The following is a 72,089-nucleotide window of genomic DNA, read 5'->3' on the forward strand; positions in this document are numbered from 1 at the left end:
TATTTATTTCTTTTTTTTAAGAAATGTTTTATTTGTATTCTTTTTTATATTTATTTCTCTTTTTTTAAAGAAATGTTTTATTTGTATTCTTTTTTATATTTATTTCTTTTTTTTTAAAGAAATATTTTATTTGTATTCTTTTTTATATTTATTTCTCTTTTTTTAAAGAAATGTTTTATTTGTATTCTTTTTTATATTTATTTCTTTTTTTTTAAGAAATGTTTTATTTGTATTCTTTTTTATATTTATTTTTTTTAAGAAATGTTTTATTTGTATTCTTTTTTATATTTATTTCTCTTTTTTTAAAGAAATTTTTTATTTGTATTCTTTTTTATATTTATTTCCATTTTTTTAAAGAAATGTTTTATTTGTATTCTTTTTTATATTTATTTCATTTGTTTATTAAGAAATGTTTTATTTGTATTATTTTTTATATTTATTTCTCTTTTTTTAAAGAAATGTTTTATTTGTATTCTTTTTTATATTTATTTCTCTTTTTTTAAAGAAATGTTTTATTTGTATTCTTTTTTATATTTATTTCTTTTTTTTAAGAAATGTTTTATTTGTATTCTTTTTTATATTTATTTCTTTTTTTTAAGAAATGTTTTATTTGTATTTTTTTTTATATTTATTTCTCTTTTTTTAAAGAAATGTTTTATTTGTATTCTTTTTTATATTTATTTCTTTTTTTTTAAAGAAATATTTTATTTGTATTCTTTTTTATATTTATTTCTCTTTTTTTAAAGAAATGTTTTATTTGTATTCTTTTTTATATTTATTTCTTTTTTTTTAAGAAATGTTTTATTTGTATTCTTTTTTATATTTTTTTTTTAAGAAATGTTTTATTTGTATTCTTTTTTATATTTATTTCTCTTTTTTTAAAGAAATGTTTTATTTGTATTCTTTTTTATATTTATTTCCATTTTTTTAAAGAAATGTTTTATTTGTATTCTTTTTTATATTTATTTCATTTTTTTATTAAGAAATGTTTTATTTGTATTATTTTTTATATTTATTTCTCTTTTTTTAAAGAAATGTTTGATTTGTATTCTTTTTTATATTTATTTCTTTTTTTAAGAAAGTTTTTATTTGTATTCTTTTTTATATTTATTTCTTTTTTTTAAGAAATGTTTTATTTGTATTCTTTTTTATATTTTTTCTCTTTTTTTAAAGAAATGTTTTATTTGTTTTTTTTATATTTATTTCTTTTTTTTAAGAAATGTTTTATTTGTATTCTTTTTTATATTTATTTCTCTTTTTTTAGAAATGTTTTATTTGTATTCTTTTTTATATTTATTTCTCTTTTTTTAGAAATGTTTTATTTGTATTCTTTTTTATATTTATTTCTCTTTTTTTAAAGAAATGTTTTATTTGTATTCTGTTTTATATTTATTTCTCTTTTTTTAAAGAAATGTTTTATTTGTATTCTTTTTTATATTTATTTCTTTTTTTTAAAGTAATGTTTTATTTGTATACTTTTTTATATTTATTTCTCTTTTTTTAAAGAAATGTTTTATTTGTATTCTTTTTTATATTTGTTTCTTTTTTTTAAGAAATGTTTTATTTGTATTCTTTTTTATATTTATTTTTTTTTTAAGAAATGTTTTATTTGTATTCTTTTTTATATTTATTTCTCTTTTTTTAAAGAAATGTTTTATTTGTATTCTTTTTTATATTTATTTCCATTTTTTTAAGAAATGTTTTATTTGTATTTTTTTTATATTTATTGCATTTTTTTGTTAAGAAATGTTTTATTTGTATTATTTTTTATATTTATTTCTCTTTTTTTAAAGAAATGTTTGATTTGTATTCTTTTTTATATTTATTTCTCTGTTTTTAAAGAAATGTTTTATTTGTATTCTGTTTTATATTTATTTCTTTTTTTTTAAGAAATGTTTTATTTGTATTCTTTTTTATATTTATTTCTTTTTTTTAAGAATTGGTTTGTTTGTATTCTTTTTTATATTTATTTCTCTTTTTTTAAAGAAATGTTTTATTTGTATTCTTTTTTATATTTATTTCTCTTTTTTTAAGAAATGTTTTATTTGTATTCTTTTTTATATTTATTTCTCTTTTTTTAAAGAAATGTTTTATTTGTATTCTTTTTTATATTTATTTCTTTTTTTTAAGAAATGTTTTATTTGTATTCTTTTTTATATTTATTTCCATTTTTTTAAAGAAATGTTTTATGTGAATTCTTTTTTATATTTATTTCCATTTTTTTAAAGAAATGTTTTATTTGTATTCTTTTTTTTTATTTATTTCTCTTTTTTTAAAAATGTTTTATTTGTATTCTTTTTTATATTTATTTCTTTTTTTTAAGAAATGTTTTATTTGTATTCTTTTTTATATTTATTTCTCTTTTTTTAAAGAAATGTTTTATTTGTTTTTTTTATATTTATTTCTTTTTTTTAAGAAATGTTTTATTTGTATTCTTTTTTATATTTATTTCCATTTTTTTAAAGAAATGTTTTATTTGTATTCTTTTGTATATTTATTTCCATTTTTTTAAAGAAATGTTTTATTTGTATTCTTTTTTATATTTATTTCTGTCTTTTTAGAAATGTTTTATTTGTATTCTTTTTTATATTTATTTCTTTTTTTATTAAGAAATGTTTTATTTGTAATCTTTTTTATATTTATTTCTCTTTTTTTAAAGAAATGTTTTATTTGTATTCTTTTTTATATTTATTTCTCTTTTTTTAAAGAAATGTTTTATTTGTCTTCTGTTTTATATTTATTTCTTTTTTGTAAAGAAATGTTTTATTTGTATACCTTTTTATATTTATTTCTCTTTTTTGAAAGAAATGTTTTATTTGTATTCTTTTTTATATTTATTTCTTTTTTTTTAAGAAATGTTTTATTTGTATTCTTTTTTATATTTATTTCTCTTTTTTTAAAGAAAGGTTTTATTTGTATTCTTTTTTATATCTATTTCTCTTTTTTTTTAGAAATGTTTCATTTGTATTCTTTGTTATATTTATTTCTCTTTTTTTAGAAATGTTTTATTTGTATTCTTTTTATATTTATTTCTCTTTTTTTAAAGAAATGTTTTATTTGTAATCTTTTTTATATTTATTTCTCGTTTTTTAAAGAAATGTTTTTTTTGTATTCTTTTTTATATTTATTTCTTTTTTGTAAAGAAATGTTTTATTTGTATACCTTTTTATATTTATTTCTCTTTTTTTAAAGAAATGTTTTATTTGTATTCTTTTTTATATTTATTTCTTTTTTTTTAAGAAATGTTTTATTTGTATTCTTTTTTATATTTATTTCTCTTTTTTTTAAGAAATGTTTTATTTGTATTCTTTTTTATATTTATTTCATTTTTTTAAAGAAATGTTTTATTTGTATACCTTTTTATATTTATTTCTCTTTTTTTAAAGAATTGTTTTATTTGTATTCTTTTTTATATTTATTTCTTTTTTTAAGAAATGTTTTATTTGTATTCTTTTTTATATTTATTTTTTTTTAAGAAATGTTTTATTTGTATTCTTTTTTATATTTATTTCTCTTTTTTTAAAGAAATGTTTTATTTGTATTCTTTTTTATATTTATTTCATTTTTTTATTAAGAAATGTTTTATTTGTATTATTTTTTATATTTATTTCTCTTTTTTTAAAGGAATGTTTGATTTGTATTCTTTTTTATATTTATTTCTTTTTTTAAGAATTGGTTTGTTTGTATTCTTTTTTTATATTTATTTCTCTTTTTTTAAAGAAATGTTTTATTTGTATTCTTTTTTATATTTATTTCTCTTTTTTTAAGAAATGTTTGATTTGTATTCTTTTTTATATTTATTTCTGTCTTTTTAGAAATGTTTTATTTGTATTCTTTTTTATATTTATTTCTTTTTTTATTAAGAAATGTTTTATTTGTAATCTTTTTTATATTTATTTCTCTTTTTTTAAAGAAATGTTTTATTTGTATTCTTTTTTATATTTATTTCTCTTTTTTTAAAGAAATGTTTTATTTGTCTTCTGTTTTATATTTATTTCTTTTTTTTCAAGAAATGTTTTATTTGTATTCTTTTTTATATCTATTTCTCTTTTTTTTTAGAAATGTTTTATTTGTATTCTTTTTTATATTTATTTCTCTTTTTGTAGAAATGTTTTATTTGTATTCTTTTTTATATTTATTTCTCTTTTTTTAAGAAATGTTTTATTTGTATTCTTTTTTATATTTATTTCTCTTTCTTTTAAGAAATGTTTTATTTGTATTCTTTTTTATATTTATTTCATTTTTTTAAAGAAATGTTTTATTTGTATACCTTTTTATATTTATTTCTCTTTTTTTTAAAGAAATGTTTTATTTGTATTCTTTTTTATATTTATTTCTTTTTTTAAGAAATGTTTTATTTGTATTCTTTTTTATATTTATTTTTTTTTAAGAAATGTTTTATTTGTATTTATTTTTATATTTATTTGTTTTTTTTTAAAGAAATGTTTTATTTGTATTCTTTTTTATATTTATTTCCATTTTTTTAAAGAAATTTTTTATTTGTATTATTTTTTATATTTATTTCTCTTTTTTTAAAGAAATGTTTGATTTGTATTCTTTTTTATATTTATTTCTTTTTTTAAGAAATTTTTTATTTGTATTCTTTTTTATATTTAGTTCTCTTTTTTTAAAGAAATGTTTTATTTGTATTCTTTTTATATTTATTTCTTTTTTTTTAAAGAAATGTTTTATTTGTATTCTTTTTTATATTTATTTCTCTTTTTTTAAAGAAATGTTTTATTTGTATTCTTTTTTATATTTATTTCGTTTTTTTAAAGTAATGTTTTATTTGTATACTTTTTTATATTTATTTCTCTTTTTTTAAAGAAATGTTTTATTTGTATTCTTTTTTATATTTATTTCTTTTTTTTTAAGAAATGTTTTATTTGTATTCTTTTTTATATTTATTTTTTTTTTAAGAAATGTTTTATTTGTATTCTTTTTTATATTTATTTCTCTTTTTTTAAAAAAATGTTTTATTTGTATTCTTTTTTATATTTATATCTTTTTTTTTAAAGAAATGTTTTATTTGTATTCTTTTTTATATTTATTTCTCTTTTTTTAAAGAAATGTTTTATTTGTATTCTTTTTTAAATTATTTTCTCTTTTTTTTAGAAATGTTTTATTGGAATTCTTTTTTATATTTATTTTTTTTTTTAAAGAAATGTTTTATTTGTATTCTTTTTTATATTTATTTCTCTTTTTTTAAAGAAATGTTTTATTTGTATTCTTTTTTATATTTATTTCTTTTTTTTAAGAAATGTTTTATTTGTATTCTTTTTTATATTTATTTCTCTTTTTTGTAAGAAATGTTTTATTTGTATTCTTTTTTATATTTATTTACATTTTTTTTAAGAAATGTTTTATTTGTATTCTTTTTTATATTTATTTCTTTTTTTTTAAGAAATGTTTAATTAGTATTCTTTTTTATATTTATTTCTCTTTTTTTAAAGAAATCTTTTATTTGTATTCTGTTTCATATTTATTTCTTTTTTTTGTTAAAGAAATGTTTTATTTGTATTCTTTTTTATATTTATTTCTCTTTTTTTAAAGAAATGTTTTATTTGTATTCTTTTTTAAATTCATTTCTCTTTTTTTTAGAAATGTTTTATTGGAATTCTTTTTTATATTTATTTCTCTTTTTTTAAAGAAATGTTTTATTTGTATTCTTTTTTATATTTATTTGTTTTTTTTTAAAGAACTGTTTTATTTGTATTCTATGTTATATTTATTTCTGTTTTTTTAAGAAATGTTTTATTTGTATTCTTTTTTATATTTATTTCTTTTTTTTAAAGAAATGTTTTATTTGTATTTTTTTTATATTTATTTCTTTTTTTTTAAGAAATGTTTTATTTGTATTCCTTTTTATATTTCTTTCTTTTTGTAAGAACTGTTTTATTTGTATTCTTTGTTATATTTATTTCTTTTTTTCAAGAAATGTTTTATTTGTATTCTTTTTTATATTTATTTCTCTTTTTTGTAAGAAATGTTTTATTTGTATTCTTTTTTATATTTATTTCCATTTTTTTTAAGAAATGTTTTATTTGTATTCTTTTTTATATTTATTTCTTTTTTTTAAAGTAATGTTTTATTTGTATACTTTTTTATATTTATTTCTCTTTTTTTAAAGAAATGTTTTATTTGTATTCTTTTTTATATTTATTTCTTTTTTTTTAAGAAATGTTTTATTTGTATTCTTTTTTATATTTATTTTTTTTTTAAGAAATGTTTTATTTGTATTCTTTTTTATATTTATTTCTCTTTTTTTAAAGAAATGTTTTATTTGTATTCTTTTTTATATTTATTTCCATTTTTTTTAAGAAATGTTTTTTTTGTATTTTTTTTTATATTTATTTCATTTTTTTGTTAAGAAATGTTTTATTTGTATTATTTTTTATATTTATTTCTCTTTTTTTAAAGAAATGTTTGATTTGTATTCTTTTTTATATTTATTTCTTTTTTTTAAGAAATTTTTTATTTGTATTCTTTTTTATATTTATTTCTCTGTTTTTAAAGAAATGTTTTGTTTGTATTCTGTTTTATATTTATTTCTCTTTTTTTAAAGAAATGTTTTATTTGTATTCTTTTTTATATCTATTTCTCTTTTTTTTAGAAATGTTTTATTTGTATTCTTTTTTATATTTATCTCTTTTTTTAGAAATGTTTTATTTGTATTCTTTTTTATATTTATTCCTCTTTTTTTTAAGAAATGTTTTATTTGTATTCTTTTTTATATTTATTTCTTTTTTTTAAGAAATGTTTTATTTGTATTCTTTTTTATATTTATTTTTTTTTAAGAAATGTTTTATTTGTATTCTTTTTTATATTTATTTCTCTTTTTTTAAAGTAATGTTTGATTTGTATTCTTTTTTATATTTATTTCTTTTTTTAAGAAATTTTTTATTTGTATTCTTTTTTATATTTATTTCTCTTTTTTTAAAGAAATGTTTTATTTGTATTCTCTTTTATATTTATTTCTTTTTTTTTAAAGAAATGTTTTATTTGTATTCTGTTTTATATTTATTTCTCTTTTTTTAAAGAAATGTTTTTTTGTATTCTTTTTTATATTTATTTCATTTTTTTTAAGAAATGTTTTATTTGTATTCTTTTTTATATTTATTTCCATTTTTTTAAAGAAATGTTTTATTTGTATTCTTTTTTATATTTATTTCCATTTTTTTAAGGAAATGTTTTATTGGAATTCTTTTTTATATTTATTTCTCTTTTTTTAGAAATGTTTTATTTGTATTCTTTTTTATATTTATTTCTTTTTTTTAAGAAATGTGTTATTTGTATTCTTTTTTATATTTTTTTCTCTTTTTTTAAAGAAATGTTTTATTTGTATTCTTTTTTATATTTGTTTCTTTTTTTTAAGAAATGTTTTATTTGTATTCTTTTTATATTTTTTTCCATTTTTTTAAAGAAATGTTTTATTTGTATTCTTTTTTATATTTATTTCTCTTTTTTTAAGAAATGTTTTATTTGTATTCTTTTTTATATTTATTTCAGTTTTTTTAGAAATGTTTTATTTGTATTCTTTTTTATATTTATTTCTTTTTTATTAAGAAATTGTTTATTTGTATTCTTTTTTATATTTATTTCTCTTTTTTTAAAGAAATGTTTTATTTGTATTCTTTTTTATGTTTATTTCTTTTTTTTTTAAAGAAATGTTTTATTTGTATTCTTTTTTATATTTATTTCTTTTTTTTTAAAGAAATGTTTTATTTGTATTCTTTTTTAAATTCATTTCTCTTTTTTATCGAAATAATTTATTGGAATTCTTTTTTATATTTATTTCTCTTTTTTTAAAGAAATGTTTTATTTGTATTCTTTTTTATATTTATTTATTTTTTTAAAGAAATGTTTTATTTGTATTCTTTTTTATATTTATTTCTTTTTTTTAAAGAAATTTTTTATTTGTATTCTTTTTTATATTTATTTCTTTTTTTTTTAAAGAAATGTTTTATTTGTATTCTTTTTTATATTTATTTCTTTTTTTTTAGAAATGTTTTATTTGTATACTTTTTTATATTTATTTCTCTTTTTTTAAAGAAATGTTTTATTTGTATTCTGTTTTATATTTATTTCTTTTTTTTTAAATGAATGTTTTATTTGTATTCTTTTTTATATCTATTTCTCTTTTTTTAGAAATGTTTTATTTGTATTCTTTTTTATATTTATCTCTTTTTTTAGAAATGTTTTATTTGTATTCTTTTTTATATTTATTCCTCTTTTTTTTTAAGAAATGTTTTATTTGTATTCTTTTTTATATTTATTTCTTTTTTTTAAGAAATGTTTTATTTGTATTCTTTTTTATATTTATTTTTTTTTAAGAAATGTTTTATTTGTATTCTTTTTTATATTTATTTCTCTTTTTTTAAAGAAATGTTTTATTTGTATTCTTTTTTATATTTATTTCCATTTTTTTAAAGAAATGTTTTATTTGTATTCTTTTTTATATTTATTTCTTTTTTTTAAGAAATGTTTAATTAGTATTCTTTTTTATATTTATTTCTCTTTTTTTAAAGAAATCTTTTATTTGTATTCTGTTTCATATTTATTTCTTTTTTTTGTTAAAGAAATGTTTTATTTGTATTCTTTTTTATATTTATTTCTCTTTTTTTAAAGAAATGTTTTATTTGTATTCTTTTTTAAATTCATTTCTCTTTTTTTTAGAAATGTTTTATTGGAATTCTTTTTTATATTTATTTCTCTTTTTTTAAAGAAATGTTTTATTTGTATTCTTTTTTATATTTATTTGTTTTTTTTTAAAGAACTGTTTTATTTGTATTCTATGTTATATTTATTTCTGTTTTTTTAAGAAATGTTTTATTTGTATTCTTTTTTATATTTATTTCTTTTTTTTAAAGAAATGTTTTATTTGTATTTTTTTTATATTTATTTCTTTTTTTTTAAGAAATGTTTTATTTGTATTCCTTTTTATATTTCTTTCTTTTTGTAAGAACTGTTTTATTTGTATTCTTTGTTATATTTATTTCTTTTTTTCAAGAAATGTTTTATTTGTATTCTTTTTTATATTTATTTCTCTTTTTTGTAAGAAATGTTTTATTTGTATTCTTTTTTATATTTATTTCCATTTGTTTAAAGAAATGTTTTATTTGTATTCTTTTTTATATTTATTTCTTTTTTTTAAGAAATGTTTTATTTGTATTCGTTTTTATATTTATTTCTCTTTTTTTAAAGAAATCTTTTATTTGTATTCTGTTTCATATTTTTTTCTTTTTTTGTTAAAGAAATGTTTTATTTGTATTCTTTTTTATATTTATTTCTCTTTTTTTAAAGAAATGTTTTATTTGTATTCTTTTTTAAATTCATTTCTCTTTTTTTTAGAAATGTTTTATTGGAATTCTTTTTTATATTTATTTCTCTTTTTTTAAAGAAATGTTTTATTTGTATTCTTTTTTATATTTATTTCTTTTTTTTTAAAGAAATGTTTTATTTGTATTCTTTTTTATATTTATTTCTTTTTTTTTAAGAAATGTTTTATTTGTATTCTTTTTTATATGTATTTCTCTTTTTTTAAAGAAATGTTTTATTTGTATTCTTTTTTATATTTATTTCTTTTTTTAAAAACTGTTTTATTTGTATTCTATGTTATATTTATTTCTGTTTTTTTAAGCAATGTTTTATTTGTATTCTTTTTTATATTTATTTCTCTTTTTTTAGAAATGTTTTATTTGTATTCTTTTTTATATGTATTTCTCTTTTTTTAAAGAAATGTTTTATTTGTATTCTTTTTTATATTTATTTCTTTTTTTTAAGAAATGTTTTATTTGTATTCTGTTTTATATTTACTTCTTTTTTTTAAGAACTGTTTTATTTGTATTCTTTTTTATATTTATTTCTCTTTTTTTAAAGAAATGTTTTATTTGTATTCTTTTTTATATTTATTTCTTTTTTTTTTAGAAATGTTTTATTTGTAGTCTTTTTTTATATTTATTTCTCTTTTTTTAGAAATGTTTTATTTGTATTCTTTTTTATATTTATTTATCTTTGTTTAGAAATGTTTTATTTGTATTCTTTTTATATTTATTTCTCTTTTTTAAGAAATGTTTTATTTGTATTCTGTTTTATATGTATTTCTCTTTTTTTAAAGACATGTTTTATTGGAATTCTTTTTTATATTTATTTCTTTTTTTTAAAGAAATGTTTTATTTGTATTCTTTTTTATATTTATTTTATTTTTTTTAAGACATGTTTTATTTGTATTCCTTTTTATATTTCTTTCTTTTTGTAAGAACTGTTTTATTTGTATTCTTTTTTATATTTATTTCTTTTTTTTAGAAATGTTTTATTTGTATTCTTTTTTATATTTATTTCTCTTTTTTGTAAGAAATGTTTTATTTGTATTCTTTTTTATATTTATTTCCATTTTTTTTAAGAAATGTTTTATTTGTATTCTTTTTTATATTTATTTCTTTTTTTTAAGAAATGTTTTATTTGTATTCTTTTTTATATTTATTTCTCTTTTTTTAAAGAAATCTTTTATTTGTATTCTGTTTCATATTTATTTCTTTTTTTTGTTAAAGAAATCTTTTATTTGTATTCTTTTTTATATTTATTTCTCTTTTTTTAAAGAAATGTTTTATTTGTATTCTTTTTTAAATTCATTTCTCTTTTTTTTAGAAATGTTTTATTGGAATTCTTTTTTATATTTATTTCTTTTTTTTTAAAGAAATGTTTTATTTGTATTCTTTTTTATATTTATTTCTTTTTTTTTAAGAAAGGTTTTATTTGTATTCTTTTTTATATTTATTTCTCTTTTTTTAAAGAAATGTTTTATTGGAATTCTTTTTTATATTTATTTCTTTTTTTTTTAAAGAAATGTTTTATTTGTATTCTTTTTTATATTTATTTCTTTTTTTTTAAGAAAGGTTTTATTTGTATTCTTTTTTATATGTATTTCTCTTTTTTTAAAGAAATGTTTTATTTGTATTCTTTTTTATATTTATTTCTTTTTTTTAAGAAATGTTTTATTTGTATTCTGTTTTATATTTACTTCTTTTTTTTAAAGAACTGTTTTATTTGTATTCTTTTTTATATTTATTTCTCTTTTTTTAAAGAAATGTTTTATTTGTATTCTTTTTTATATTTATTTCTTTTTTTTTTAGAAATGTTTTATTTGTATTCTTTTTTTATATTTATTTCTCTTTTTTTAGAAATGTTTTATTTGTATTCTTTTTTATATTTATTTATCTTTGTTTAGAAATGTTTTATTTGTATTCTTTTTATATTTATTTCTCTTTTTTAAGAAATGTTTTATTTGTATTCTGTTTTATATGTATTTCTCTTTTTTTAAAGACATGTTTTATTGGAATTCTTTTTTATATTTATTTCTTTTTTTTAAAGAAATGTTTTATTTGTATTCTTTTTTATATTTATTTCTTTTTTTTAAGAAATGTTTTATTTGTATTCGTTTTTATATTTATTTCTCTTTTTTTAAAGAAATCTTTTATTTGTATTCTGTTTCATATTTTTTTCTTTTTTTGTTAAAGAAATGTTTTATTTGTATTCTTTTTTATATTTATTTCTCTTTTTTTAAAGAAATGTTTTATTTGTATTCTTTTTTAAATTCATTTCTCTTTTTTTTAGAAATGTTTTATTGGAATTCTTTTTTATATTTATTTCTCTTTTTTTAAAGAAATGTTTTATTTGTATTCTTTTTTATATTTATTTCTTTTTTTTTAAAGAAATGTTTTATTTGTATTCTTTTTTATATTTATTTCTTTTTTTTTAAGAAATGTTTTATTTGTATTCTTTTTTATATGTATTTCTCTTTTTTTAAAGAAATGTTTTATTTGTATTCTTTTTTATATTTATTTCTTTTTTTAAAAACTGTTTTATTTGTATTCTATGTTATATTTATTTCTGTTTTTTTAAGCAATGTTTTATTTGTATTCTTTTTTATATTTATTTCTCTTTTTTTAGAAATGTTTTATTTGTATTCTTTTTTATATGTATTTCTCTTTTTTTAAAGAAATGTTTTATTTGTATTCTTTTTTATATTTATTTCTTTTTTTTAAGAAATGTTTTATTTGTATTCTGTTTTATATTTACTTCTTTTTTTTAAGAACTGTTTTATTTGTATTCTTTTTTATATTTATTTCTCTTTTTTTAAAGAAATGTTTTATTTGTATTCTTTTTTATATTTATTTCTTTTTTTTTTAGAAATGTTTTATTTGTAGTCTTTTTTTATATTTATTTCTCTTTTTTTAGAAATGTTTTATTTGTATTCTTTTTTATATTTATTTATCTTTGTTTAGAAATGTTTTATTTGTATTCTTTTTATATTTATTTCTCTTTTTTAAGAAATGTTTTATTTGTATTCTGTTTTATATGTATTACTCTTTTTTTAAAGACATGTTTTATTGGAATTCTTTTTTATATTTATTTCTTTTTTTTAAAGAAATGTTTTATTTGTATTCTTTTTTATATTTATTTCTTTTTTTTAAAGAAATGTTTTATTTGTATTCTTTTTTATATTTATTTTATTTTTTTAAGACATGTTTTATTTGTATTCCTTTTTATATTTCTTTCTTTTTGTAAGAACTGTTTTATTTGTATTCTTTTTTATATTTATTTCTTTTTTTTAAGAAATGTTTTATTTGTATTCTTTTTTATATTTATTTCTCTTTTTTGTAAGAAATGTTTTATTTGTATTCTTTTTTATATTTATTTCCATTTTTTTTAAGAAATGTTTTATTTGTATTCTTTTTTATATTTATTTCTTTTTTTTAAGAAATGTTTTATTTGTATTCTTTTTTATATTTATTTCTCTTTTTTTAAAGAAATCTTTTATTTGTATTCTGTTTCATATTTATTTCTTTTTTTTGTTAAAGAAATCTTCTATTTGTATTCTTTTTTATATTTATTTCTCTTTTTTTAAAGAAATGTTTTATTTGTATTCTTTTTTAAATTCATTTCTCTTTTTTTTAGAAATGTTTTATTGGAATTCTTTTTTATATTTATTTCTTTTTTTTTAAAGAAATGTTTTATTTGTATTCTTTTTTATATTTATTTCTTTTTTTTTAAGAAAGGTTTTATTTGTATTCTTTTTTATATTTATTTCTCTTTTTTTAAAGAAATGTTTTATTGGAATTCTTTTTTATATTTATTTCTTTTTTTTTTAAAGAAATGTTTTATTTGTATTCTTTTTTATATTTATTTCTTTTTTTTTAAGAAAGGTTTTATTTGTATTCTTTTTTATATGTATTTCTCTTTTTTTAAAGAAATGTTTTATTTGTATTCTTTTTTATATTTATTTCTTTTTTTTAAGAAATGTTTTATTTGTATTCTGTTTTATATTTACTTCTTTTTTTTAAAGAACTGTTTTATTTGTATTCTTTTTTATATTTATTTCTCTTTTTTTAAAGAAATGTTTTATTTGTATTCTTTTTTATATTTATTTCTTTTTTTTTTAGAAATGTTTTATTTGTATTCTTTTTTTATATTTATTTCTCTTTTTTTAGAAATGTTTTATTTGTATTCTTTTTTATATTTATTTATCTTTGTTTAGAAATGTTTTATTTGTATTCTTTTTATATTTATTTCTCTTTTTTAAGAAATGTTTTATTTGTATTCTGTTTTATATGTATTTCTCTTTTTTTAAAGACATGTTTTATTGGAATTCTTTTTTATATTTATTTCTTTTTTTTAAAGAAATGTTTTATTTGTATTCTTTTTTATATTTATTTCTTTTTTTTAAAGAAATGTTTTATTTGTATTCTTTTTTATATTTATTTTATTTTTTTTAAGACATGTTTTATTTGTATTCCTTTTTATATTTCTTTCATTTTGTAAGAACTGTTTTATTTGTATTCTTTTTTATATTTATTTCTTTTTTTTAAGAAATGTTTTATTTGTATTCTTTTTTATATTTATTTCTCTTTTTTGTAAGAAATGTTTTATTTGTATTCTTTTTTATATTTATTTCCATTTTTTTTAAGAAATGTTTTATTTGTATTCTTTTTTATATTTATTTCTTTTTTTTAAGAAATGTTTTATTTGTATTCTTTTTTGTATTTATTTCTCTTTTTTTAAAGAAATCTTTTATTTGTATTCTTTTTTAAATTCATTTCTCTTTTTTTTAGAAATGTTTTATTGGAATTCTTTTTTATATTTATTTCTTTTTTTTTAAAGAAATGTTTTATTTGTATTCTTTTTTATATTTATTTCTTTTTTTTTAAGAAAGGTTTTATTTGTATTCTTTTTTATATTTATTTCTCTTTTTTTAAAGAAATGTTTTATTTGTATTCTTTTTTATATTTATTTCTTTTTTTTAAGAAATGTTTTATTTGTATTCTGTTTTATATTTATTTCTCTTTTTTTAAAGAAATGTTTTATTTGTATTCTTTTTTATATTTATTTCCATTTTTTTAAAGAAATGTTTTATTTGTATTCGTTTTTATATTTATTTCTTTTTTTTTAAGAAATGTTTTATTTGTATTCTTTTTTATATTTATTTCTTTTTTTTTAAAGAAATGTTTTTTTTGTATTCTTTTTTATATTAATTTCTCTTTTTTTAAAAAAATGTTTTATTTGTATTCTTTTTTATATGTATTTCTCTTTTTTTAAAGAAATGTTTTATTTGTATTCTTTTTTATATTTCTTTCTTTTTTTAAGAACTGTTTTATTTGTATTCTTTTTTATATTTATTTCACTTTTTTTAAAGAAATGTTTTATTTGTATTCTTTTTTATATTTATTTCTGTTTTTTTAAGAAAAGTTGTATTTGTATTCTTTTTTATATTTATTTCTCTTTTTTTAGAAATGTTTTATTTGTATTCTTTTTTATATTTATTTCTCTTTTTTTAAAGAAATGTTTTATTTGTATTCTTTTTTATATTTATTTCTTTTTTTTAAGAAATGTTTTATTTGTATTCTTTTTTATATTTATTTCTTTTTTTTAAGAAATGTTTTATTTGTATTCTTTTTTATATTTATTTCTCTTTTTTTAAAGAAATTTTTTATTTGTATTCTTTTTTATATTTATTTCTTTTTTTTTAGAAATGTTTTATTTGTATTCTTTTTTATATTTATTTCTCTTTTTTTAGAAATGTTTTATTTGTATTCTTTTTTATATATATTTCTCGTTTTTTAAAAATGTTTAATTTGTATTCCTTTCTAAATTTATTTCTTTTTTTTAAGAAATGTTTTATTTGTATTTTTTTTTATATTTATTTCTCTGTTTTTAAAGAAATGTTTTATTTGTTTTTTTTATATTTATTTCTTTTTTTAAGAAATGTTTTATTTGTATTCTTTTTTATATTTATTTCCATTTTTTTAAAGAAATGTTTTATTCGTATTCTTTTTTATATTTATTTCCATTTTTTCAAAGAAATGTTTTATTTGTATTTTTTTTATATTTATTTCTGACTGTTTAGAAATGTTTTATTTGTATTCTTTTTTATATTTATTTCTTTTTTTATTAAGAAATGTTTTATTTGTAATCTTTTTTATATTTATTTCTCTTTTTTTAAAGAAATGTTTTATTTGTATTCTTTTTTATATTTATTTCTCTTGTTTTAAAGATATGTTTTATTTGTATTCTGTTTTATATTTATTTCTTTTTTTTTAAAGAAATGTTTTATTTGTATTCTTTTTTATATCTATTTCTCTTTTTTTTTAGAAATGTTTTATTTGTAATCTTTTTTATATTTATCTCTTTTTTTAGAAATCTTTTATTTGTATTCTTTTTTAAATTCATTTCTCTTTTTTTTAGAAATGTTTTATTGGAATTCTTTTTTATATTTATTTCTTTTTTTTTAAAGAAATGTTTTATTTGTATTCTTTTTTATATTTATGTCTTTTTTTTTAAGAAAGGTTTTATTTGTATTCTTTTTTATATTTATTTCTCTTTTTTTAAAGAAATGTTTTATTTGTATTTTTTTATATTTATTTCTTTTTTTTAAGAAATGTTTTATTTGTATTCTGTTTTATATTTATTTCTCTTTTTTTAAAGAAATGTTTTATTTGTATTCTTTTTTATATTTATTTCCATTTTTTTAAAGAAATGTTTTATTTGTATTCGTTTTTATATTTATTTCTTTTTTTTTAAGAAATGTTTTATTTGTATTCTTTTTTATATTTATTTCTTTTTTTTTAAAGAAATGTTTTTTTTGTATTCTTTTTTATATTAATTTCTCTTTTTTTAAAGAAATGTTTTATTTGTATTATTTTTTATATGTATTTCTCTTTTTTTAAAGAAATGTTTTATTTGTATTCGTTTTTATATTTCTTTCTTTTTTTAAGAACTGTTTTATTTGTATTCTTTTTTATATTTATTTCACTTTTTTTAAAGAAATGTTTTATTTGTATTCTTTTTTATATTTATTTCTGTTTTTTTAAGAAAACTTGTATTTGTATTCTTTTTTATATTTATTTCTCTTTTTTTAGAAATGTTTTATTTGTATTCTTTTTTATATTTATTTCTCTTTTTTTAAAGAAATGTTTTATTTGTATTCTTTTTTATATTTATTTCTCTTTTTTTAAAGAAATGTTTTATTTGTATTCTTTTTTAAATTCATTTCTCTTTTTTTTAGAAATGTTTTATTGGAATTCTTTTTTATATTTATTTCTCTTTTTTTAAAGAAATGTTTTATTTGTATTCTTTTTTATATTTATTTCTTTTTTTTTAAAGAAATGTTTTATTTGTATTCTTTTTTATATTTATTTCTTTTTTTTAAGAAATGTTTTATTTGTATTCTTTTTTATATTTATTTTTTTTTTAAGAAATGTTTTATTTGTATTCTTTTTTATATTTATTTCTCTTTTTTTAAAGAAATGTTTTATTTGTATTCTTTTTTATATTTATTTCCATTTTTTTAAAGAAATGTTTTATTTGTATTCTTTTTTATATTTATTTCTTTTTTTTAAGAAATGTTTAATTAGTATTCTTTTTTATATTTATTTCTCTTTTTTTAAAGAAATCTTTTATTTGTATTCTGTTTCATATTTATTTCTTTTTTTTGTTAAAGAAATGTTTTATTTGTATTCTTTTTTATATTTATTTCTCTTTTTTTAAAGAAATGTTTTATTTGTATTCTTTTTTAAATTCATTTCTCTTTTTTTTAGAAATGTTTTATTGGAATTCTTTTTTATATTTATTTCTCTTTTTTTAATGAAATGTTTTATTTGTATTCTTTTTTATATTTATTTGTTTTTTTTTAAAGAACTGTTTTATTTGTATTCTATGTTATATTTATTTCTGTTTTTTTAAGAAATGTTTTATTTGTATTCTTTTTTATATTTATTTCTTTTTTTAAAGAAATGTTTTATTTGTATTTTTTTTATATTTATTTCTTTTTTTTTAAGAAATGTTTTATTTGTATTCCTTTTTATATTTCTTTCTTTTTGTAAGAACTGTTTTATTTGTATTCTTTGTTATATTTATTTCTTTTTTTCAAGAAATGTTTTATTTGTATTCTTTTTTATATTTATTTCTCTTTTTTGTAAGAAATGTTTTATTTGTATTCTTTTTTATATTTATTTCCATTTGTTTAAAGAAATGTTTTATTTGTATTCTTTTTTATATTTATTTCTTTTTTTTAAGAAATGTTTTATTTGTATTCGTTTTTATATTTATTTCTCTTTTTTTAAAGAAATCTTTTATTTGTATTCTGTTTCATATTTTTTTCTTTTTTTGTTAAAGAAATGTTTTATTTGTATTCTTTTTTATATTTATTTCTCTTTTTTTAAAGAAATGTTTTATTTGTATTCTTTTTTAAATTCATTTCTCTTTTTTTTAGAAATGTTTTATTGGAATTCTTTTTTATATTTATTTCTCTTTTTTTAAAGAAATGTTTTATTTGTATTCTTTTTTATATTTATTTCTTTTTTTTTAAAGAAATGTTTTATTTGTATTCTTTTTTATATTTATTTCTTTTTTTTTAAGAAATGTTTTATTTGTATTCTTTTTTATATGTATTTCTCTTTTTTTAAAGAAATGTTTTATTTGTATTCTTTTTTATATTTATTTCTTTTTTTAAAAACTGTTTTATTTGTATTCTATGTTATATTTATTTCTGTTTTTTTAAGCAATGTTTTATTTGTATTCTTTTTTATATTTATTTCTCTTTTTTTAGAAATGTTTTATTTGTATTCTTTTTTATATGTATTTCTCTTTTTTTAAAGAAATGTTTTATTTGTATTCTTTTTTATATTTATTTCTTTTTTTTAAGAAATGTTTTATTTGTATTCTGTTTTATATTTACTTCTTTTTTTTAAGAACTGTTTTATTTGTATTCTTTTTTATATTTATTTCTCTTTTTTTAAAGAAATGTTTTATTTGTATTCTTTTTTATATTTATTTCTTTTTTTTTTAGAAATGTTTTATTTGTAGTCTTTTTTTATATTTATTTCTCTTTTTTTAGAAATGTTTTATTTGTATTCTTTTTTATATTTATTTATCTTTGTTTAGAAATGTTTTATTTGTATTCTTTTTATATTTATTTCTCTTTTTTAAGAAATGTTTTATTTGTATTCTGTTTTATATGTATTTCTCTTTTTTTAAAGACATGTTTTATTGGAATTCTTTTTTATATTTATTTCTTTTTTTTAAAGAAATGTTTTATTTGTATTCTTTTTTATATTTATTTCTTTTTTTTAAAGAAATGTTTTATTTGTATTCTTTTTTATATTTATTTTATTTTTTTTAAGACATGTTTTATTTGTATTCCTTTTTATATTTCTTTCTTTTTGTAAGAACTGTTTTATTTGTATTCTTTTTTATATTTATTTCTTTTTTTTAAGAAATGTTTTATTTGTATTCTTTTTTATATTTATTTCTCTTTTTTGTAAGAAATGTTTTATTTGTATTCTTTTTTATATTTATTTCCATTTTTTTTAAGAAATGTTTTATTTGTATTCTTTTTTATATTTATTTCTTTTTTTTAAGAAATGTTTTATTTGTATTCTTTTTTATATTTATTTCTCTTTTTTTAAAGAAATCTTTTATTTGTATTCTGTTTCATATTTATTTCTTTTTTTTGTTAAAGAAATCTTTTATTTGTATTCTTTTTTATATTTATTTCTCTTTTTTTAAAGAAATGTTTTATTTGTATTCTTTTTTAAATTCATTTCTCTTTTTTTTAGAAATGTTTTATTGGAATTCTTTTTTATATTTATTTCTTTTTTTTTAAAGAAATGTTTTATTTGTATTCTTTTTTATATTTATTTCTTTTTTTTTAAGAAAGGTTTTATTTGTATTCTTTTTTATATTTATTTCTCTTTTTTTAAAGAAATGTTTTATTGGAATTCTTTTTTATATTTATTTCTTTTTTTTTTAAAGAAATGTTTTATTTGTATTCTTTTTTATATTTATTTCTTTTTTTTTAAGAAAGGTTTTATTTGTATTCTTTTTTATATGTATTTCTCTTTTTTTAAAGAAATGTTTTATTTGTATTCTTTTTTATATTTATTTCTTTTTTTTAAGAAATGTTTTATTTGTATTCTGTTTTATATTTACTTCTTTTTTTTAAAGAACTGTTTTATTTGTATTCTTTTTTATATTTATTTCTCTTTTTTTAAAGAAATGTTTTATTTGTATTCTTTTTTATATTTATTTCTTTTTTTTTTAGAAATGTTTTATTTGTATTCTTTTTTTATATTTATTTCTCTTTTTTTAGAAATGTTTTATTTGTATTCTTTTTTATATTTATTTATCTTTGTTTAGAAATGTTTTATTTGTATTCTTTTTATATTTATTTCTCTTTTTTAAGAAATGTTTTATTTGTATTCTGTTTTATATGTATTTCTCTTTTTTTAAAGACATGTTTTATTGGAATTCTTTTTTATATTTATTTCTTTTTTTTAAAGAAATGTTTTATTTGTATTCTTTTTTATATTTATTTCTTTTTTTTAAAGAAATGTTTTATTTGTATTCTTTTTTATATTTATTTTATTTTTTTTAAGACATGTTTTATTTGTATTCCTTTTTATATTTCTTTCATTTTGTAAGAACTGTTTTATTTGTATTCTTTTTTATATTTATTTCTTTTTTTTAAGAAATGTTTTATTTGTATTCTTTTTTATATTTATTTCTCTTTTTTGTAAGAAATGTTTTATTTGTATTCTTTTTTATATTTATTTCCATTTTTTTTAAGAAATGTTTTATTTGTATTCTTTTTTATATTTATTTCTTTTTTTTTAAGAAATGTTTTATTTGTATTCTTTTTTGTATTTATTTCTCTTTTTTTAAAGAAATCTTTTATTTGTATTCTTTTTTAAATTCATTTCTCTTTTTTTTAGAAATGTTTTATTGGAATTCTTTTTTATATTTATTTCTTTTTTTTTAAAGAAATGTTTTATTTGTATTCTTTTTTATATTTATTTCTTTTTTTTTAAGAAAGGTTTTATTTGTATTCTTTTTTATATTTATTTCTCTTTTTTTAAAGAAATGTTTTATTTGTATTCTTTTTTATATTTATTTCTTTTTTTTAAGAAATGTTTTATTTGTATTCTGTTTTATATTTATTTCTCTTTTTTTAAAGAAATGTTTTATTTGTATTCTTTTTTATATTTATTTCCATTTTTTTAAAGAAATGTTTTATTTGTATTCGTTTTTATATTTATTTCTTTTTTTTTAAGAAATGTTTTATTTGTATTCTTTTTTATATTTATTTCTTTTTTTTTAAAGAAATGTTTTTTTTGTATTCTTTTTTATATTAATTTCTCTTTTCTTAAAGAAATGTTTTATTTGTATTCTTTTTTATATGTATTTCTCTTTTTTTAAAGAAATGTTTTATTTGTATTCTTTTTTATATTTCTTTCTTTTTTTAAGAACTGTTTTATTTGTATTCTTTTTTATATTTATTTCACTTTTTTTAAAGAAATGTTTTATTTGTATTCTTTTTTATATTTATTTCTGTTTTTTTAAGAAAAGTTGTATTTGTATTCTTTTTTATATTTATTTCTCTTTTTTTAGAAATGTTTTATTTGTATTCTTTTTTATATTTATTTCTCTTTTTTTAAAGAAATGTTTTATTTGTATTCTTTTTTATATTTATTTCTTTTTTTTAAGAAATGTTTTATTTGTATTCTTTTTTATATTTATTTCTTTTTTTTAAGAAATGTTTTATTTGTATTCTTTTTTATATTTATTTCTCTTTTTTTAAAGAAATTTTTTATTTGTATTCTTTTTTATATTTATTTCTTTTTTTTTAGAAATGTTTTATTTGTATTCTTTTTTATATTTATTTCTCTTTTTTTAGAAATGTTTTATTTGTATTCTTTTTTATATATATTTCTCGTTTTTTAAAAATGTTTAATTTGTATTCCTTTCTAAATTTATTTCTTTTTTTTAAGAAATGTTTTATTTGTATTTTTTTTTATATTTATTTCTCTGTTTTTAAAGAAATGTTTTATTTGTTTTTTTTATATTTATTTCTTTTTTTAAGAAATGTTTTATTTGTATTCTTTTTTATATTTATTTCCATTTTTTTAAAGAAATGTTTTATTCGTATTCTTTTTTATATTTATTTCCATTTTTTCAAAGAAATGTTTTATTTGTATTTTTTTTATATTTATTTCTGACTGTTTAGAAATGTTTTATTTGTATTCTTTTTTATATTTATTTCTTTTTTTATTAAGAAATGTTTTATTTGTAATCTTTTTTATATTTATTTCTCTTTTTTTAAAGAAATGTTTTATTTGTATTCTTTTTTATATTTATTTCTCTTGTTTTAAAGATATGTTTTATTTGTATTCTGTTTTATATTTATTTCTTTTTTTTTAAAGAAATGTTTTATTTGTATTCTTTTTTATATCTATTTCTCTTTTTTTTTAGAAATGTTTTATTTGTAATCTTTTTTATATTTATCTCTTTTTTTAGAAATCTTTTATTTGTATTCTTTTTTAAATTCATTTCTCTTTTTTTTAGAAATGTTTTATTGGAATTCTTTTTTATATTTATTTCTTTTTTTTTAAAGAAATGTTTTATTTGTATTCTTTTTTATATTTATGTCTTTTTTTTTAAGAAAGGTTTTATTTGTATTCTTTTTTATATTTATTTCTCTTTTTTTAAAGAAATGTTTTATTTGTATTTTTTTATATTTATTTCTTTTTTTTAAGAAATGTTTTATTTGTATTCTGTTTTATATTTATTTCTCTTTTTTTAAAGAAATGTTTTATTTGTATTCTTTTTTATATTTATTTCCATTTTTTTAAAGAAATGTTTTATTTGTATTCGTTTTTATATTTATTTCTTTTTTTTTAAGAAATGTTTTATTTGTATTCTTTTTTATATTTATTTCTTTTTTTTTAAAGAAATGTTTTTTTTGTATTCTTTTTTATATTAATTTCTCTTTTTTTAAAGAAATGTTTTATTTGTATTATTTTTTATATGTATTTCTCTTTTTTTAAAGAAATGTTTTATTTGTATTCGTTTTTATATTTCTTTCTTTTTTTAAGAACTGTTTTATTTGTATTCTTTTTTATATTTATTTCACTTTTTTTAAAGAAATGTTTTATTTGTATTCTTTTTTATATTTATTTCTGTTTTTTTAAGAAAACTTGTATTTGTATTCTTTTTTATATTTATTTCTCTTTTTTTAGAAATGTTTTATTTGTATTCTTTTTTATATTTATTTCTCTTTTTTTAAAGAAATGTTTTATTTGTATTCTTTTTTATATTTATTTCTTTTTTTTAAGAAATGTTTTATTTGTATTCTTTTTTATATTTATTTCTTTTTTTTAAGAAATGTTTTATTTGTATTCTTTTTTATATTTATTTCTCTTTTTTTAAAGAAATTTTTTATTTGTATTCTTTTTTATATTTATTTCTTTTTTTTTAGAAATGTTTTATTTGTATTCTTTTTTATATTTATTTCTCTTTTTTTAGAAATGTTTTATTTGTATTCTTTTTTATATATATTTCTCTTTTTTTAAAAATGTTTAATTTGTATTCCTTTCTAAATTTATTTCTTTTTTTAAGAAATGTTTTATTTGTATTTTTTTTTATATTTATTTCTCTGTTTTTAAAGAAATGTTTTATTTGTTTTTTTTATATTTATTTCTTTTTTTAAGAAATGTTTTATTTGTATTCTTTTTTATATTTATTTCCATTTTTTTAAAGAAATGTTTTATTTGTATTCTTTTTTATATTTATTTCCATTTTTTCAAAGAAATGTTTTATTTGTATTTTTTTTTATATTTATTTCTGACTGTTTAGAAATGTTTTATTTGTATTCTTTTTTATATTTATTTCTTTTTTTATTAAGAAATGTTTTATTTGTAATCTTTTTTATATTTATTTCTCTTTTTTTAAAGAAATGTTTTATTTGTATTCTTTTTTATATTTATTTCTCTTGTTTTAAAGATATGTTTTATTTGTATTCTGTTTTATATTTATTTCTTTTTTTTTAAAGAAATGTTTTATTTGTATTCTTTTTTATATCTATTTCTCTTTTTTTTTAGAAATGTTTTATTTGTATTCTTTTTATATTTATCTCTTTTTTTAGAAATGTTTTATTTGTATTCTTTTTTATATTTATTCCTCTTTTTTTTAAGAAATGTTTTATTTGTATTCTTTTTTATATTTATTTCTTTTTTTTAAGAAATGTTTTATTTGTATTCTTTTTTATATTTATTTTTTTTTTAAGAAATGTTTTATTTGTATTCTTTTTTATATTTTTTTCCATTTTTTTAAAGAAATGTTTTATTTGTATACTTTTTTATATTTATTTCTCTTTTTTTAAAGAAATGTTTTATTGGTATTCTTTTTTATATTTATTTCTTTTTTTTAAGAAATGTTTTATTTGTATTCTTTTTTATATTTATTTTTTTTTTAAGAAATGTTTTATTTGTATTCTTTTTTATATTTATTTCTCTTTTTTTAAAGAAATGTTTTATTTGTATTCTGTTTTATATTTATTCCTTTTTTTTTTAAGAAATGTTTTATTTGTATTCTTTTTATATTTATTTCTCTTTTTTTAAAGAAATGTTTTTTTGTATTCTTTTTTATATTTATTTCATTTTTTTTAAGAAATGTTTTATTTGTATTCTTTTTTATATTTATTTCCATTTTTTTAAAGAAATGTTTTATTTGTATTCTTTTTTATATTTATTTCCATTTTTTTAAGGAAATGTTTTATTGGAATTTTTTTTTATATTTATTTCTCTTTTTTTAGAAATGTTTTATTTGTATTCTTTTTTATATTTATTTCTTTTTTTTAAGAAATGTGTTATTTGTATTCTTTTTTATATTTTTTTCTCTTTTTTTAAAGAAATGTTTTATTTGTATTTTTTTTATATTTATTTCTTTTTTTTTAAGAAATGTTTTATTTGTATTCCTTTTTATATTTCTTTCTTTTTGTAAGAACTGTTTTATTTGTATTCTTAGTTATATTTATTTCTTTTTTTCAAGAAATGTTTTATTTGTATTCTTTTTTATATTTATTTCTCTTTTTTGTAAGAAATGTTTTATTTGTATTCTTTTTTATATTTATTTCCATTTGTTTAAAGAAATGTTTTATTTGTATTCTTTTTTATATTTATTTCTTTTTTTTAAGAAATGTTTTATTTGTATTCGTTTTTATATTTATTTCTCTTTTTTTAAAGAAATCTTTTATTTGTATTCTGTTTCATATTTTTTTCTTTTTTTGTTAAAGAAATGTTTTATTTGTATTCTTTTTTATATTTATTTCTCTTTTTTTAAAGAAATGTTTTATTTGTATTCTTTTTTAAATTCATTTCTCTTTTTTTTAGAAATGTTTTATTGGAATTCTTTTTTATATTTATTTCTCTTTTTTTAAAGAAATGTTTTATTTGTATTCTTTTTTATATTTATTTCTTTTTTTTTAAAGAAATGTTTTATTTGTATTCTTTTTTATATTTATTTCTTTTTTTTTAAGAAATGTTTTATTTGTATTCTTTTTTATATGTATTTCTCTTTTTTTAAAGAAATGTTTTATTTGTATTCTTTTTTATATTTATTTCTTTTTTTAAAAACTGTTTTATTTGTATTCTATGTTATATTTATTTCTGTTTTTTTAAGCAATGTTTTATTTGTATTCTTTTTTATATTTATTTCTCTTTTTTTAGAAATGTTTTATTTGTATTCTTTTTTATATGTATTTCTCTTTTTTTAAAGAAATGTTTTATTTGTATTCTTTTTTATATTTATTTCTTTTTTTTAAGAAATGTTTTATTTGTATTCTGTTTTATATTTACTTCTTTTTTTTAAGAACTGTTTTATTTGTATTCTTTTTTATATTTATTTCTCTTTTTTTAAAGAAATGTTTTATTTGTATTCTTTTTTATATTTATTTCTTTTTTTTTTAGAAATGTTTTATTTGTAGTCTTTTTTTATATTTATTTCTCTTTTTTTAGAAATGTTTTATTTGTATTCTTTTTTATATTTATTTATCTTTGTTTAGAAATGTTTTATTTGTATTCTTTTTATATTTATTTCTCTTTTTTAAGAAATGTTTTATTTGTATTCTGTTTTATATGTATTTCTCTTTTTTTAAAGACATGTTTTATTGGAATTCTTTTTTATATTTATTTCTTTTTTTTAAAGAAATGTTTTATTTGTATTCTTTTTTATATTTATTTCTTTTTTTTAAAGAAATGTTTTATTTGTATTCTTTTTTATATTTATTTTATTTTTTTTAAGACATGTTTTATTTGTATTCCTTTTTATATTTCTTTCTTTTTGTAAGAACTGTTTTATTTGTATTCTTTTTTATATTTATTTCTTTTTTTTAAGAAATGTTTTATTTGTATTCTTTTTTATATTTATTTCTCTTTTTTGTAAGAAATGTTTTATTTGTATTCTTTTTTATATTTATTTCCATTTTTTTTAAGAAATGTTTTATTTGTATTCTTTTTTATATTTATTTCTTTTTTTTAAGAAATGTTTTATTTGTATTCTTTTTTATATTTATTTCTCTTTTTTTAAAGAAATCTTTTATTTGTATTCTGTTTCATATTTATTTCTTTTTTTTGTTAAAGAAATCTTTTATTTGTATTCTTTTTTATATTTATTTCTCTTTTTTTAAAGAAATGTTTTATTTGTATTCTTTTTTAAATTCATTTCTCTTTTTTTTAGAAATGTTTTATTGGAATTCTTTTTTATATTTATTTCTTTTTTTTTAAAGAAATGTTTTATTTGTATTCTTTTTTATATTTATTTCTTTTTTTTTAAGAAAGGTTTTATTTGTATTCTTTTTTATATTTATTTCTCTTTTTTTAAAGAAATGTTTTATTGGAATTCTTTTTTATATTTATTTCTTTTTTTTTTAAAGAAATGTTTTATTTGTATTCTTTTTTATATTTATTTCTTTTTTTTTAAGAAAGGTTTTATTTGTATTCTTTTTTATATGTATTTCTCTTTTTTTAAAGAAATGTTTTATTTGTATTCTTTTTTATATTTATTTCTTTTTTTTAAGAAATGTTTTATTTGTATTCTGTTTTATATTTACTTCTTTTTTTTAAAGAACTGTTTTATTTGTATTCTTTTTTATATTTATTTCTCTTTTTTTAAAGAAATGTTTTATTTGTATTCTTTTTTATATTTATTTCTTTTTTTTTTAGAAATGTTTTATTTGTATTCTTTTTTTATATTTATTTCTCTTTTTTTAGAAATGTTTTATTTGTATTCTTTTTTATATTTATTTATCTTTGTTTAGAAATGTTTTATTTGTATTCTTTTTATATTTATTTCTCTTTTTTAAGAAATGTTTTATTTGTATTCTGTTTTATATGTATTTCTCTTTTTTTAAAGACATGTTTTATTGGAATTCTTTTTTATATTTATTTCTTTTTTTTAAAGAAATGTTTTATTTGTATTCTTTTTTATATTTATTTCTTTTTTTTAAAGAAATGTTTTATTTGTATTCTTTTTTATATTTATTTTATTTTTTTTAAGACATGTTTTATTTGTATTCCTTTTTATATTTCTTTCATTTTGTAAGAACTGTTTTATTTGTATTCTTTTTTATATTTATTTCTTTTTTTTAAGAAATGTTTTATTTGTATTCTTTTTTATATTTATTTCTCTTTTTTGTAAGAAATGTTTTATTTGTATTCTTTTTTATATTTATTTCCATTTTTTTTAAGAAATGTTTTATTTGTATTCTTTTTTATATTTATTTCTTTTTTTTTAAGAAATGTTTTATTTGTATTCTTTTTTGTATTTATTTCTCTTTTTTTAAAGAAATCTTTTATTTGTATTCTTTTTTAAATTCATTTCTCTTTTTTTTAGAAATGTTTTATTGGAATTCTTTTTTATATTTATTTCTTTTTTTTTAAAGAAATGTTTTATTTGTATTCTTTTTTATATTTATTTCTTTTTTTTTAAGAAAGGTTTTATTTGTATTCTTTTTTATATTTATTTCTCTTTTTTTAAAGAAATGTTTTATTTGTATTCTTTTTTATATTTATTTCTTTTTTTTAAGAAATGTTTTATTTGTATTCTGTTTTATATTTATTTCTCTTTTTTTAAAGAAATGTTTTATTTGTATTCTTTTTTATATTTATTTCCATTTTTTTAAAGAAATGTTTTATTTGTATTCGTTTTTATATTTATTTCTTTTTTTTTAAGAAATGTTTTATTTGTATTCTTTTTTATATTTATTTCTTTTTTTTTAAAGAAATGTTTTTTTTGTATTCTTTTTTATATTAATTTCTCTTTTCTTAAAGAAATGTTTTATTTGTATTCTTTTTTATATGTATTTCTCTTTTTTTAAAGAAATGTTTTATTTGTATTCTTTTTTATATTTCTTTCTTTTTTTAAGAACTGTTTTATTTGTATTCTTTTTTATATTTATTTCACTTTTTTTAAAGAAATGTTTTATTTGTATTCTTTTTTATATTTATTTCTGTTTTTTTAAGAAAAGTTGTATTTGTATTCTTTTTTATATTTATTTCTCTTTTTTTAGAAATGTTTTATTTGTATTCTTTTTTATATTTATTTCTCTTTTTTTAAAGAAATGTTTTATTTGTATTCTTTTTTATATTTATTTCTTTTTTTTAAGAAATGTTTTATTTGTATTCTTTTTTATATTTATTTCTTTTTTTTAAGAAATGTTTTATTTGTATTCTTTTTTATATTTATTTCTCTTTTTTTAAAGAAATTTTTTATTTGTATTCTTTTTTATATTTATTTCTTTTTTTTTAGAAATGTTTTATTTGTATTCTTTTTTATATTTATTTCTCTTTTTTTAGAAATGTTTTATTTGTATTCTTTTTTATATATATTTCTCGTTTTTTAAAAATGTTTAATTTGTATTCCTTTCTAAATTTATTTCTTTTTTTTAAGAAATGTTTTATTTGTATTTTTTTTTATATTTATTTCTCTGTTTTTAAAGAAATGTTTTATTTGTTTTTTTTATATTTATTTCTTTTTTTAAGAAATGTTTTATTTGTATTCTTTTTTATATTTATTTCCATTTTTTTAAAGAAATGTTTTATTCGTATTCTTTTTTATATTTATTTCCATTTTTTCAAAGAAATGTTTTATTTGTATTTTTTTTATATTTATTTCTGACTGTTTAGAAATGTTTTATTTGTATTCTTTTTTATATTTATTTCTTTTTTTATTAAGAAATGTTTTATTTGTAATCTTTTTTATATTTATTTCTCTTTTTTTAAAGAAATGTTTTATTTGTATTCTTTTTTATATTTATTTCTCTTGTTTTAAAGATATGTTTTATTTGTATTCTGTTTTATATTTATTTCTTTTTTTTTAAAGAAATGTTTTATTTGTATTCTTTTTTATATCTATTTCTCTTTTTTTTTAGAAATGTTTTATTTGTAATCTTTTTTATATTTATCTCTTTTTTTAGAAATCTTTTATTTGTATTCTTTTTTAAATTCATTTCTCTTTTTTTTAGAAATGTTTTATTGGAATTCTTTTTTATATTTATTTCTTTTTTTTTAAAGAAATGTTTTATTTGTATTCTTTTTTATATTTATGTCTTTTTTTTTAAGAAAGGTTTTATTTGTATTCTTTTTTATATTTTTTTCCATTTTTTTAAAGAAATGTTTTATTTGTATACTTTTTTATATTTATTTCTCTTTTTTTAAAGAAATGTTTTATTGGTATTCTTTTTTATATTTATTTCTTTTTTTTAAGAAATGTTTTATTTGTATTCTTTTTTATATTTATTTTTTTTTTAAGAAATGTTTTATTTGTATTCTTTTTTATATTTATTTCTCTTTTTTTAAAGAAATGTTTTATTTGTATTCTGTTTTATATTTATTCCTTTTTTTTTTAAGAAATGTTTTATTTGTATTCTTTTTATATTTATTTCTCTTTTTTTAAAGAAATGTTTTTTTGTATTCTTTTTTATATTTATTTCATTTTTTTTAAGAAATGTTTTATTTGTATTCTTTTTTATATTTATTTCCATTTTTTTAAAGAAATGTTTTATTTGTATTCTTTTTTATATTTATTTCCATTTTTTTAAGGAAATGTTTTATTGGAATTTTTTTTTATATTTATTTCTCTTTTTTTAGAAATGTTTTATTTGTATTCTTTTTTATATTTATTTCTTTTTTTTAAGAAATGTGTTATTTGTATTCTTTTTTATATTTTTTTCTCTTTTTTTAAAGAAATGTTTTATTTGTATTCTTTTTTATATTTGTTTCTTTTTTTTTAAGAAATGTTTTATTTGTATTCTTTTTATATTTTTTTCCATTTTTTTAAAGAAATGTTTTATTTGTATTCTTTTTTATATTTATTTCTCTTTTTTTAAGAAATGTTTTATTTGTATTCTTTTTTATATTTATTTCAGTTTTTTTAGAAATGTTTTATTTGTATTCTTTTTTATATTTATTTCTTTTTTATTAAGAAATTGTTTATTTGTATTCTTTTTTATATTTATTTCTCTTTTTTTAAAAAAATGTTTTATTTTATTCTTTTTTATGTTTATTTCTTTTTTTTTTAAAGAAATGTTTTATTTGTATTCTTTTTTATATTTATTTCTTTTTTTTTTAAAGAAATGTTTTATTTGTATTCTTTTTTAAATTCATTTCTCTTTTTTTTCGAAATGTTTTATTGGAATTCTTTTTTATATTTATTTCTCTTTTTTTAAAGAAATATTTTATTTGTATTCTTTTTTATATTTATTTCTTTTTTTTTAAAGAAATGTTTTATTTGTATTCTTTTTTATATTTATTTCTTTTTTTTAAAGAAATTTTTTATTTGTATTCTTTTTTATATTTATTTCTTTTTTTTTTAAAGAAATGTTTTATTTGTATTCTTTTTTATATTTATTTCTTTTTTTTTAGAAATGTTTTATTTGTATACTTTTTTATATTTATTTCTCTTTTTTTAAAGAAATGTTTTATTTGTATTCTGTTTTATATTTATTTCTTTTTTTTTAAATGAATGTTTTATTTGTATTGTTTTTTATATCTATTTCTCTTTTTTTTTAGAAATGTTTTATTTGTATTCTTTTTTATATTTATCTCTTTTTTTAGAAATGTTTTATTTGTATTCTTTTTTATATTTATTCCTCTTTTTTTTAAGAAATGTTTTATTTGTATTCTTTTTTATATTTATTTCTTTTTTTTAAGAAATGTTTTATTTGTATTCTTTTTTATATTTATTTTTTTTTAAGAAATGTTTTATTTGTATTCTTTTTTATATTTATTTCTCTTTTTTTAAAGAAATGTTTTATTTGTATTCTTTTTTATATTTATTTCCATTTTTTTAAAGAAATGTTTTATTTGTATTCTTTTTTATATTTATTTCATTTTTTTTAAAGAAATGTTTTATTTGTATTCTTTTTTATATTTATTTTTTTTTAAGAAATGTTTTATTTGTATTCTGTTTTATATTTATTTCTCTTTTTTTAAAGAAATGTTTTATTTGTATTCTTTTTTATATTTATTGCCATTTTTTTAAAGAAATGTTTTATTTGTATACTTTTTTATATTGTTTTCTCTTTTTTTAAAGAAATGTTTTATTGGTATTCTTTTTTATATTTGTTTCTTTTTTTTAAGAAATGTTTTATTTGTATTCTTTTTTATATTTATTTTTTTTTTAAGAAATGTTTTATTTGTATTCTTTTTTATATTTATTTCTCTTTTTTTAAAGTAATGTTTGATTTGTATTCTTTTTTATATTTATTTCTTTTTTTAAGAAATTTTTTATTTGTATTCTTTTTTATATTTATTTCTCTTTTTTTAAAGAAATGTTTTATTTGTATTCTGTTTTATATTTATTTCTTTTTTTTTAAAGAAATGTTTTATTTGTATTCTTTTTTATATTTATTTCTCTTTTTTTAAAGAAATGTTTTTTTGTATTCTTTTTTATGTTTATTTCATTTTTTTAAGAAATGTTTTATTTGTATTCTTTTTTATATTTATTTCCATTTTTTAAAAGAAATGTTTTATTTGTATTCTTTTTTATATTTATTTCCATTTTTTTAAGGAAATGTTTTATTGGAATTCTTTTTTATATTTATTTCTCTTTTTTTAGAAATGTTTTATTTGTATTCTTTTTTATATTTATTTCTTTTTTTTAAGAAATGTTTTATTTGTATTCTTTTTTATATTTTTTTCTCTTTTTTTAAAGAAATGTTTTATTTGTATTCTTTTTTATATTTGTTTCTTTTTTTTAAGAAATGTTTTATTTGTATTCTTTTTATATTTTTTTCCATTTTTTTAAAGAAATGTTTTATTTGTATTCTTTTTTATATTTATTTCTCTTTTTTTAAGAAATGTTTTATTTGTATTCTTTTTTATATTTATTTCAGTTTTTTTAGAATGTTTTATTTGTATTCTTTTTTATATTTATTTCTTTTTTATTAAGAAATTTTTTATTTGTATTCTTTTTTATATTTATTTCTCTTTTCTTAAAAAAATGTTTTATTTGTATTCTTTTTTATGTTTATTTCTTTTTTTTTTAAAGAAATGTTTTATTTCTATTCTTTTTTATATTTATTTCTTTTTTTTAAAGAAATGTTTTATTTGTATTCTTTTTTATATTTATTTCTCTTGTTTTAAAGAAATCTTTTATTTGTATTCTGTTTTATATTTATGTCTTTTTTTTTAAAGAAATGTTTTATTTGTATTCTTTTTTATATCTATTTCTCTTTTTTTTTAGAAACGTTTTATTTGTATTCTTTTTTATATTTATCTCTTTTTTTAGAAATGTTTTATTTGTATTCTTTTTTATATTTATTCCTCTTTTTTTTAAGAAATGTTTTATTTGTATTCTTTTTTATATTTATTTCTTTTTTTTAAGAAATGTTTTATTTGTATTCTTTTTTATATTTATTTTTTTTTAAGAAATGTTTTATTTGTACCCTTTTTTTTATTTATTTCTCTTTTTTTAAAGAAATGTTTTATTTGTATTCTTTTTTATATTTATTTCCATTTTTTTAAAGAAATGTTTTATTTGTATTCTTTTTTATATTTATTTCATTTTTTTTAAAGAAATGTTTTATTTGTATTCTTTTTTATATTTATTTTTTTTTTAAGAAATGTTTTATTTGTATTCTTTTTTATATTTATTTCTCTTTTTTTAAAGAAATGTTTTTTTTGTATTCTTTTTTATATTTATTTCCATTTTTTTAAAGAAATGTTTTATTTGTATACTTTTTTATATTTATTTCTCTTTTTTTAAAGAAATGTTTTATTGTTATTCTTTTTTATATTTATTTCTTTTTTTTAAGAAATGTTTTATTTGTATTCTTTTTTATATTTATTTTTTTTTAAGAAATGTTTTATTTGTATTCTTTTTTATATTTATTTCTTTTTTTTTAAAGAAATGTTTTTTTGTATTCTGTTTTATATTTATTTCTTTTTTTTTAAAGAAATGTTTTATTTGTATTCTTTTTTATATTTATTTCTCTTTTTTTAAAGAAATGTTTTTTTGTATTCTTTTTTATATTTATTTCATTTTTTTTAAGAAATGTTTTATTTGTATTCTTTTTTATATTTATTTCCATTTTTTTAAAGAAATGTTTTATTTGTATTCTTTTTTATATTTATTTCTCTTTTTTTAAAGAAATGTTTTATTTGTATTCTGTTTTATATTTATTTCTTTTTTTTTAAAGAAATGTTTTATTTGTATTCTTTTTTATATTTATTTCTCTTTTTTTAAAGAAATGTTTTTTTGTATTCTTTTTTATATTTATTTCATTTTTTTTAAGAAATGTTTTATTTGTATTCTTTTTTATATTTATTTCCATTTTTTTAAAGAAATGTTTTATTTGTATTCTTTTTTATATTTATTTCCATTTTTTTAAGGAAATGTTTTATTGGAATTCTTTTTTATATTTATTTCTCTTTTTTTAAAAAAATGTTTTATTTGTATTCTTTTTTATGTTTATTTCTTTTTTTTTTAAAGAAATGTTTTATTTGTATTCTTTTTTATATTTATTTCTTTTTTTTAAAGAAATGTTTTATTTGTATTCTTTTTTATATTTATTTCTCTTGTTTTAAAGAAATGTTTTATTTGTATTCTGTTTTATATTTATGTCTTTTTTTTTAAAGAAATGTTTTATTTGTATTCTTTTTTATATCTATTTCTCTTTTTTTTTAGAAACGTTTTATTTGTATTCTTTTTTATATTTATCTCTTTTTTTAGAAATGTTTTATTTGTATTCTTTTTTATATTTATTCCTCTTTTTTTTAAGAAATGTTTTATTTGTATTCTTTTTTATATTTATTTCTTTTTTTTAAGAAATGTTTTATTTGTATTCTTTTTTATATTTATTTTTTTTTTAAGAAATGTTTTATTTGTATTCTTTTTTATATTTATTTCTCTTTTTTTAAAGAAATGTTTTATTTGTATTCTTTTTTATATTTATTTCCATTTTTTTAAAGAAATGTTTTATTTGTATTCTTTTTTATATTTATTCCATTTTTTTAAAGAAATGTTTTATTTGTATTCTTTTTTATATTTATTTTTTTTTTTAAGAAATGTTTTATTTGTATTCTTTTTTATATTTATTTCTCTTTTTTTAAAGAAATGTTTTATTTGTATTCTTTTTTATATTTATTTCCATTTTTTTAAAGAAATGTTTTATTTGTATACTTTTTTATATTTATTTCTCTTTTTTTAAAGAAATGTTTTATTTGTATTCTTTTTTATATTTATTTCTTTTTTTTAAGAAATGTTTTATTTGTATTCTTTTTTATATTTATTTTTTTTTAAGAAATGTTTTATTTGTATTCTTTTTTATATTTATTTTTCTTTTTTTAAAGAAATGTTTTATTTATATTCTTTTTTATATTTATTTCTCTTTTTTTAAAGTAATGTTTGATTTGTATTCTTTTTTTATATTTATTTCTTTTTTTAAGAATATTTTTATTTGTATTCTTTTTTATATTTATTTCTCTTTTTTTAAAGAAATGTTTTATTTGTATTCTGTTTTATATTTATTTCTTTTTTTTTAAAGTAATGTTTGATTTGTATTCTTTTTTATATTTATTTCTTTTTTTAAGAAATTTTTTATTTGTATTCTTTTTTATATTTATTTCTCTTTTTTTAAAGAAATGTTTTATTTGTATTCTGTTTTATATTTATTTCTTTTTTTTTTAAGAAATGTTTTATTTGTATTCTTTTTTATATTTATTTCTCTTTTTTTAAAGAAATGTTTTTTTGTATTCTTTTTTATATTTATTTCATTTTTTTTAAGAAATGTTTTATTTGTATTCTTTTTTATATTTATTTCCATTTTTTTAAAGAAATGTTTTATTTGTATTCTTTTTTATATTTATTTCCATTTTTTTAAGGAAATGTTTTATTGGAATTCTTTTTTATATTTATTTCTCTTTTTTTAGAAATGTTTTATTTGTATTTTTTTTTATATTTATTTCTTTTTTTTTAAAGAAATGTTTTATTTGTATTCTTTTTTATATTTATTTCCATTTTTTTAAAGAAATGTTTTATTTGTATTCGTTTTTATATTTATTTCTTTTTTTTTAAGAAATGTTTTATTTGTATTCTTTTTTATATTTATTTCTTTTTTTTAAAAGAAATGTTTTTTTTGTATTCTTTTTTATATTAATTTCTCTTTTTTTAAAGAAATGTTTTATTTGTATTCTTTTTTATATGTATTTCTCTTTTTTTAAAGAAATGTTTTATTTGTATTCTTTTTTATATTTCTTTCTTTTTTTAAGAACTGTTTTATTTGTATTCTTTTTTATATTTATTTCTCTTTTTTTAAAGAAATGTTTTATTTGTATTCTTTTTTATATTTATTTCTGTTTTTTTAAGAAAAGTTGTATTTGTATTCTTTTTTATATTTATTTCTCTTTTTTTAGAATTGTTTTATTTGTATTCTTTTTTATATTTATTTCTCTTTTTTTAAAGAAATGTTTTATTTGTATTCTTTTTTATATTTATTTCTTTTTTTTAAGAAATGTTTTATTTGTATTCTTTTTTATATTTATTACTTTTTTTTAAGAAATGTTTTATTTGTATTCTTTTTTATATTGATTTCTCTTTTTTTAAAGAAATTTTTTATTTGTATTCTTTTTTATATTTATTTCTTTTTTTTTATAAATGTTTTATTTGTATTCTTTTTTATATTTATTTCTCTTTTTTTAGAAATGTTTTATTTGTATTCTTTTTTATATATATTTCTCTTTTTTTAAAAATGTTTAATTTGTATTCCTTTCTAAATTTATTTCTTTTTTTTAAGAAATGTTTTATTTGTATTTTTTTTTATATTTATTTCTCTGTTTTTAAAGAAATGTTTTATTTGTTTTTTTTATATTTATTTCTTTTTTTAAGAAATGTTTTATTTGTATTCTTTTTTATATTTATTTTCAATTTTTTTAAAGAAATGTTTTATTTGTATTCTTTTTTATATTTATTTCCATTTTTTTAAAGAAATGTTTTATTTGTATTTTTTTTATATTTATTTCTGACTGTTTAGAAATGTTTTATTTGTATTCTTTTTTATATTTATTTCTTTTTTTATTAAGAAATGTTTTATTTGTAATCTTTTTTATATTTATTTCTCTTTTTTTAAAGAAATGTTTTATTTGTATTCTTTTTTATATTTATTTCTCTTGTTTTAAAGATATGTTTTATTTGTATTCTGTTTTATATTTATTTCTTTTTTTTTAAAGAAATGTTTTATTTGTATTCTTTTTTATATCTATTTTTCTTTTTTTTTAGAAATGTTTTATTTGTATTCTTTTTTATATTTATCTCTTTTTTTAGAAATGTTTTATTTGTATTCTTTTTTATATTTATTCCTCTTTTTTTTAAGAAATGTTTTATTTGTATTCTTTTTTATATTTATTTCTTTTTTTTAAGAAATGTTTTATTTGTATTCTTTTTTATATTTATTTTTTTTTAAGAAATGTTTTATTTGTATTCTTTTTTATATTTATTTCTTTTTTATTAAGAAATTTTTTATTTGTATTCTTTTTTATATTTATTTCTCTTTTTTTTTAAAAATTTTTTATTTGTATTCTTTTTTATGTTTATTTCTTTTTTTTTAAAGAAATGTTTTATTTGTATTCTTTTTTATATTTATTTCTTTTTTTTTAAAGAAATGTTTTATTTGTATTCTTTTTTAAATTCATTTCTCTTTTTTTTCGAAATGTTTTATTGGAATTCTTTTTTATATTTATTTCTCTTTTTTTAAAGAAATGTTTTATTTGTATTCTTTTTTATATTTATTTCTTTTTTTTAAAGAAATGTTTTATTTGTATTCTTTTTTATATTTATTTCTTTTTTTAAAGAAATTTTTTATTTGTATTCTTTTTTATATTTATTTCTTTTTTTTTTAAAGAAATGTTTTATTTGTATTCTTTTTTATTTTTATTTCTTTTTTTTTTAGAAATGTTTTATTTGTATACTTTTTATATTTATTTCTCTTTTTTTAAAGAAATGTTTGATTTGTATTCTTTTTTATATTTATTTCTTTTTTTTAAGAAATGTTTTATTTGTATTCTTTTTTATATTTATTTCTCTTTTTTGTAAGAAATGTTTTATTTGTATTCTTTTGTATATTTATTTCCATTTTTTTAAAGAAATGTTTTATTTGTATTCTTTTTTATATTTATTTCTGTCTTTTTAGAAATGTTTTATTTGTATTCTTTTTTATATTTATTTCTTTTTTTATTAAGAAATGTTTTATTTGTAATCTTTTTTATATTTATTTCTCTTTTTTTAAAGAAATGTTTTATTTGTATTCTTTTTTTTATTTATTTCTCTTTTTTTAAAGAAATGTTTTATTTGTCTTCTGTTTTATATTTATTTCTTTTTTTCAAGAAATGTTTTATTTGTATTCTTTTTTATATCTATTTCTCTTTTTTTTAAGAAATGTTTTATTTGTATTCTTTGTTATATTTATTTCTCTTTTTTAAGAAATGTTTTATTTGTATTCTTTTTTATATTTATTTCTCTTTTTTTTAAGAAATGTTTTATTTGTATTCTTTTTTATATTTATTTCTCTTTTTTTAAAGAAATGTTTTATTTGTATTCTTTTTTATATTTATTTCTTTTTTTCAAGAAATGTTTTATTTGTATACCTTTTTATATTTATTTCTCTTTTTTTAAAGAAATGTTTTATTTGTATTCTTTTTTATATTTATTTCTTTTTTTTTAAGAAATGTTTTATTTGTATTCTTTTTTATATTTATTTCTCTTTTTTTTAAGAAATGTTTTATTTGTATTCTTTTTTATATTTATTTCATTTTTTTTAAGAAATGTTTTATTTGTATACCTTTTTATATTTATTTCTCTTTTTTTAAAGAAATGTTTGATTTGTATTCTTTTTTATATTTGTTTCTTTTTTTAAGAAATGTTTTATTTGTATTCTTTTTTATATTTATTTTTTTTTAAGAAATGTTTTATTTGTATTCTTTTTTATATTTATTTCTCTTTTTTTAAAGAAATGTTTTATTTGTATTCTTTTTTTATATTTATTTCCATTTTTTTAAAGAAATGTTTTATTTGTATTCTTTTTTATATTTATTTCATTTTTTTATTAAGAAATTTTTTATTTGTATTATTTTTTATATTTATTTCTCTTTTTTTAAAGAAATGTTTGATTTGTATACTTTTTTATATTTATTTCTTTTTTTAAGAAATTTTTTATTTGTATTCTTTTTTATATTTATTTCTCTTTTTTTAAAGAAATGTTTTATTTGTATTCTGTTTTATATTTATTTCTTTTTTTTTAAAGAAATGTGTTATTTGTATTCTTTTTTATATTTATTTCTCTTTTTTTAAAGAAATGTTTTATTTGTATTCTTTTTTATATTTATTTCTTTTTTTTTTAAGAAATGTTTTATTTGTATTCTTTTTTATGTTTATTTTCATTTTTTTAAAGAAATGTTTTATTTGTATTCTTTTTTATATTTATTTCCATTTTTTTAAAGAAATGTTTTATTGGAATTCTTTTTTATATTTATTTCTCTTTTTTTAGAAATGTTTTATATGTATTCTTTTTTTATATTTATTTCTTTTTTTTAAGAAATGTTTTATTTGTATTCTTTTTTATATTTTTTCTCTTTTTTTAAAGATATGTTTTATTTGTTTATTTTATATTTATTTCTTTTTTTTAAGAAATGTTTTATTTGTATTCTTTTTATATTTATTTCCATTATTTTTAAAGAAATGTTTTGTTTGTATTCTTTTTTATATTTTTTTCTCTTTTTTTAAAGAAATGTTTTATTTGTATTCTTTTTTAAATTTATTTCTTTTTTTTAAGAAATGTTTTTTTGTATTCTTTTTTATATTTATTTCTGTTTTTAAGAAATTTTTTATTTGTATTCTTTTTTATATTTATTTCTCTTTTTTTAAAAAAATGTTTTATTTGTATTCTTTTTTCTATTTATATCTTTTTTTTTAAAGAAATGTTTTATTTGTATTCTTTTTTATATTTATTTCTCTTTTTTTAAAGAAATGTTTTATTTGTATTCTTTTTTAAATTATTTTCTCTTTTTTTTAGAAATGTTTTATTGGAATTCTTTTTTATATTTATTTCTCTTTTTTTAAAGAAATGTTTTATTTGTATTCTTTTTTATATTTATTTCTCTTTTTTTAAAGAAATGTTTTATTTGTATTCTTTTTTATACTTATTTCTTTTTTTAAAGAAATTTTTTATTTGTATTCTTTTTTATATTTATTTCTTTTTTTTAAAGAAATGTTTTATTTGTATTCTTTTTTATATTTATTTCTTTTTTTTTTAGAAATGTTTTATTTGTATTCTTTTTTATATTTATTTCTCTTTTTTTAAAGAAATGTTTGATTTGTATTCTTTTTTATATTTATTTCTTTTTTTTAAGAAATGTTTTATTTGTATTCTTTTTTATATTTATTTCTCTTTTTTGTAAGAAATGTTTTAGTTGTATTCTTTTTTATATTTATTTCTCTTTTTTTAAAGAAATCTTTTATTTGTATTCTGTTTCATATTTATTTCTTTTTTTTGTTAAAGAAATGTTTTATTTGTATTCTTTTTTATATTTATTTCTCTTTTTTTAAAGAAATGTTTTATTTGTATTCTTTTTTAAATTCATTTCTCTTTTTTTTAGAAATGTTTTATTGGAATTCTTTTTTATATTTATTTCTCTTTTTTTAAAGAAATGTTTTATTTGTATTCTTTTTTATATTTATTTGTTTTTTTTTTAAAGAACTGTTTTATTTGTATTCTATGTTATATTTATTTCTGTTTTTTTAAGAAATGTTTTATTTGTATTCTTTTTTATATTTATTTCTTTTTTTTTAAGAAATGTTTTATTTGTATTCCTTTTTATATTTCTTTCTTTTTGTAAGAACTGTTTTATTTGTATTCTTTGTTATATTTATTTCTTTTTTTCAAGAAATGTTTTATTTGTATTCTTTTTTATATTTATTTCTCTTTTTTGTAAGAAATGTTTTATTTGTATTCTTTTTTATATTTATTTCCATTTTTTTAAAGAAATGTTTTATCTGTATTCTTTTTTATATTTGTTGCTTTTTTTTAAGAAATGTTTTATTTGTATTCTTTTTTATATTTATTTCTCTTTTTTTAAAGAAATCTTTTATTTGTATTCTGTTTCATATTTATTTCTTTTTTTGTTAAAGAAATGTTTTATTTGTATTCTTTTTTATATTTATTTCTCTTTTTTTAAAGAAATGTTTTATTTGTATTCTTTTTTAAATTCATTTCTCTTTTTTTTAGAAATGTTTTATTGGAATTCATTTTTATATTTATTTCTCTTTTTTTAAAGAAATGTTTTATTTGTATAGTTTTTTATGTTTATTTCTTTTTTTTTAAAGAAATGTTTTATTTGTATTCTTTTTTATATTTATTTCTTGTTTTTTAAGAAATGTTTTATTTGTATTCTTTTTTATATGTATTTCTCTTTTTTTAAAGAAATGTTTTATTTGTATTCTTTTTTATATTTATGTCTTTTTTTAAAAACTGTTTTATTTGTATTCTATGTTATATTTATTTCTTTTTTTTTAAGAAATGTTTTATTTGTATTCTTTTTTATATTTATTTCTCTTTTTTTAGAAATGTTTTATTTGTATTCTTTTTTATATTTATTTCTCTTTTTTTAAAGAAATGTTTTATTTGTATTCTTTTTTATATTTATTTCTTTTTTTTAAGAAATGTTTTATTTGTATTCTGTTTTATATTTACTTCTTTTTTTTAAGAACTGATTTATTTGTATTCTTTTTTATATTTATTTCTCTTTTTTTAAAGAAATGTTTTATTTGTATTCTTTTTTATATTTATTTCTTTTTTTTTAGAAATGTTTTATTTGTATTCTTTTTTTATATTTATTTCTCTTTTTTTAGAAATGTTTTATTTGTATTCTTTTTTATATTTATTTATCTTTGTTTAGAAATGTTTTATTTGTATTCTTTTTATATTTATTTCTCTTTTTTAAGAAATGTTTTATTTGTATTCTGTTTTATATGTATTTCTCTTTTTTTAAAGACATGTTTTATTGGAATTCTTTTTTATATTTATTTCTTTTTTTTAAAGAAATGTTTTATTTGTATTCTTTTTTATATTTATTTCTTTTTTTTAAAAAATGTTTTATTTGTATTCTTTTTTATATTTATTTTATTTTTTTTAAGAAATGTTTTATTTGTATTCCTTTTTATATTTCTTTCTTTTTGTAAGAACTGTTTTATTTGTATTCTTTTTTATATAATTGTCTTTTTTTTTAAGAAATGTTTTATTTGTATTCTTTTTTATATTTATTTCTCTTTTTTGTAAGAAATGTTTTATTTGTATTCTTTTTTATATTTATTTCCTTTTTTTTTAAGAAATGTTTTATTTGTATTCTTTTTTATATTTATTTCTTTTTTTTAAGAAATGTTTTATTTGTATTCTTTTTTATATTTATTTCTCTTTTTTAAAGAAATCTTTTATTTGTATTCTGTTTCATATTTATTTCTTTTTTTTGTTAAAGAAATGTTTTATTTGTATTCTTTTTTATATTTATTCTCTTTTTTTTAAGAAATGTTTTATTTGTATTCTTTTTTAAATTCATTTCTCTTTTTTTTAGAAATGTTTTATTGGAATTCTTTTTTATATTTATTTCTTTTTTTTTAAAGAAATGTTTTTTTTGTATTCTTTTTTATATTTATTTCTTTTTTTTAAAGAAATGTTTTATTTGTATTCTTTTTTATATTTATTTCTCTTTTTTTAAAGAAATGTTTTATTTGTATTCTTTTTTATATTTATTTCTTTTTTTTAAGAAATGTTTTATTTGTATTCTTTTTTATATTTATTTCTCTTTTTTTAAAGAAATGTTTTATTTGTATTCTTTTTTATATTTATTTCCATTTTTTTAAAGAAATGTTTTATTTGTATTCTTTTTTATATTTATTTCTTTTTTTTTAAAGAAATGTTTTATTTGTATCCTTTTTTATATTTATTTCTTTTTTTTTAAAGAAATGTTTTTTTTTTATTCTTTTTTATATTAATTTCTCTTTTTTTAAAGAAATGTTTTATTTGTATTCTTTTGTATATGTATTTCTCTTTTTTTAAAGAAATGTTTTATTTGTATTCTTTTTTATATTTATTTCTTTTTTTAAGAACTGTTTTATTTGTATTCTTTTTATATTTATTTCTCTTTTTTTAAAGAAATGTTTTATTTGTATTCTTTTTTATATTTATTTCTGTTTTTTTAAGAAAAGTTTTATTTGTATTCTTTTTTATATTTATTTCTCTTTTTTTAGAAATGTTTTATTTGTATTCTTTTTTATATTTATTTCTCTTTTTTTAAAGAAATGTTTTATTTGTATTCTTTTTTATATTTATTTCTTTTTTTTAAGAAATGTTTTATTTGTATTCTTTTTTATATTTATTTCTTTTTTTAAGAAATGTTTTATTTGTATTCTTTTTTATATTTATTTCTCTTTTTTTAAAGAAATGTTTTATTTGTATTCTTTTTTATATTTATTTCTTTTTTTTTAGAAATGTTTTATTTGTATTCTTTTTTTATATCTATTTCTCTTTTTTTAGAAATGTTTTATTTGTATTCTTTTTTATATTTATTTATCTTTGTTTAGAAATGTTTTATTTGTATTCTTTTTATATTTATTTCTCTTTTTTAAGAAATGTTTTATTTGTATTCTGTTTTATATGTATTTCTCTTTTTTTAAAGAAATGTTTTATTTGTATTCTTTTTTATATTTTTTTTTTTTTAAGAAATGTTTTATTTGTATTCTTTTTTATATGTATTTCTTTTTTTAAAGAAATGTTTTTTTGTATTCTTTTTTATATTTATTTCTTTTTTTTTAAGAAATGTTTTATTTTTATTCCTTTTTATATTTATTTCTTTTTGTAAGAACTGTTTTATTTGTATTGTTTTTTATATTTATTTCTTTTTTTTAAGAAATGTTTTATTTGTATTCTTTTTATATATTTATTTCTCTTTTTTGAGAAATGTTTTATTTGTATTCTTTTTCATATTTATTTCTATTTTTAAAGAGATATTTTATTTGTATTCTTTTTTATATTTATTTCTTTTTTTTTAAGAAATGTTTTATTTGTATTCTTTTTTTATTTATTTCTCTTTTTTTAAAGAAATGTTTTATTTGTATTCTTTTTTATATTTATTTCATTTTTTTTAAGAAATGTTTTATTTGTATTGTTTTTTATATTTATTTCTCTTTTTTTAAAGAAATGTTTTATTTGTATTCTTTTTTATATTTATTTCTTTTTTTAAAGAAATGTTTTATTTGTATTCTTTTTTATATTTATTTCTTTTTTTTTAAGAAATGTTTTTTTTGTATTCTTTTTTATATTTATTTCTCTTTTTTTAAAGAAATGTTTTATTTGTATTCTTTTTTATATTTATTTCTTTTTTTTAAGAATTGTTTTATTTGTATTCTTTTTTATATATATTTCTCTTTTTTTAAAAATGTTTAATTTGTATTCTTTTCTAAATTTATTTCTTTTTTTTAAGAAATGTTTTATTTGTATTTTTTTTATATTTATTACTCTTTTTTTAAAGAAATGTTTTATTTGTATTCTTTTTTATATTTATTTCTTTTTTTAAGAAATGTTTTATTTGTATTCTTTTTCATATTTATTTCCATTTTTTTAAAGAAATGTTTTATTTGTATTCTTTTTTATATTTATTTCCATTTTTTTAAAGAAATGTTTTATTTGTATTTTTTTTATATTTACTTCTGACTTTTTAGAAATGTTTCATTTGTATTCTTTTTTATATTTATTTCTTTTTTTATTAAGAAATGTTTTATTTGTAATCTTTTTTATATTTATTTCTCTTTTTTTAAAGAAATGTTTTATTTGTATTCTTTTTTATATTTATTTCTCTTGTTTTAAAGAAATGTTTTATTTGTATTCTGTTTTATATTTATTTCTTTTTTTTTAAAGAAATGTTTTATTTGTATTCTTTTTTATATCTATTTCTCTTTTTTTTTAGAAATGTTTTATTTGTATTCTTTTTTATATTTATCTCTTTTTTTAGAAATGTTTTATTTGTATTCTTTTTTATATTTATTCCTCTTTTTTTTAAGAAATGTTTTATTTGTATTCTTTTTTATATTTATTTCTCTTTTCTTTAAGAAATGTTTTATTTGTATTCTTTTTTATATTTATTTCTCTTTTTTTAAAGAAATGTTTTATTTGTATACTTATTTATATTTATTTCTCTTTTTTTAAAGAAATGTTTTATTGGTATTCTTTTTTATATTTATTTCTTTTTTTTAAGAAATGTTTTATTTGTATTCTTTTTTATATTTATTTTTTTTCAAGAAATGTTTTATTTGTATTCTTTTTTATATTTATTTCTCTTTTTTTAAAGAAATGTTTTATTTGTATTCTTTTTTATATTTATTTCCATTTTTTTAAAGAAATGTTTTATTTGTATACTTTTTTATATTTATTTCTCTTTTTTTAAAGAAATGTTTTATTAGTATTCTTTTTTATATTTATTTCTTTTTTTTAAGAAATGTTTTATTTGTATTCTTTTTTATATTTATTTTTTTTTAAGAAATGTTTTATTTGTATTCTTTTTTATATTTATTTCTCTTTTTTTAAAGAAATGTTTGATTTGTATTCTTTTTTATATTTATTTCTTTTTTTAAGAATTTTTTTATGTGTATTCTTTTTTATATTAATTTCTCTTTTTTTAAAGAATGTTTTATTTGTATTCTTTTTTATATTTATTTCTTTTTTTTTAAAGAAATGTTTTATTTGTATCCTTTTTTATATTTATTTCTCTTTTTTTAAAGAAATGTTTTTTTGTATTCTTTTTTATATTTATTTCATTTTTTTAAGAAATGTTTTATTTGTATTCTTTTTTATATTTATTTCCATTTTTTTAAAGAAATGTTTTATTTGTATTCTTTTTTATATTTATTTCCATTTTTTTAAGGAAATGTTTTATTGGAATTCTTTTTTATATTTATTTCTCTTTTTTTAGAAATGTTTTATTTGTATTCTTTTTTATATTTATTGCTTTTTTTTAAGAAATGTTTTATTTGTATTCTTTTTTATATTTTTTTCTCTTTTTTTAAAGAAATGTTTTATTTGTTTTTTTTATATTTATTGCTTTTTTTTAAGAAATGTTTTGTTTGTATTCTTTTTATATTTTTTTCCATTTTTTTAAAGAAATGTTTTATTTGTATTCTTTTTTATATTTATTTCTCTTTTTTTAAGAAATGTTTTATTTGTATTCTTTTTTATATTTATTTCTGTTTTTTTAGAAATGTTTTATTTGTATTCTTTTTTATATTTATTTTTTTTTTATTAAGAAATTTTTTATTTGTATTCTTTTTTATATTTATTTCTCTTTTTTTAAAAAAATGTTTTATTTGTATTCTTTTTTATGTTTATTTCTTTTTTTTTTAAAGAAATGTTTTATTTGTATTCTTTTTTATATTTATTTCTTTTTTTTTAAAGAAATGTTTTATTTGTATTCTTTTTTAAATTCATTTCTCTTTTTTTTCGAAATGTTTTATTGGAATTCTTTTTTATATTTATTTCTCTTTTTTTAAAGAAATGTTTTATTTGTATTCTTTTTTATATTTATTTCTTTTTTTTTAAAGAAATGTTTTATTTGTATTCTTTTTTATATTTATTTCTTTTTTTTAAAGAAATTTTTGATTTGTATTCTTTTTTATATTTATTTCTTTTTTTTTTAAAGAAATGTTTTATTTGTATTCTTTTTTATATTTATTTCTTTTTTTTTTAGAAATGTTTTATTTGTATACTTTTTTATATTTATTTCACTTTTTTTAAAGAAATGTTTGATTTGTATTCTTTTTTATATTTATTTCTTTTTTTTAAGAAATGTTTTATTTGTATTCTTTTTTATATTTATTTCTCTTTTTTGTAAGAAATGTTTTATTTGTATTCTTTTTTATATTTATTTCCATTTTTTTTAAGAAATGTTTTATTTGTATTCTTTTTTATATTTATTTCTTTTTTTTTAAGAAATGTTTTATTTGTATTCTTTTTTATATTTATTTCTCTTTTTTCAAAGAAATCTTTTATTTGTATTCTGTTTCATATTTATTTCTTTTTTTTTGTTAAAGAAATGTTTTATTTTTATTCTTTTTTATATTTATTTCTCTTTTTTTAAAGAAATGTTTTATTTGTATTCTTTTTTAAATTCATTTCTCTTTTTTTAAGAAATTTTTTATTGGAATTCTTTTTTATATTTATTTCTCTTTTTTTAAAGAAATGTTTTATTTGTATTCTTTTTTATATTTATTTCTTTTTTTTAAAAGAAATGTTGTATTTGTATTCTTTTTTATATTTATTTCTTTTTTTTTAAGAAATGTTTTATTTGTATTCTTTTTTATATTTATTTCTCTTTTTTTAAAGAAATGTTTTATAGGTATTCTTTTTTATATTTATTTCCATTTTTTTAAAGAAATGTTTTATTTGTATTCTTTTTTATATTTTTTTCTTTTTTTTTAAGAAATGTTTTATTTGTATTCTTTTTTATATTTATTTCTTTTTTTTAAAGAAATGTTTTATTTGTATTCTGTTTTATATTAATTTCTCTGTTTTTAAAGAATTGTTTTATTTGTATTCTTTTTTATATGTATTTCTCTTTTTTTAAAGAAATGTTTTATTTGTATTCTTTTTTATATTTATTTCTTTTTTTGTAAGAAATGTTTTATTTGTATTCTTTTTTATATTTATGTCTTTTTTTTTAAAGAAATGTTTTATTGGAATTCTTTTTTATATTTATTTCTCTATTTTTAAAGAAATGTTTTATTTGTATTCTTTTTTATATTTATATCTCTTTTTTTTTAAAGAAATGTTTTATTTGTATTCTGTTTTATATTAATTTCTCTGTTTTTAAAGAATTGTTTTATTTGTATTCTTTTTTATATGTATTTCTCTTTTTTTAAAGAAATGTTTTATTTGTATTCTTTTTTATATTTATTTCTTTTTTTGTAAGAAATGTTTTATTTGTATTCTTTTTTATATTTATGTCTTTTTTTTTTAAAGAAATGTTTTATTGGAATTCTTTTTTATATTTATTTCTCTATTTTTAAAGAAATGTTTTATTTGTATTCTTTTTATATATTTATTTCTCTTTTTTTAAAGAAATGTTTTATTTGTATTCTTTTTTATATTTATTTCTTTATTTTAAGAAATGTTTTATTTGTATTCTTTTTTATATTTATTTTTTTTTTTTTAAAGAAATGTTTTGTTTGTATTATTTTTTAAATTCATTTCTCTTTTTTTTAGAAATGTTTTATTGGAATTCTTTGTTATATTTATTTCTCTTTTTTTAAAGAAATTTTTTATTTGTATTCTTTTTTATATTTATTGCTCTTTTTTTAAAGAAATGTTTTATTTGTATTCTTTTTTATATTTATTTCTTTTTTTTTAAGAAATGTTTTATTTGTATTCTTTTTTATATTTATTTCTCTTTTTTTAAAGAAATGTTTTATTTGTATTCTTTTTTATATTTATTTCTTTTTTTAAGAAATGTTTTATTTGTATTCTTTTTTATATTTATCTCTCTTTTTTTAACGAAATGTTTTATTTGTATTCTTTTTTATATTTATTTCCATTTTTTTAAAGATATGTTTTATTTGTATTCTTTTTTATATTTATTTCTTTTTTTTTAAGAAATGTTTTATTTGTATTCTTTTTTATATTCATTTCTCTTTTTTTAAAGAAATCTTTTATTTGTATTCTGTTTTATATTTATTTCTTTTTTTTTTGTTAAAGAAATGTTTTATTTGTATTCTTTTTTATATTTATTTCTCTTTTTTTAAGAAATGTTTTATTTGTATTCTTTTTTATATTTATTTCTTATTTTGTAAGAAATGTTTTATTTGTATTCTTTTTTATATTTATTTCTTTTTTTTAAATAAATGTTTTATTGGAATTCTTTTTTATATTTATTTCTCTATTTTAAAAAAATGTTTTATTTGTATTCTTTTTTATATTTATTTCTCTGTTTTTAAAGAAATGTTTTATTTATATTCTTTTTTATATTTATTTCTCTTTTTTTAAAGAAATTTTTTATTTGTGTTCTTTTTTATATTTATTTCTCTTTTTTTTAAGAAATGTTTTATTTGTATTCTTTTTTATATTTATTTCTCTTTTTTTAAAGAAATGTTTTATTTGTATTCTTTTTTATATTTATTTCCATTTTTTTAAAGAAATGTTTTATTTGTATTCTTTTTTATATTTATTTCTTTTTTTTTTAGAAATGTTTTATTTGTAATCTTGTTTATATTTATTTCTCTTTTTTTAAAGAAATGTTTTATTTGTATTCTTTTTTATATATATTTCTCTTTTTTTAAAGAAATGTTTTATTTGTATTCTTTTTTATATTTATTTCTTTTTTTTTAAGAAATGTTTTATTTGTATTCTTTTTTATATTTATTTCTCTTTGTTTAAAGAAATGTTTTATTTGTATTCTTTTTTATATTTATTTCTTTTTTTTAAGAAATGTTTTATTTGTATTCTTTTTTATATTTATTTCTTTTTTTTTAAGAAATGTTTTATTTGTATTCTTTTTTTATATTTATTTCTCTTTTTTTAAAGAAATGTTTTATTTGTATTCTTTTGTATATTTATTTCTTTTTTTTTTAAAGAAATGTTTTATTTGTATTCGTTTTCATATTTATTTCTCTTTTTTTTAAGAAATGTTTTATTTGTATTCTTTTTTATATTTATTTCTTTTTTTAAGAAATGTTTTATTTGTATTCTTTTTTATATTTATTTCTCTTTTTTTAAAGAAATGTTTTATTTGTATTCTTTTTTATATTTATTTCTTTTTTAAGAAATGTTTTATTTGTATTCTTTCTTATATGTATTTCTCTTTTTTGTAAGAAATGTTTAATTTGTATTCTTTTTTATATGTATTGCTCTTTTTTTAAAGAAATGTTTTATTTGTATTCTTTTTTATATTTATTTCTTTTTTTTAAGAAATGTTTTATTTGTATTCTTTTTTATATTTATTTCTTTTTTTTTAAGAAATGTTTTATTTGTATTCTTTTTTTATATTTATTTCTCTTTTTTTAAAGAAATGTTTTATTTGTATTCTTTTGTATATTTATTTCTTTTTTTTTTAAAGAAATGTTTTATTTGTATTCGTTTTCATATTTATTTCTCTTTTTTTTAAGAAATGTTTTATTTGTATTCTTTTTTATATTTATTTCTTTTTTTAAGAAATGTTTTATTTGTATTCTTTTTTATATTTATTTCTCTTTTTTTAAAGAAATGTTTTATTTGTATTCTTTTTTATATTTATTTCTTTTTTTAAGAAATGTTTTATTTGTATTCTTTCTTATATGTATTTCTCTTTTTTGTAAGAAATGTTTAATTTGTATTCTTTTTTATATGTATTGCTCTTTTTTTAAAGAAATGTTTTATTTGTATTCTTTTTTATATTTATTTCTTTTTTTTAAGAAATGTTTTATTTGTATTCTTTTTTATATTTATTTCTCTTTTTTTAAAAGAAATGTTTTATTTGTATTCTTTTTTATATTTATTTCTTTTTTTTTAAAGAAATGTTTTATTTGTATTCTTTTTTATATTTATTTCTTTTTTTTTAAGAAATGTTTTATTTGTATTCTTTTTTATATTTATTTCTCTTTTTTTAAAGAAATGTTTTATTTGTATTCTTTTTTATATGTATTTCTCTTTTTGTAAAGAAATGTTTTATTTGTATTCTTTTTTATATTAATGTCTTTTTTTTAAGAAATGTTTTATTTGTATTCTTTCTTATATGTATTTCTCTTTTTTTTAAGAAATGTTTTATTTGTATTCTTTTTTATATGTATTTCTCTTTTTTTTAAGAAATGTTTTATTTGTATTCTTTTTTATATGTATTTCTCTTTTTGTAAAGAAATGTTTTATTTGTATTCTTTTTTATATGTATTTCTCTTTTTTTAAAGAAATGTTTTATTTGTATGATTATCTTCAGGTCTTCCTAGAACTTATCCTTGATATCATCAGGGTTAGTTTTTGTATGAGCGTATGCACTAACAAGAGTAGCAAACTTCTTTATATTTGAGAAAGTAAGTCTCAGTGTCATTAGAGTGCCATTCACTCCTTTTGGAGGTCTAGCCAGTTTACTCACAAGCGTATTTTCCACCACAAAGCCAACTTCTGCCTCACACCTCTCCCCAGGTCCTCTGCCACTCCAAAAGAAAGTGTAACCCTGGCCTCTATCATTAATTTCACCTTCACCTGCCAGTCTTGTTTCACTTAGAGCAGCAATGTCAATGTTGTACCTGGCGAGTTCGCCTGCAATGAGTGCAGCGTGTATGTGTGGTTTGTCTAGGTTAGTCAGCCAGGATATAGTGGAGTGGGCAATGTTTGAGGCACCTTTTCTAGCCCGTTCCCCATGCCACGGGGATGAATAGTGCTGTCCTAAAGAGGGCTGCTCAGACACTCAGACAGCTGCTGAACTCCATTTCCACTCCCGTTAGTGGAGAGCGACCCTATGGCCTTAACTGCCTGTGTTCAGGTTTGCGGCTACGACTTTCAGTGTGTCCATACCTATCGTTTTGTCGCTCGCCAAAAGCCACAGAACTTGAAGGATGTGAGAGAGGGATTATAGATGACATGCGCTGGGAGTTTGTTTAAAGTGAAGCTGGTTTGCGCAGAGCCAGCCTCACTCTCTCGTCCCAAACCAGCCTAGTCCAGCGGAAAGACAGGATCGAGACAGCTGGAGGCCAAGTAGGGATGCAGGAGTTGTTGGAAGGAGACGAATATGCTAGCCAACTGCCTACGAGGTCCACGGCCGAAGTCCTCCTCCTTGGTGGTTCGCCCTGGTCATGGATTCATGAAAGTTACTCTAAACAGAGTTCAGTCCTGGCTGTTAGTCCAGTTTGGTGAACTTTCTGCCTAATGGTGCTGCACCAGCATCGTCCCCTCACAAGGTTTGGCAAGACTGCTGAGGCCAGTACCCAGGGTATAGCTCTTTTATTAAAATATTTTATTTGTAATGCATTTTATAGTGAATTCTATTTTTAAAAAATATTTTATTTGTAATCCATTTTATAGTGATTTCTATTTTTTTAAAATGTTTTATTTGTAATCCATTCTATAGTGATTTCTATTTTTAAAAAATGTTTTATTTATAATCCATTTTATAGTGATATCTATTTTTAAAAAATGTTTTATTTGTAATCCATTTTGTAATGATTTCTATTTTTTAAAAATGTTTTATTTGTAATCCATTTTATAGTGATATCTATTTAAAAAATTGTTTTATTTGTAATCCATTTTATAGTGATATCTATTTTTAAGAAATGTTTTATTTGTAATCAATTTTATAGTGATTTCTATTTTTAAAAAATGTTTTATTTGTAATCCATTTTATAGTGATATCTATTTTTTTTAAATATTTTATTTGTAATCCATTTGATAGTGATTTCTATTTTTAGAAAATGTTTTATTTGTAATCCATTTGATAGTGATTTCTATTTTTAAAAAATGTTTTATTTGTAATCCATTTTATAGTGATTTCTATTTTTAGAAAATGTTTTATTTGTAATCCATTTTATAGTGATATCTATTTTTTTTTAATATTTTATTTGTAATCCATTTGATAGTGATTTCTATTTTTAGAAAATGTTTTATTTGTAATCCATTTTGTAGCGATTCTATTTTTAAAAAATGTTTTATTTGTAATCCATTTTATAGTGATTCTATTTTTAAAAAATGTTTTATTTGTAATCCATTTTATAGTAATTCTATTTTTAAAAAATGTTTTATTTGTAATCCATTTTATAGTGATTCTATTTTTAAAAAATGTTTTATTTGTAATCCATTTTATAGTGATTCTATTTTTAATAAATGTTTTATTTGTAATCTATTTTATAGTGATTACTATTTTTTAAAAATGTTTTATTTGTAATCCATTTTATAGTGATTCTATTTTTAAAAAATATTTTATTTGTAATTCATTTTATAGTAATTCTATTTTTTTAAAATGTTTTATTTGTAATCCATTTTATAGTAATTCTATTTTTAAAAAATGTTTTATTTGTAATCCATTTTATAGCGATTCTATTTTTAAAAAATGTTTTATTTGTAATCCATTTTATAGTGATTCTATTTTTAAAAAATGTTTTATTTGTAATCCATTTTATAGTGATTACTATTTTTTTAAAATGTTTTATTTGTAATCCATTTTATAGTAATTCTATTTTTAAAAAATATTTTATTTGTAATCCCTTTTATAGTAATTCTATTTTTTAAAAATGTTTTATTTTTAATCCATTTTATAGTAATTCTATTTTTAAAAAATGTTTTATTTGTAATCCATTTTATAGTAATTCTATTTTTAAAAAATGTTTTATTTGTAATCCATTTTATAGTGATTCTATTTTTAAAAAATGTTTTATTTGTAATCCATTTTATAGTGATTACTATTTTTAAAAAATGTTTTATTTGTAATCTATTTTATAGTGATTACTATTTTTTAAAAATGTTTTATTTGTAATCCATTTTATAGTGATTACTATTTTTTAAAAATGTTTTATTTGTAATCCATTTTATAGTGATTTTATTTTTAAAAAATGTTTTATTTGTAATCCATTTTATAGCGATTCTATTTTTAAAAAATGTTTTATTTGTAATCTATTTTATAGTGATTACTATTTTTTAAAAATGTTTTATTTGTAATCCATTTTATAGTGATTACTATTTTTTAAAAATGTTTTATTTGTAATTCATTTTATAGTGATTCTATTTTTAAAAAATGTTTTATTTGTAATCCATTTTATAGTAATTCTATTTTTAAAAAATGTTTTATTTGTAATCCATTTTATAGCGATTCTATTTTTAAAAAATGTTTTATTTGTAATCCATTTTATAGTGATTCTATTTTTAAAAAATGTTTTATTTGTAATCCATTTTATAGTGATTACTATTTTTTAAAAATGTTTTATTTGTAATCCATTTTATAGTAATTCTATTTTTAAAAAATGTTTTATTTGTAATCCATTTTATAGTAATTCTATTTTTTAAAAATATTTTATTTGTAATCCATTTTATAGTAATTCTATTTTTAAAAATATTTTATATGTAATCCATTTTATAGTAATTCTATTTTTTAAAAATGTTTTATTTGTAATCCATTTTATAGTGATTCTATTTTTAAAAAATGTTTTATTTGTAATCCATTTTATAGTGATTCTATTTTTAATAAATGTTTTATTTGTAATCTATTTTATAGTGATTACTATTTTTTTAAAATGTTTTATTTGTAATCCATTTTATAGTGATTCTATTTTTAAAAAATATTTTATTTGTAATTCATTTTATAGTAATTCTATTTTTTTAAAATGTTTTATTTGTAATCCATTTTATAGTGATTTCTATTTTTAAAAATATTTTATTTGTAATCCATTTTATAGCGATTCTATTTTTAAAAAATGTTTTATTTGTAATCCATTTTATAGTGATTTTTATTTTTAAAAAATGTTTTATTTGTAATCCATTTTATAGTGATTACTATTTTTTAAAAATGTTTTATTTGTAATCCATTTTATAGTAATTCTATTTTTAAAAAATATTTTATTTGTAATCCCTTTTATAGTAATTCTATTTTTTAAAAATGTTTTATTTTTAATCCATTTTATAGTAATTCTATTTTTAAAAAATGTTTTATTTGTAATCCATTTTATAGTAATTCTATTTTTAAAAAATGTTTTATTTGTAATCCATTTTATAGTGATTCTATTTTTAAAAAATGTTTTATTTGTAATCCATTTTATAGTGATTACTATTTTTAAAAAATGTTTTATTTGTAATCTATTTTATAGTGATTACTATTTTTTAAAAATGTTTTATTTGTAATCCATTTTATAGTGATTACTATTTTTTAAAAATGTTTTATTTGTAATCCATTTTATAGTGATTTTATTTTTAAAAAATGTTTTATTTGTAATCCATTTTATAGCGATTCTATTTTTAAAAAATGTTTTATTTGTAATCTATTTTATAGTGATTACTATTTTTTAAAAATGTTTTATTTGTAATCCATTTTATAGTGATTACTATTTTTTAAAAATGTTTTATTTGTAATCCATTTTATAGTGATTCTATTTTTAAAAAATGTTTTATTTGTAATCCATTTTATAGTGATTACTATTTTTTAAAAATGTTTTATTTGTAATCCATTTTATAGTGATTACTATTTTTTAAAAATGTTTTATTTGTAATCCATTTTATAGTAATTCTATTTTTAAAAAATGTTTTATTTGTAATCCATTTGATAGTGATTCTATTTTTAAACAATGTTTTATTTGTAATCCATTTTATAGTGATTACTATTTTTTAAAAATGTTTTATTTGTAATCCATTTTATAGTGATTTCTATTTTTAAAAAATGTTTTATTTGTAATCCATTTTATAGTGATTCTATTTTTTAAAAATGTTTTATTTGTAATCCATTTTATAGTGATTACTATTTTTTGTAAATGTTTTATTTGTAATCCATTTTATAGTGATTTTTATTTTTAAAAAATGTTTTATTTGTAATCCATTTTATAGTGATTTTTATTTTTAAAAATGTTTTATTTGTAATCCATTTTATAGTGATTTCTATTTTTAAAAAATGTTTTATTTGTAATCCATTTTATAGTGATATCTATTTTTAAAAAATGTTTTATTTGTAATCCATTTTATAGTGATTACTATTTTTTGTAAATGTTTTATTTGTTATCCATTTTATAGTGATTTTTATTTTTAAAAAAATGTTTTATTTGTAATCCATTTTATAGTGATTTTTATTTTTAAAAATGTTTTATTTGTAATCCATTTTATAGTGATTTCTATTTTTAAAAAATGTTTTATTTGTAATCCATTTTATAGTGATATCTATTTTTAAAAAATGTTTTATTTGTAATCCATTTTATAGTGATTACTATTTTTTGTAAATGTTTTATTTGTAATCCATTTTATAGTGATTTCTATTTTTAAAAAATGTTTTATTTGTAATCCATTTTATAGTGATTCTATTTTTAAAAAATGTTTTATTTGTAATCCATTTTATAGTGATTTCTATTTTTAAAAATATTTTATTTGTAATCCATTTTATAGTGATATCTATTTTTAAAAAATGTTTTATTTGTAATCCATTTTATAGTGATTTCTATTTTTAAAAAATGTTTTATTTGTAATCCATTTTATAGTGATTTCTATTTTTTAAAAATGTTTTATTTGTAATCCATTTTATAGTGATTACTATTTTTAAAAAATGTTTTATTTGTAATCCATTTTATAGTGATTTCTATTTTTAAAAATATTTTATTTGTAATCCATTTTATAGTGATATCTATTTTTTAAAAATGTTTTATTTGTAATCCATTTTATAGTGATTTCTATTTTTAAAAAATGTTTTATTTGTAATCCATTTTATAGTGATTTCTATTTTTTAAAAATGTTTTATTTGTAATCCATTTTATAGTGATTCTATTTTTAAAAAATGTTTTATTTGTAATCCATTTTATAGTGATTTCTATTTTTTAAAAATGTTTTATTTGTAATCCATTTTATAGTGATTTCTATTTTTAAAAAATGTTTTATTTGTAATCCATTTTATAGTGATTTCTATTTTTTAAAAATGTTTTATTTGTAATCCATTTTATAGTGATTTCTATTTTTAAAAAATGTTTTATTTGTAATCCATTTTATAGCGATTCTATTTTTAAAAAATGTTTTATTTGTAATCCATTTTATAGTGATTTTTATTTTTAAAAAATGTTTTATTTGTAATCCATTTTATAGTGATTACTATTTTTTAAAAATGTTTTATTTGTAATCCATTTTATAGTAATTCTATTTTTAAAAAATATTTTATTTGTAATCCCATTTTATAGTAATTCTATTTTTTAAAAATGTTTTATTTTTAATCCATTTTATAGTAATTCTATTTTTAAAAAATGTTTTATTTGTAATCCATTTTATAGTAATTCTATTTTTAAAAAATGTTTTATTTGTAATCCATTTTATAGTGATTCTATTTTTAAAAAATGTTTTATTTGTAATCCATTTTATAGTGATTATTATTTTTAAAAAATGTTTTATTTGTAATCTATTTTATAGTGATTACTATTTTTTAAAAATGTTTTATTTGTAATCCATTTTATAGTGATTACTATTTTTTAAAAATGTTTTATTTGTAATCCATTTTATAGTGATTTTATTTTTAAAAAATGTTTTATTTGTAATCCATTTTATAGCGATTCTATTTTTAAAAAATGTTTTATTTGTAATCTATTTTATAGTGATTACTATTTTTTAAAAATGTTTTATTTGTAATCCATTTTATAGTGATTACTATTTTTTAAAAATGTTTTATTTGTAATCCATTTTATAGTGATTCTATTTTTAAAAAATGTTTTATTTGTAATCCATTTTATAGTGATTACTATTTTTTAAAAATGTTTTATTTGTAATCCATTTTATAGTGATTACTATTTTTTAAAAATGTTTTATTTGTAATCCATTTTATAGTAATTCTATTTTTAAAAAATGTTTTATTTGTAATCCATTTGATAGTGATTCTATTTTTAAACAATGTTTTATTTGTAATCCATTTTATAGTGATTACTATTTTTTAAAAATGTTTTATTTGTAATCCATTTTATAGTGATTTCTATTTTTAAAAAATGTTTTATTTGTAATCCATTTTATAGTGATTCTATTTTTTAAAAATGTTTTATTTGTAATCCATTTTATAGTGATTACTATTTTTTGTAAATGTTTTATTTGTAATCCATTTTATAGTGATTTTTATTTTTAAAAAATGTTTTATTTGTAATCCATTTTATAGTGATTTTTATTTTTAAAAATGTTTTATTTGTAATCCATTTTATAGTGATTTCTATTTTTAAAAAATGTTTTATTTGTAATCCATTTTATAGTGATATCTATTTTTAAAAAATGTTTTATTTGTAATCCATTTTATAGTGATTACTATTTTTTGTAAATGTTTTATTTGTTATCCATTTTATAGTGATTTTTATTTTTAAAAAATGTTTTATTTGTAATCCATTTTATAGTGATTTTTATTTTTAAAAATGTTTTATTTGTAATCCATTTTATAGTGATTTCTATTTTTAAAAAATGTTTTATTTGTAATCCATTTTATAGTGATATCTATTTTTAAAAAATGTTTTATTTGTAATCCATTTTATAGTGATTACTATTTTTTGTAAATGTTTTATTTGTAATCCATTTTATAGTGATTTCTATTTTTAAAAAATGTTTTATTTGTAATCCATTTTATAGTGATTCTATTTTTAAAAAATGTTTTATTTGTAATCCATTTTATAGTGATTTCTATTTTTAAAAATATTTTATTTGTAATCCATTTTATAGTGATATCTATTTTTAAAAAATGTTTTATTTGTAATCCATTTTATAGTGATTTCTATTTTTAAAAAATGTTTTATTTGTAATCCATTTTATAGTGATTTCTATTTTTTAAAAATGTTTTATTTGTAATCCATTTTATAGTGATTACTATTTTTAAAAAATGTTTTATTTGTAATCCATTTTATAGTGATTTCTATTTTTAAAAATATTTTATTTGTAATCCATTTTATAGTGATATCTATTTTTTAAAAATGTTTTATTTGTAATCCATTTTATAGTGATTTCTATTTTTAAAAAATGTTTTATTTGTAATCCATTTTATAGTGATTTCTATTTTTTAAAAATGTTTTATTTGTAATCCATTTTATAGTGATTCTATTTTTAAAAAATGTTTTATTTGTAATCCATTTTATAGTGATTTCTATTTTTTAAAAATGTTTTATTTGTAATCCATTTTATAGTGATTTCTATTTTTAAAAAATGTTTTATTTGTAATCCATTTTATAGTGATTTCTATTTTTTAAAAATGTTTTATTTGTAATCCATTTTATAGTGATTTCTATTTTTAAAAAATGTTTTATTTGTAATCCATTTTATAGTGATTACTATTTTTAAAAAATGTTTTATTTGTAATCAATTTTATAGTGATTCCATTTTTTAAAAATGTTTTATTTGTAATCCATTTTATAGTGATTTCTATTTTTAAAAAATGTTTTATTTGTAATCCATTTTATAGTGATTCTATTTTTTAAAAATGTTGTATTTGTAATCCATTTTATAGTGATTCTATTTTTAAAAAATGTTTTATTTGTAATCCATTTTATAGTGATTTCTATTTTTAAAAAATGTTTTATTTGTAATCCATTTTATAGTGATTTCTATTTTTAAAAAATGTTTTATTTGTAATCCATTTTATAGTGATTACTATTTTTAAAAAATGTTTTATTTGTAATCCATTTTATTGTGATTCCTTTTTATCTCCTCTCTCTTATTTACTCCAAACAAGGCGTTGTGCCACTTGGACTAAAGGGGCTTCTATTTGGGATCATATCTACAGGGATAATATGTAGGGAATTGGCAGCGAGGTGTCTAATCACATTACATTAAATTTCAAGAGTCCGGTACAGTTAGGGAAGCAAGGGATTAGGAAAAAATTCCAAATTTTAGCAGTCTGATGGAAGAAACTATTAGAGTAGAAGGGTTTTTGGCGTCTGGAGATCTCTATAGTTAAGGGGTTGGACTTCGTTGCTTGTTGGATTAGTCGAAAGTATTTACATCTAAGCAACACAAATGCTACGTGTTCGTCAGGGCACATTAAATTAAAATACTTATAAAACAGGCATGCAACATTGCGGCGATAGGACGGGGTTTGGTTGGTAGTCCGGGACTTATTAGGTTGGGTCTCTTTTTGAAGCCCGGTCAAAAAGGGAAAGACTTGTTATAGATGCACCAGCCTTGATGTGCTAACAAAATAATAAATAAACAAGCTTTCAAGCATTATCCGGTACATCCGGCATTGCTCGAGAATTAATGAATTAATGAAGACTCACGTTTACTTGTAATCCAATCTTAAACCTCATATTATAATGTTTATTCTTATTTATTACTAGGGCTGTGACAACAGCATATTCCTTCCATTGTTTTGACTCTCGAGTGTGTATCCTTTGATATCTTATATACTTTTTTATAGAGTGATGTGATTCTCGGTTGATTAACTGTGTCTAACTGTGTCTAACTGCGTCGGATGTATACTCGAGCGTCAAAACAATGTAAAAAATATGCTGTTGTCATAGCCCTAGTGATGACTTATCAAATATAAGGCATCACTAGGGCTATGACAACAGTTCTACTACTTTATATTGTTTCAAAATTTTTTACATGAAGATTGATAATTTGTATTATTTTTTTTTCGGACTACTGTTCTCACAAGATTTTGGTCGATGTAGCCTCGCAACTTTTTCAGGTGCATCTTGCAAAAGTCGAGAATCTTTATGTCACACTCGGCCATCTGTACAGAATCTCGACCATAACCCTTTCCACCGAAGTCGTAGTTGCCGGTCATGGTTCACAGAACAAAAAAAAACTACCCCTGTTGATTAATTAAAAATATCCGTTCGACATTCTGTCGAGGTTCTCGAGTGCAACAAGGTGTATTTTGGAGGTTATATCGGCCGAAACGTTGTAACAATAACATCTAAGATAAAAACAGTGATCCGAATAATACAAATAATACATATTTTATCATGCTCAGAAATGTGGCAGTTTAGTATCTGTTCTTTTGACATGACCATTTCCCAGGCATTACCTCTTCTCCTAATGAGTAGTGTAGTGTATATTCGTTCGTTATAGTACCATCCTCTCAAAACACTACATCTGTTGTTTTTTTGTGTGTGTGGGGAGGACACTTTAATATTTGTTCTATTGCCATAAGATCAGTTTTCCAGATTACTTCACCTTTTGGGGAGCTGTATATATATATATATATATATATATATATATATATATATATAGCCAGCCATGGTTCTTTCCAGAATGTGCTGCTGCCATCGCACACAGAAATCACTTTTTCCATAGCTACCAACGTAATAGATGCACTGAAACTAAAGCTGCTTTCAGAACCGCCAACAACCACTGTAAAAGAGTAATAAAAAATGCAAGAGAACTATATGCGCAATCCGTTAAGTCCAAAGTAGCTGAGCAGCAGCTTGTTTCCCACCAGTTCTGGCAAATAGCAAATAGGATCCTGAACAGAAACGTGCGTCCTACCCCAACCATTATCAATGGACCAAAGGTCATCTCGACAGCATACGACAAGGCCAAACTATTTGCCAAAAACTTTGCGGCAAATTCTACCCTGTGTGACGAAGGCCATCAACTCCCTATATTCTCTCCTATAACGGACAACACGCTATGCAAAATACAAATATCTGTGCGTGAGGTCGCCAAGCTAATCAAGAACCTTGACTCCAGTAAAGCAACTGGTCCCGACGATATTCCAATTATAGTGTTAAAAAAATTACAACCGGAACTTGCCCCCATACTTTCCAAACTGTTTAAGCGTTGCCTTAAGGAGAAGTGCTTCCCAACACCCTGGAAAACCTCATCAGTATACCCTGTATTTAAGAATTCAGGAGATAAGTCATCTCCCTCTCAGTACAGACCAATAAGTCTCCTGTGTGTCATGAGTAAGTTGCTGGAATCCACAATAAATAGAGAAGTAGTCAACCACCTCAGCAGAAATAACCTTCTTAGCGACATGCAATATGGTTTCCGCTCTGCTAGATCTACAGCTGATGTGCTAACGGTTATATCTCATAGGATTAGTAAATCTCACGGCAAAGGCTTCATTTCTAGGGCAATTGCTCTCGACATATCAAAGGCCTTCGATAAGGTTTGGCATAAAGGCCTACTACACAAGATTTCCAGCTACGGTATAACTGGAAATGTTTTCTCTATCATTAATTCATTTCTCTCAGATAGGCTCATAAGGGTAGTGGTTGATGGGCAGAAATCAGAGGCCCACAGTATTAATGCTGGAGTCCCTCAGGGGTCCTACTGGGCCCAACTCTCTTCCTGATCTACATCAATGATCTACCAAAACACATACTAAAATCTTTCGTTGACATTTATGCTGATGACACGACCATCTATGGAAACACATCAAAGGCTGTAAATGATGATGTTCTCTCTGATTCACTCTCCTCCGATCTTGAGCGCGTGATATAGTGGGGAAAGAGCTGGCTGGTTACCTTTAATGCCTCTAAGACCAAGCTCCTATCTCTACATCATCAACGCTCTGATCCCCATTTGGCATCAATTGAAATGGATGGCTCTTGTCTAAGGGAGGCCCCAGGCTTTGATAAGCTCCTGGGTTTGACCTTTACACCTGATCTGAAATGGAACACATACATCAAGTCTGTGGCCAAGGTCGCTGGGAAAATGGTGGGATCCTTCTACCGCTCCAGAAGATATCTCACTAATGATGCAATTCTCTATCTATATAAGAGCCAAGTACGTCCAAAGATGGAGTACTGCTGCCACATCTGGGCGGGGGCTGCTAAAAACAGCCTATCTTGCCTTGACAGAGTACAAAATAGACTCCGTGGCTTGGTGGGAGATGCCCTTTTCTCTACCCTGCAACCTCTTTCCGACAGAAGAGACGTAGCGAGCCTGTCATTGTTCTATTGTTATTTCCATGGCAGGTGCTCGTCTGAGCTCCATTCTCTGGTCCCCCCTCGCCAATCTTTTTCAAAAAACACCCGACTAGCTGAAACAACCGTCAATAATTTTCCCCACTCCCTATCTGTACCTAAATCAAAACGTAGATCCCATTAACAAAGCTTCTTTCTTAGAATTGCACGCCTGTGGAACTCTGTTCCGCTTGCCTGTTTCCCTCCCGACTTCAACCTGGATGTCTTCAAGTCAACATAAACAAATTCCTGATGAACCGCCCCCCTAAGTAATGACACCTCACAATTTCTCCAATACTATTGCTACACTATCCCTTTGATTACTGTACACACAATAACCCTTATCCCTGAGTGGCCATTGGGCCTTGATAAGTGGTGAACTCCATGTAAAAAAAAGTATATATATATATATATAAATATATATATATATATATATATATATATTTATTTTATATATATATATATATATATATATAATGCATTGATCATCGTATAACGATTAGATCACTCTCTGATTGACGTAAATGAATATTTAAAATTACAATGTTCAAAATTTGACGTTTTTCACGCGGTTAATGGTAGCCGAATGGATTAGGTCTTCGCTAATCGAGCCAGAGATGTCTCGTGATGCGGGGTTCGAATCGTCCGATTGGTATTAATCGTGACACCCTGCACTGAAGATTCCCGAAAGGATGAAACACTAGTGTCTGTAGGTATTTAATTATTACAGTAAAAAATAATTATATATATATAGCAGAGGAAATATATTTTGTTTGTTCATGAAGGAAGACGCGGCCTTCGCTATTTTTGCATGCTTTGTTTGCAAATGCATGAAATATTTAAATTTGCTGTAAAAACCACTAGGTAAGTGGAATCGGCAATCATTTTGGTAAAAATTAACATTGGAATAACAAATTTTCGTAACGAAAACTATAAAATATTTCCTCTACTCAATAAAGAATATGCCTTTTCCTATATGTCACTAATATTTTATTTTATAGAAAAAATATTGCTCTTCTCCTGTGGTTCGTAGAGAAAGACACAATTATCAAATGTATCACAAAGCAACCCATACAAATTATATTCAGCTTTATTGACAAGATAACAACTCCAAAAATAACTAAAATAAGCGTCTATGGTGATATCTTCTTTCTATTTCATTATATGAGAGTAGTAGTAGTAGTAGTAGTAGTAGTAGTAGTAGTAGTAGTAGTAGCTGTTATGTTTCTAAAATTTTTAGATGTGGACTGATAATTCGTATTACTGAGATTATTCGGATTACTGTTCTCATCTTGAGTGTTATTTTCACAATGTTTCGGTCGATGTAACCTCCGATCTTCTACAGGTGTGTTTTGTCTCGGGAATCTGCACGAAATTCTGAACGGAATCCCTTATTTAATTTATGACTGTAGCATGCTCTTGTTCCATCAATCATGATTGAGTAGAAGTTGTAAATAATCCGCAATTGTATTTTTGAATGTCGCCTGCACTAAGAATTGAACCTTCAACTTCCAGAAGTGTGTAACTTACAACTGAACTTTGCTTTATCCACTACCTCACGGATCCTTGCGATACGCCAAAATACACTTGAAGAATGTCGATACAAACGTTGTTTAATACTCAAATTGAAAACAAAGTCCGAATGATCAAAATAATACAAATTGTAAGTTCTGTGTTCCGTAAAACGTTCGAAGAATACGAAGAATTATTGAGTATGTGCAAATCGAGTTGTGTAGATATGTATTATTTTCTGTTACAGTTTAAGTTCATAGAGGTTATTTGTCTCGTGTCTCATTATAACATTATTGATTCATTGATATGTTACATATAAAAACAGAAATAATTAACATAAGTAAAAGAAGATAATTATTTATAACAGGATTTATTTGCACTTAGAAGTAATACAGCAACATATACATAGCGGATGGGCATTACCATGATCTATGTAAATATATAGCCGGGCCACTGCGGTGAAAAATGGCGTCATGCTTGAGGTCCTAGCAATCAAGATCAATCGAACAGTTGATCTGTTGATAAAGTTTTTTATAAAATCTTTTATAGATTTTTAGGTACTACTAATATAATTTCATTTATAGCCGTCCTTTTATTTTTTTCTATTTAGAAATGTCTGTGTACATTTCCCTACGCAATAACTCTGTCAATTTTCAGTCTACAGACTCGAAATGTGATATACAGGATATGGAGAATTGGGAAAATCTTAGTAATCAGTTTTCGGCCAGAAATTTGGCTGTTAACTGGTCAGAGTTCAACGATTTTGCCTTTGAAAACAATTGACCCCTCCGACAATTTTCGGTATAAACAATTGAAATTTTAGATATAGGTTCCTTGGACATGGATCTAACTTAATAACTTGATTTAAGCCCAAAACAATAAATGTTAAGGGCCATAATAGGGGTCAAAGTTTAAAAAACATTGACCTCTTTGGTCTCTACCAAATTACTCAGACAATTTCTGGTCTAAACATTTGAAATTTTACATAAAGGGTATTCAGAGATAGGGCAAGCTTTTTAATCGGTTTGGGTCGAAAATTTGAGCTATCAATATTGTTGTGGTGGCACCCACTCATTTACATATGTGGATAATATTACACATAAATAGCAAGACTCGGTTAGTCTGAGTGTGTGTTAACCAGAATCCACCGAAGGCCGAGCCGAGAGCAGATATGTTCTCCAGCCAAGACTCTCTTACTTGACAACCATTATGTAAATATACTGTAAATATACTTTTCCTAATACACTTCTTATTGATCTACCTTTGTTTGTTCAGTTTTCATTTGTATTGCCTTATACGTTATTTGGTTCAACCTGCAAACATAACAGTTCCTATTTACAATGCCTCCCCACAGGACAGAGTTAGACACCAGGGTCGTTTTTTAACGTGGAGAAAAGGTACAAAAATAAAAACTGTCTCAGTCGTGAAGGATTTCTCCTCCACTGACAGAGAACAAGAAATTGAAGTGCAGCATCTGAAGAACAGATGGTATTTATTTGCTCCCCCACCGAGCAAATTAGGCACAAGGCCGATTTTTAATGTGAGGAGTGAAGGGAGGGGGAAGGGAAAAAGGGGACCAGCTCCTGAGAGGTGGGAAATGGGAGCTGGTTAATGGTCAGGCATGTGGGGTTGCCCCCACATCTGGTCTTTGCTAGTCATAGCTAGTCATAGCTAGTCATAGCTTGCAGCATCTGCCGGAACAGATACTACACTTTGAGATATTAAATCTTTTATTCATGTTAAAAAATACAGTAAAATTAACGGTGAACAAAAAACTTAGGCACATGGCCAACTCAAAAGGGGGGATTTTGGGGGTCGTTGGTCATCCTTGTCACTCCAGAACTAAACAAAGTCAAAAGTTTCTCCCAGCTAGTATCTTCTTTCACCATAATACCGCATTCACCCTTTCATATTGGGGGACGTCCTAGTAACTCCCAATTTTTAAAACATTTTTTATTGACGTGTAAAAACAAAAAAGATAACAATAAAATGGTAACAATAATTCATTTGTGTCGAGGGAGGGGGAAGAAAAAACAAAAGGTGATTAGTAGGACCCTCCCAACCCCGTCTAGTTGATAGACTGCCCGTTCCACTAGGTTTGTAAAAGGAACCTCGCTTCTGCGGGTCAGTCTCTAGGTGGGGATGCCCTCTAGATGGGGGTGAATGGAGAAAAGAAAATTTTTTTTGGGTAAGGGATGGAGGTTAGTTTGTATTTCTTTTTCTCCAAGATGGGTAAAATTTAGAGGAAGGGGTGAAAACAAAAATTGCAGGTAAGAGGGGATGGGGATCTTGGAGGCTTCCTAATCGGGGAGGGATGGAACACACACTCAGCTAGCTGAGAGACTACTTGTTTAATTTAACTTTACAGAACTGCGCGTTCCACACCTAGGCGGGGAACACGTATTCAAATTTGGCTCCTCTTCGTACACACAGACTTGCCACATGTATCCATCTTCTGTCAAATGCCGCGCGATGCAGCCTTCTTCTATCACATCTGATCTTCACCCGTAGTTGGTGTTTAAAGAACGCGATCAGATCTTGATCAGAAAAAGACAACACCCCCCGGCAACCTTGCAGACGCGACGTCCAAATCACCATTCTCGCCACGGCCAGGATCGTAACGTAGACCATTTGTCTTTCCCGGTCCCACGGCGGCCTCACGTTGTCCACAACATTGGATACAGTAATTGGGCGAGGATGCTCAGGATCGATGCGAGCCGTCACCCCACTGACATACGACCAGTACTGGCGGAGTTCGCGGCAATCGAAGAAAGCGTGATCTGTAGTTTCCACGGCCGTTGTCCCACAACGGGGACAATCAGGCGACTCCAGAAACCCAGAACTGCATTGTATGTTGTTGAGTGGAAGTGCATTTCGGGCCAATCGCCAGGTCAGAGAGAACTCCGAATTGTTCAGATGACTCGAACCTGGCGCCCAGCTCCACGCGGAGCGGATCTCACTCTGCTGCCACCCCAAACGCGCGCATAGCGGGTCGTCAGCGGCCCCCTTCACTAGATCCCTGTGGAGTTCCCTACGGGTAGCAGTCACAAGGTCACTGGACCTTGGTAGTCATTTTAGCGCGGCTCGGCACTCTTTCATGTAGGCAGATTCTCCCCGCGGCCTACGACGGCTCTCGATGGAAGGGTCGAGAACGAGGTCGGGGAAGGCGGCAGTAACCACGGGGTGCCACGGTTGGTCATCCTGCATATAGTGGCTCAGGAAGGCCAGCCTCTCAGCATCTCGATGACACTTCAAGTCCGGCATTCCCAAGCCTCCCTCACACGGACGTTGAATACAGACCTGTCTGCTCACCCAGTGTCTTCCTCTGTCCCAAAGGAGCGAGGACAAGAGTTCGACAAGAGCTTTTAGGTGTTGTGCAGGCAGGGGAAGTACGGCCAGTCGGTAAAGGATGAGAGGAAAGACGTAAGTGGCGCACGCCTCAGCTCTACCCTTTAAGGAAAGTTTCCTAGGAAGCCACGAATTGACTGCAGCCTCCACCTTTGACCGTACCTCCAACCAATTCTTGTCAAGCTGGAGACCCGGTCCGAACATCACGCCGAGGATCCGGACCGGGCCATCTGTCCAGCTGAAGGGCGCAGGGAGGTTTGCGTTGCCACTCCATGCGCCCAACCGCAGTCCTACCGACTTGTTGCGGTTTATCTTGGCCCCTGTAATTTTTTCGTACTGTGTGAGTGCCTCCGACACGACCTCAATGTCTCTGAAGCTCGACACGAAGATCGTGACATCATCGGCGAACGCGGATACCTTGGCAGCTGAGCCACCAGGCAGAGCCATTCCGTGCAGGGCCGAATTTGCCTCCCCATGTCTCAGCTTGCGGAGAAGAGGCTCCAAAGCCAGGACATAAAGCAGGGGCGACAGCGGACAACCCTGACGAACCGACCGAGATATAACAAAGGGTTTCGAGCGCTTTCCGTTCACTTGCACGACAGCCATGGGCTGTCGATACATTATGGAGATCCACTTGCAAAAGTCCGGTTTAAAACCAGCGGCCTCTAAGACAGATGCCAGGAAACGATGGTCGACCCTATCAAAAGCTTTGGACTGATCTAAGTTTATCAGCGCGGCTTCCGTGTCGTCATCTATTCCCCCCTCTAGGCTCATGCAGATCAGGTGCAAGTTGTTCTGAATCGATCTCCCCTTCACAGCGTAGTTCTGTTCCGGTTCAACCAACTCGTCGATAACAACCTGCAGCCGATTCGACAGGACCTTGGCCAAAATCTTCAACTCTGTGTTTAGCAGAGTTATGGGCCTGTAGTCGTCTAACTCTTCCCCTCCATGCCCGTCACCTTTCTTCAGCAATGTGATCACTCCCTTGGTCACCTGCCCTGGGATGGATCCCTGAGCAAACCAATGGTTGAACATATCCGTTAGAAGAGGCAGAAACATGGGCGACAGCCTCAAGTACAGTTCGTATGACAGACCATCAAGTCCTGGCGATCTGTCACAGCTGACCTGCTTCAGCGCAGTAAAGACCTCCTGCTCCGTCACCCGGCCCTCGCAACCAGCCGCTCTAGCCGCCTCGAGGCGGGGAGAGTCGGCCAAATAGTCGCTAAACTCAAGGACCGGAAGATCGGGCTGCTGCGTAAAACGCTCCTCGAAATATTCTCGAAACCCCTCGCAGATCTCCCGAGTCGATTCCAGGGTGCGTCCATTCGGATGTTTGATTTTTGCAATGTATTTGTCCGAGCCACGCCTAGAAACCTCACGGCGCACGTCTGCATCAGAATTGACTGCTTCGTTGCCTATCTTTCTAAGCCTAGCTCTAACTACTTGGCCTTCGTAACGCTCGCTAGTCTCGCGTAGAAGGTCCTGCTTAGCTAGTTCCTGACTAACCCTATCACCCTCCCCCGTAGCCTGGGCTAGTTTCTGCTCTAGCTTCTTCTTCGTCTTGGCCTTATCTAGTGCGAGACGCTGGGCATACTTGACGGAGAAGCTTCTGATCTTGGCTTTGAGACCTAACCACCACTTACTCCCGGTAACCGCCCCCACTAGTGCCTTTTTAATCAATTCTCTTAACTGATCTTGGAAGTCTTGTATCTCCAGAAGGGAGGTGTTTAACTTCCAGTACCCCGCTAACTTAGGCCTATTTCCTAGCTTCAGCCGGGCCATAACTAATTTATGGTCCGTCTGGCCTAGCCAAGTGAACGTGGGACAAGATAAGAAGTCTACTTCGCCTCTCCTAACTAACATCCTGTCCAAATAGGTATTTGGATAGGAGGAAACACTATTGGTCCACGTCCACATCTCCCGCCCTGGATGCTCGAACCGAAACCTGTCGACCAGACCGCATCTAGCCATCAGATCAGCCAGGCTGGACTCGCACCTCTCCGATCCTCTAGCTCCGCCTCCTACCTTATCTATGTCGGGGTCTAAGATGGAATTCCAATCCCCCATTAGCACTACCCGCTTCCGACAATCTACAAACGCGTCAAGCTGACTGAAGAATGAGACCCTCTCACGAGCGGTGCTGGGCGCATGAACCGCAATCACCCGAAACACAGAATCTTTTACGGCAACATCGGCCACAACCAGCCTACCCACCGCATCTCTATGGACAACGTCGACCGTCGCCGACAGGGTACCTTTAACCAGCACGGAAACTCCCTTCCCCCGCGGGCTGCCATTTGCTGAGAAAACCTCAAAGTCTCGGGCCAGCACCTGACAGTCCACAGAGGAAACGAAATGCGTCTCCTGAATCGCAGCCACATCCACTCCCAGGGACAAGAGGTCGTGCCGGAGGCGAGCCGCCCGGCCCGGTGATCTCAAGCCCCTCGCATTCAAACTAGCCAAATTCAAAGCCATGGTACCTACCTTAGGGTGTGTCACACTCACCTCCGAAGTCAGCTGGGGAGAGGACGCCGACGTTATGTGCCATGCTCAAGGTGGTCAGGTTTTTCATATCCTGACCTTCTCTCGCAATGCCGCCGACGTCCAAAGGATAAATTAATTTTATGGCCCTGTAGAGTGACGGATGGACCAACACGGGGACCCTTCCCTTGCATTGTTTTGACAGTTCATCAAGAGAAGGGTCATTTTTTTTCACCAGTTCAATTCCCGGAAACGCCCCTTCAGCGGCCTGCAGCCTTGTCCACAAGTTGGTCTTGCAGGCCTCTGGAGTTCTGACAAAGGTTATTAGGAGTGGGGCGTCCGGGAAATTTGAGGGGATATTTACATCTTTCCCCTCTATCTGTTTGTAATCGAGCAGAGGTTTTAAGTTTTTCCTCTGCCGATGGGAAATGTCTGTGGCCACAGATAGAGGGTCTACATTACATAGTTCCTCAGGGGCAAGGACCTTTGGTCTGCAAGAGGCAGAGGAGTCTCTCCTCTCCCTCGGTTCATTCTTTTCATTTTCTTTTTGGGGTAGTGGCTCAGTTTGCCTTGGTGTGGGGACAGGTGTTTGTGTGGTGCCTGGTGTTGGTGTTGGTGTTGGTGTGGTGTCTGGTGTTGGTGTGGTGTCTCGTGTTGGTGCGGTGTCTGGTGTTGGTGTTGGTGTTGGTGCGGTGTCTGGTGTTGGTGTGGTGTCTCGTGTTGGTGCAGTGTCTGGTGTTGGTGCGGTGTCTGGTGTTGGTGCAGTGTGTGGTTTGGGGGTGGAAGTGGATTTTGTTGTTAGGGGTGGTGTATGTTCACAGGGAGTGGGGGCCACCTTTTCTTCCTCTTTTCTTCTTTTGTTTTTCTTTTTCATTCTTTCGAATGAACCGGGGAGAGGTGAGGTTGAGTTCCTCTCTCTCTCACTTGCGGATTCATCCTCAGAGGAGCAGTCTTTTCTCCGCTTGATCCCCGTCTCGATTGGTGTGGGGACCGTTGGTTGTGTCTGCTCCTCTATTTGCTGCTGCAGCTGTTTTTGTTGTTGCTGCTCTCGCTGGTGTCGTTGCTGCTTCTGCTGCACTTGCTGATTTTGCTGCTGCAGTAGTTGTTGCTGCAGTTGTTTCCGCGGCATTGGCTGCGGTGGCTGTTGTTGTTGCTGCATTTGCAGAGGCTCCTGCCTCGATTTTTGGGCTGGTGGTGGGACGGTGGCAGAAGGGATTATGTGTTTCCGCTTTTGTCTCACTACCGTGCTCCATTCTTCCCCCTTGGCCTCCTGGGTGGTTTGGGTTTTCCTTGGAGCTGGGGTTGGTGCTGCAGTTGCAGGGGTTGTTGCCGCCTGTTTTGGTGCGGGCGTTGTCTCAGGGGTTATGACCGCCTTTTGGGTTGTTGGATTAGGGGTTACCCTTTGGGGGCAACTCCTAGCCATGTGGCCCTGCTTTTGGCAGAACCAACAGTGTGGACGACGGCCCTCCATCACTACCGTTATGCTGGCGTCTTTGTATGTCAGCAGCGGTGGTATTGCTTGAAAACCTTCCCTCTTCAGCCTCATTGCTATTGTGTAGCAGCCCAGGTGAGTCCCAGTTTTTGACCGTACTGGGGTCACCTGTTCTACCTCACCGTACTGGCTGAAGAGGCATCCTAATACTTCCACAGGTATTTGGGTTGGCACATTAAATACCTGCACCCGAGTCCTTCTCTTGCCCTGGTATTCAGGTGTTAGTTTGACTCTCTCATGCTTTATTTCTTGGAGGGAGAGTCTCTCCGCATCATCCTTGGTGGGTAGGAGGATGTCCCACACAGCGAAGCTCCTCTGGTACAGGTATAATACTGGGATGTTAAGTTTGTGGAGAAGCCCCGCCATGTCTTCCTTCTTCATTCCTAGGAGCCGGTTTTCCGGTATATCGGAAATGGCAAAGGACAGGACTCTGCCCTCAATCGCCTCCCAGGCACCCGGTATAGGTTTTATATCTGCCCCCTCTATGTATTGTCTGTACTTTGTCAGGTACTGGTCTCTATACTCTTGAGGGGACAGTTGTTTTTCTACGGTCTTCCCCCACGCAGACCCTCGTGTTGGTGTTGGTATGGGGTCTTTAGTGGGGTTAGATCGTTTTTGGTCTTTTATGGAGGTCGCCCCTGCCTGTTTATTGGCGACGCTTCCTGCCTCCCCAGATGTCTTGGTCAGTCCTTTTGTGGGAATGTCACCTTTTTGGGCGGCGGCTCCCTTTTTAGTGTCTTTTTCGGGAGCAGCTTCCCGTTTTGGGGAGTCGGCCTCTTGGGGAGCATGATCCTTTTTGTTTACTTTGAGGCCATCTGCCCCTTCCTCGTTTGTGAGGTCCAGGCGGTATGCCCCCTCATTTTCTTGATCTGCTCCCCTTTTGGGAGAGCAGCCCTCCTGGGGAGCGCTGTCCCCTTTATTGTCCTTTTGGTCCGGCACCTCCTCCTTTTTGTGGTTGGAGTGAGATGCTACGACCGATTTTGGTTTTGCTCCCCTTTGGGGGGAGTCGCCCTCGGGGGGAGCTGTTGTTAAATTTTCCCCCTCCTGGGGAGCGTCCAATGGTGTCATACCCGGGCGGTACGCCCCATCAGCAGTTGTTTTTTCTCCTGTTGGGGATTCGTTCTCTTGGGGAGCAGTAGCCCCCTGGCTGGGGGTATCCATATTGGTGGGCCCCTGGCTGAGGGTATCCATATTGGTGGCCCCCGGGCTGGGGGTGTCCGTTTTGGGTCCCTCTTTTAAAAAATTCACCGAAAAAAGTGACGTGGAATCAGCGTCCAAAGTGGGGAGCCGACTTTGGCGCCAAAAAGAGGTGGCGCCAAAAGGCGGCAAGAGGGGAGATAGAACTGAGAGAGGGAGTGGGAAGTTAGTGGAGGGAAGAGAGAAGGTGTTTCCGACCCTCCCTCGCGGGAAGGTCGTAAATTATCAGCTCGGATCCCCCCCCCCGTGGGGGAGGGGGGAGAGCAGAGAAAGACAGACAAAGTGGGGGTGCGGACAGAACGCGACCCAAAAAGCTTGTCAGGTGTTCCGGGCACGAGAATGTGTCGCCAGAACAGAACTGCCTCGCACGATGTAGGTATCAGAACAGATACTACACTTTGAGATATTAAATCTTTTATTCATGTTAAAAAAAATACAGAAAAAAAAATCAACGGTGAACAAAAAACTTAGGCACATGGCCAACTCAAAAGGGGGGATTTTGGGGGTCGTTGGTCATCCTTGTCACTCCAGAACTAAACAAAGTCAAAAGTTTCTCCCAGCTAGTATTTTCTTTCACCATAATACCGCATTCACCCTTTCATATTGGGGGACGTCCTAGTAACTCCCAATTTTT

This window comes from Euprymna scolopes, chromosome 44 (genome assembly GCF_053919585.1).
Source record: "Euprymna scolopes isolate OS-2025 chromosome 44, ASM5391958v1, whole genome shotgun sequence".
NCBI lineage: Eukaryota > Metazoa > Mollusca > Cephalopoda > Sepiida > Sepiolidae > Euprymna > Euprymna scolopes.